Source organism: Idiotropiscis lumnitzeri, chromosome 1 (genome assembly GCF_059441095.1).
Source record: "Idiotropiscis lumnitzeri isolate Australia: NSW breed Sydney's pygmy pipehorse chromosome 1, RoL_Ilum_1.0, whole genome shotgun sequence".
Classification (NCBI taxonomy): domain Eukaryota; kingdom Metazoa; phylum Chordata; class Actinopteri; order Syngnathiformes; family Syngnathidae; genus Idiotropiscis; species Idiotropiscis lumnitzeri.
This window is the reverse complement of record NC_142391.1, coordinates 15,212,300-15,284,388: the sequence shown is the minus strand read 5'-3', so window position 1 is coordinate 15,284,388 and position 72,089 is coordinate 15,212,300. Positions and strand designations below refer to the sequence as shown.

At 39.6% G+C, this 72,089-nt stretch overlaps 1 protein-coding gene across 3 annotated transcripts; it reads left to right on the top strand.

Moving 5' to 3' along the window:
• The first annotated feature begins 28,498 nt into the window (after positions 1–28,498).
• kiz (kizuna centrosomal protein) lies at positions 28,499–57,074 on the top strand. Of its 3 annotated transcripts, XM_088319492.1 has the most exons (15): positions 28,499–28,665; positions 28,989–29,054; positions 29,401–29,563; positions 30,316–30,378; positions 31,634–32,234; positions 32,355–32,544; positions 37,312–37,431; positions 38,277–38,441; positions 39,220–39,364; positions 44,903–45,062; positions 45,486–45,548; positions 46,713–46,814; positions 47,300–47,369; positions 53,877–53,923; positions 56,770–57,074. In XM_088319492.1, exons 1-15 carry the CDS (start codon positions 28,592–28,594, stop codon positions 56,871–56,873), a joined length of 2,133 nt encoding a protein of 710 aa, XP_088175618.1. In that variant the 5' UTR covers positions 28,499–28,591; the 3' UTR covers positions 56,874–57,074. The 3 variants fall into 3 exon arrangements, with proteins under 3 accessions (XP_088175618.1, XP_088175629.1, XP_088175625.1); XM_088319503.1 differs by lacking the exon at positions 29,401–29,563 and having other exon boundaries at positions 28,592–28,665; XM_088319499.1 differs by lacking the exon at positions 28,499–28,665 and having other exon boundaries at positions 29,038–29,054; positions 29,384–29,563.
• The last annotated feature ends 15,015 nt before the right edge of the window (positions 57,075–72,089 follow it).

Sequence of the window (72,089 nt, the reverse complement as noted above, 5' to 3'; positions counted from 1 at the left end):
GAGGCGCTAAAAGGTCATTTAACAAAAAGAGGCTCAATAGTGGACCTATGCTGCAGGTCCACCGGTTAGGCAGCGCAAATAGTCGTCATTTGCATTGGACACTTTGCAACCTACGTCATGCCACAATTGTTAATAACCCTTTAACACGGAACAGGCACAAAACTAAATACAATCTCTTCCCTCAAATTTAGTCTTGTGTTCGCAGCATTACACCAAGTCTGATACAGCCTTTTGAGTTTAATGAAAAAAAAAACAAAAAAACATGTTTTGGTGAGTCAATGTGCTCCTCAACATTCATTAACATTATCAACCAGACCACACTGTTGATGAATACTATTTTTTTTTTGCACCCAGGAGGCATTGATTTAATTATGCAATTAGTGCTGTGGATGATTAAATGGCTTAATTAATAGCTGCAAAATGAGAATTTGGCTAGAGTTGACAATATTTAACTAGCTCACTAGTTTGTGAGGATCTCAAAATAATTGGTCTCCAGCTCTTTTGTTCAGTGTAATGCACTGGTATGATGAGCGTGATGACGGCAAGACAGTTATTGAAAGACTTCAATACCCATCAACAGTTGCATTCATTTGGCTCTTGTGAAATTTGATTGACTCACTTTCCAACACAGCGTTCCAATATAATGGCTAATATTTCTTGTAATAACTTGTAATATCCATCTAATGAGTCCACTCTGAATCAATAAATATGAATACCAAATTTCCTCATCATGCCTAGAGGCGTTGAATAGCTCCCTGTACATTAACACAAACGCAGACAACACGCAGAACGAGCACATGATTAGCTAGTACGTGGAATGCAAAAACAGAGTAGAGGCATTCAAACCTTTTTACTCTCATGATGTGACAAAACACATTGGATAAAATTACAGCCTACTATTATTAGATTATGTAGCAAACATGAGTCCATGTAATTAAGTATTTTTTTGTATAAAAACTCGTCAAATGTGTATACGTAGATTAAAAATAATAAATCAATTACAACTAAAAAAAAAAAAAAAAGGAATCTTATTTAAGTCCTTCTGTGTTTACGATCCAACCAGTTGGCCTTCACTGTCGATGAGCTGGAAAAAGAAAACTTCCAGAAGGGAAAAAATCTGTGGTAACTCCATTTGAGCTGGATGACAAACCGCCGTGATCCGCATTTAGGACAATTGAAATGGTCCTTACTAGTGCGCTGAAAGAATAACTTTTAGATCGGTTTAATTTTTGAGGAAGTTCTAGGAAGATTGAAATAAAGGGCTTCTTTAGAAAGTAAAATCTCTGAACTATTAGACCGTTCCTCAACCTTTGTGGAGAACGTCTGTCTGTTAAAATCAGGTTGGGGCAGAGGGTCAGACTAATTTATGAGGCTTAATTTATGTTGATGTGGAGATTTATTGCCCCCAGTAGTCGTTCTTAAATGTGAAGCTGGAGTTTTATTTTTTGAAGTGTAAATTATGGGAACTGAAAATAACTTGCATGCTCAGTTTTTGTTAAGTGTCAGGGTTTATCGCAAAGAAGGACCGAAATGGGAAGCAACAAATCAAAATGTGAAAAATTTCCAAAAGAAAAAAAACTTAAAGTCAAACAAGGTACTTCGATAATCAAAAAACACTAAAGTCCAAACACTAGGAAAACAGGACTTGACACGAACTGCAGACAAACAAAAGCAACATGGACAAATCAGACTCGACCAGGACTGAAAGGAAACAGGGAACTAAATACAAACAAATTGGCGAGACAACGAGGAACACCTGCACAAGACACAAAGCGTAGGAGGGACCTGATTGGGTAACACGAGGGATTGCCCAAGGTGGACACAATAAGCTAACGAGACAAAGGAACAAGGAAAACAGAAAACTAAATTCTAAGTCAAAAACCAAAATCATTGACAACACATCATGACAATTTTGTAACCGAACAGTAACTTACTCTCAATTCATCACTTCTTTTTTTTATTTATTCATGTTTATTTATTTATTTTTTTAACAAAGAATCAGGAACTCCGGCAGCACTCTGTTGCTTTAAATACAGCTGCCAAAAAATAATTATGGGTAACATCCTTTCATAAAGGCTCGTGAGGCGTAATCTAAAATAATAGGTACCGGTTAAAGGTTGCATAGAGGCATCTTTCCGAAGCATTTTTAGAATACAAACAACCTTTCCTTGTCAAGTAATTCCATGTACTCTTCCTCAGATAAGAAATCAACAACAACAACAAAAAAGAGAATTTAAAGATGTCCTAAGAGAAATTTAGTTGATCAGAGCAAGTGTTTGTTCAGTGCCAACTAATAATCCTGATGGGATCTCAGTCAACTGAGCCAAGCGAAATGTGTGATCGATGGCGTCTATGATCTGTCGTAATTACCGTGACGACACTTCAGAGGAGGAAAAGCGAGCTGTCTATTTGGAGAGTGGCGTTTGTATGTTCAATTGGACGATGCACCAAATGACCACTCACAGTCTTCAGTTTACAACTTGTATGTTTTTTTATGTGGGAGGAAGCTGGAGTACCAAGAGAAAAAAAAAAAATTGTTTCTTTCAACAGCAGAAGTTTTTCCCTACAGCTTTTTCCGGAAAAAGGATTTCACACTTAACGCGTGCTTCGGAGTAATTAGATTTCTGTGGTTCTTAGTTTCCTCCAGTGGTTTAAGACTGGATCTGCAGGCGGGATTTTTCTCAGGTTGTGGCTTTCATTGTATTTACTGGATTAGTTCAGCTCAGAGCTCTCTCACCCAACACAGCGCACTTGCTTATTTGATTAACAGCCCGCAGAGGAAACGTAAGCAAGTCATCTACAGACTCTTTCTTTGTTTTTGCAAAGAGATTCACGGCGATGCTGGTTAGCGAGCTCACCCCAATGTCGAGAAACATGAGCCTTGTCAATCACAAACAGTTGGAGCCAAGCCACCGTCAATGGAGCTTGTCGGCTCCTGAGTTGAGTAGTGCTTGCTGTGAGTGCATATTGTTTGCAGCACTTGACACCAGAGCGTGAGGCTGAAAGAAGCTGCTCACAGGCACTGAGACGCATGCCGTTGTCTTGAGTGTGGAGAACCCGTCAACTAGTACTGTAGCTCCATGGAACTGCCACCAGAATAATATCGCTCTCTCATTTCATCTAGATTTCCTGTAAAATCGAGTTTTTCTCCCCCTCCCACTGCTTTATGGAGTGGCACTTTATTAGTCAAGATTTGCACAATCTCGAAAGAATGGTGTAGGTCAGCAGTGTCATTTCAATAGTTTAACCCCTTTTGAAAGAGTAGTAAGAGCATTCTGCTGCTTGAACTGCCGGCACCACTGGGTAAATTAATTTTCCATGGATCAATTTAGCAAATGGAATAGTTGATTCATTTACAGCTCTATATGGCATTGTGTTGAGGCCATCAACTATCACTAGAGTTGCGCAGATATTTCTGGTTAGCTGAGCGTTATTACAATACAGTGGAAATAATGACACTATTTAATCACACGTACTCAGGAGTCACAAATGAACAATTATCATATGTGCTAGTTCAAAATTGTTCATTGAGAATTGCCATTATAGAGTACATAATTATGTTGCCTATCAGTTTACTGTGGTTACATCAACCTTTTATCGAATGGGTGTCATTGCTATTCAGTCAGTGTTCTGAAACCTTAAACTTTTAATTACGTCACAGTCATGATACGTTTTTGTGGATCTTTTTCACATCAACGGGTTGATAGACACTCATCACTATGCTTCCTCTGAAGACATGTCACGGTAGGAACAAATAAGTAAATCTTTCGCTCTCTGCAATCTGTCAACTGACACAGTTGAATGGGGGCGCTTGTACTGTATTGGTAGACGACTCGCTACTGGAGCTTCAACGTCACTTCCGGTCTGCAGCTTTTAATGATTTTGCCCAAAATGGCAACTCCTTTAACAGTCAGCATTTTTTCTGTTCGGTTCTTATTCTTCACTCTTATTACATTTTGGGGTTTAGTTCCCCTTTAACAGGGTCATCTTCAGCGATGCTCATCACATCCAAACCACTCAAAAGCTAAACATAAAATACACTCCGCATTCGGATCACATTGTCAATTGGCCAGTTTGTCTGAAAGCAAAATTATCTGATAAAGCAAAATCTCCAAAATTAAACACACAGGTATATTTGGTTTTATTGCCTTTTTTGTGATGACACTACAGACAAGTACTTGTACAGTAATGGCAAAGGGATAACGCGCAATGATGACTTCAAAACCACATGTAAAATCTGTTAGGTGGTGGGGGAGGTTGAGGAGGACCCAAATGCAGGGAAGCAAGGCGGGGGTAAATTTAAATGTTATTTAATTGAGAATAAAAAGGCAAACAAGCCCCTGGGAAAATCAAAAGTACAAAATAACTGGGACCAACAAAACAAGGACTTGACTTGGGAAAACGAGACAACGAGGAACACCTGGACAACACTAAATGGGTTGGAGAGTGAGACGGCAAGCACAGGTGAACACAATCAGATTTGAGCACGAGACACACACCAAACAAGGAAAAACATGAAACTAAATTCTAAACCAAAAAAACAAAACAAAAAAAACAAACACAGACCATGACAATCAACCAGAGCCACATAGACATCCCATCCTTTCAGATACAATCTATACATGTACCAAAAATAGTCAAATTGATTAGTCAAGTACATGCGCTGGTAGGACTAATGTCGTGGCCGGCGAGGGCACATTCCCAACATGAGGGAGCCTGCGTGGCTGTCAGTGTCAGAGCAGCCTGTCTGTCAGTCTGCCATGCGATGATTGAGACGTCAACCTAATCCGTGTTTACACTGTCCTGCGCGTGTCGGGCCAAGCAGTTAACCACACAGAATTAGGCCATGTTTGACATCGACAGCACACCACTTGAACCCATCATCGGCTTTAAGCTCAAAGAGAAGTACCAGAGTGAGAAAAAAAACGAAATAAAACCAAAAAAAATCAGTTGCTTCATGATGCCAAAAAAATAAAGGAGGCTACAATGATGTTGGAGGTTGTGTGTGTGTTTTTTGGGGGGGGGTTAGGGAGGTGTACGATGGATTGCTATGGGTAAGTGCTACTTCTTGAAAACCTACTCTGCCTGTTACTTCTCTCTCTCGTCCACCCTCCATCCATCTCGTTTCCTCATTCTCTCTATCTTCCCCTGCTTCCCTCTTCCGTACTTACTTGGAGGAGCTGCCAGTGTTTGCTTCTCCTTATCCGGGTTTCTAATCCGCCACAGGTGAAAGAGTCCACTAAATACGTGGGGAGAGTGAGAACCATTAGAGCACAGTTTATCAGTAGCTCAATCTGTTATCACTGCTGTCCCTCAGTCTCTCCCGTCAACCACTAGCTCCTTCTCTTGTCAGAGGTCTGCTGGTTAGAAGACACACACACACACACACAATATTTGTACACACACTTCCCTACGTCTGTCCAGGGTACCATGTCAAACATACAGAGGAAACCTGTAATAAGCAATATGCGCTACACCCATTTTCCAGTTTCCAACCATCTTATAATGGAAAAATACAACCACCTGACCTTTTACTATACTTTATTAGGATGACCCCTGGCTCCAAAAAGATACATTTTAAGCAATACGGTACAAAATGTAACATCAAATATTATGCTGTTTCATTTGACATGTCAGAAAAGTAACATGTTTATTGTGAATGACCAAATTTGTATTGTTATTCACAATTAGGAATGCACAACTTCAGGTTGTTTTTAGGTCATCACAAATGCGATGAAATGGAGTCAAAGTCAACTAGTTGCTGATGATATCATTGAGTAGAGTAAAGTTGACTAGTTTTTCACATCACACTCTGTTTGGCTAAGAAATGTGTAAATACCTTACAGCGAGTCTGCATGAAACTATACGGTTGGTACACAATCACAGACGGGCTTCAAAAACCCAGTCACAATTAATTTAGGTCATGTAGTTTAGCCGAAATAAAGAACTAATTGTAATACTGCAGTTTCCACCATATAGAATGTGTTGTTGTGGTGGGCCCAGAACAAGAACAGATTTCCCCGTTTGTCTAACATGTGCAACTGTTACCTGGCTGCCTGAGTGACAAGCGCTGCTAGAGGATTAAGATCATTTTTGAGACATATTTTTTTTTTCTGTCACTAGAAATTCCATCACGCCACAGTGAGCAAGGCGTCACCCAGCTCATATCCATGCTCTAATGTTCCAATGTGTAGGTTTTGTGTCAATTCTGTGCTAGTGCTTTCCGTTGTCAGCCACTATTGATTATTACAAAGCAAGCCTCCCTTTCTTAATCAAAAATGTGATCTCAATTAACATCATGTAGCCGAGCCTAAATGTAAAGAAGCTTTCAGCAAAGAAGCGGTTGCTCTTGTCAAAAATATGCCTGCACAGCTTTGCTGGCGCCATCGCCAGTGGCTGTGAGATGAGAAGTGGGGGAGTTTGAGTTTACCAAAAGGATCAGCTAAATTAGATCCTGTCTGTATTATTAAGACATCGACTGAAGTGTGCATGGTGGATATGCTGTGTAGCTGTGGACCCCGGTTCTCAGTTAGACTGCAGTTCAGGCTAAAATGGAGCTCAGAATTGAAGAGGGAGAATAAGCGGTTTCCTAGAGTTCCTTCTAGCGCAGAACAAACCAGTGACAAGGGATGATCCTTGTCTTTTACGCTACACTGTGCAACTCTTGGTCAACAGACCAATTATCTACACTGCAATGATCACTGAAATATAACTCAAGTGCCATTTGCTGTAGTTCAGTATGACATGCAGTTTACAAATTTATTCTATAGGGTACTATTAATTTTTCATTTTGGCTGAACTAAAGTGCCCAAATTAATTGTGACTGGATTTTTGGTACCCTTCCGTTATAGTGTACCAACCGTAATGTTATGCAGACATGCTGTAAGACGTTTGTGCTTTCGGTTTTGATGTGTAATGCAAACCCTCAAACTCTATCATTCGTCTTCCTTTATGGTCTGCGGACCAAATGCTGCTGGTGTGAAATGCGATATATAAATGTGTAGTTGTTTTGTATTGTATTGTATTAATGACATCACATTTTGATAGGTAGTAGTAATTTCAAGAAATTTTATTTATAGCGTAAGATAATTTTTTTGTCACTCAAAATATGCATCACCGCCGCCAACATGCAAACCCAGGCGCCAAGATTTACTGAGCGATGAATATTTAACTATTTTTACCGATATGTATTTGTGTTAAGTGAAATAGTCTCATTTTGTTGTGCTTTGGGTTTCAGCCTCTGCCGGATTGGTGGGCGGGCCTGCACATCAGCACACCTGTGGCTGATCCAATCAAGGGATTATTTAAGGACAACCAGGCCAACTACTCAGAGTCAGATTATTCTCCTTGCTCACTTTCATGATTCCAAAGGTCATGGTCGCATTTCTGCCAATAGTTCCATGTTTTTGTTTCTTGCCGTTACTAAATTAATTTGTTTTACCATTCACGAGGATTGGTACTCCTTGTTGGTTTTCGTTCATTTTCCTCCTTGCCTTTTGCAAGCGTTTTTTTTTTCTTCATGTTATTTTCTTGGTGTGTTGCCACCAGCGTCTTTTTTTGTACTTTGTCAGTGTTGGCCTGATTAAATATTTGTGTAATGAATCCTCTTTGGCAAAATTATCTTCCGTGTCTGCAAATGAAAATCTTGTTCGTTTATGGAATTTTTGGAATTCTTAACAAATAGTCTTCGTATTTGAAGTTGACACCCTATGCCACACGAAGCTGGTGTGCGTTCATTCTCCATTTATCATAATACATAATTATTCAATAGAATTTACAGAATTTGATAGCTGCAGCCCGACGTCCTAATTTTTATCAGTTATATTCACATATTTTTGTTAAAAAAAAATCCTTAAAGAAAAAAGTTATTTCAAGCCTTATACCTTTTTTTTTTAAATCTGTGGTTTCATGCGATCAGCAAAACTAAATATATGACACACAAATTTGAACTACATTTGCCTGACTGTGGAAAATGAAAGAACTTATTAATAGTGACTGGAACCATTATACTGGAGACATGAAGAGTGACAGAAACAGACACTTGCCAATTACAAGCCTTCTCAACCCATTTAGTGAGAGACTGCACCATCTGAGGTGTCACTCAATTACTTGCTGCCGCACTTGGCATCTTGCCTACATATTTGAACACGAAAAACAAAAATTTTGATGAGAAATAACCAACGTTATTGGATTAAAATGAAAATGACCATACATTTTATTTATTCAGCATTTTTTTTATCTTCATTGTTGTTGTATTGCGATGGAACTATTAAAAAATGTGTTTCCATTGAACAAACATTATACAACCGGAAGTACATAAAATGAAAATACTAATTGATCACAAGAGAGAGAGAGAGAATATTGATTAATGCTACACACTTTTTTTGCATCTTGCTAGTTGCTACCTGCTATTTAATTTTTTAGTGTAATCAATGCGTTAAAAAATTTGGAATCCAACCAACTTGGAACAGAACAATAAATAAAATACATTGATTCAATGGAGACTTAAAGTGATTGTAAGTGGAAAGTGTAGCATATTTATGAGGGCTTCCCTGACCCATCTGTTTTTTTTTTATTTTTGTTTTTTTTTATATTTGCCATTTGTTCCCCAGTGCAGTGATTCAGCTGTGGTGTTTCGACAATACTTTTCAAGTGTTCTGGTCATACTGCTACAAGGCTAACTATTCACATGCAATGTTTGCATTTGTGTTCTTAAAGGGCTACGAGTCTGTGATAGCTATTTTAAGAAGCATTCAGAAACATTCTGGCGATCAATTTCATGAGAGAAAACAGATGCATTTTGTTGTCGCTCCCGTGAATCATTTGTCACAAAAAAATATGGACTCTATTCGAATTTGTGATTTCCAAATGTCCTCATTCTTGTTTATGGAGGAGCTGCACAAAAGCAACAACAAGAGTGGCTGGTCCAGAGTGACATTTCTGCCATGTAGTTCATGTTCTGTCATTTGGACATAATGGCTGTGGCCACCGGCGCCATGTTTACATAGCAGAGGGCTCCCAGCACCCAGACTGTGACAAATCATAAAAGCTGGCCCTCTGTAGCCAGCCTGCATTTCATTAAACTTTAACTTCCCTTATCGGCTTCAACAGAGAACAGAATAATAAAGGCTGACAGGTATCTAAAGATGTATGTTTGGACTGGCGGACAGGAACAGCATGAGCGCCACAACCAGCTTTGTCACCAAAGAAGGGACATATGTTGTAGGCTATAAAGACTGAGGGCAGATGTTGTTGTTTTACTGAAGCTGCTAGATGCTGTCGATTGTTCTATGCACATATGTCCACCATAAATAGTTCCCTTTCACGAAGAATGCTTCCTGCTGAACAATGAAAGGTAGCTGAGATGACTGCTAATTCTAAGAAAAATGGATAGTTTATTTGTGTATTTAGATGCTAGGAAATAAAAGACTGCCTCAACATAAAAAGGTAACAATTTCCATGACTAAAGTATTACAAACTCAAAAGATTGTTGAGAAAAATATCACAAGAGGGCAAAAGTCAAACTCCATTTAGTGCGAGCAGTCTAGGCTAGAAATTTGAAGAACAGATGGTAAAAAAATTTGCAAAGATGGCATATTACTTAAGTAATTCAAGCCAATACAAAATAAATAAATGTCTCTCTCTCTCTCTCTCTCTCTATATATATATATATATATATATATATATATATATATATATATACGTCACCAACCATCCAATGATTGAACGCTAGTGGAATTACATTTAATTAGCTAACAATTCATTGAGCTTGCTTATTTTGACGCATACTTCTTTTATTGAATGATAAAAATTTCATTTCTTTACGCCCATAGTAAATATCGAAATAATATCGATAGAGCGCTCGTCATAGACACCCATTTTCCAATTCCGTGCAGCCGTAATTTATAAAAACTTACACATTTGAACTTACATTTAAGCATGTACATAGAGCCTGTCAAAGCAGGGCTTTGTGGTCATATTTGGCTGCAAAAATTCAAAACAAAATCTGGATTAACATTTCCAACATTTTTCTTTACATTTTTGGGAGGACATTTTGAATACAAATATGACATTGAATAACACTCGTTAGATACAGTTGAAGCAGAACATCAAAGTTCAATTAATATATTTGACATTTCCTGTGATTATCATGTGCTCATAAAACACGCATACTTGTTGCGGGGAAATGCTGAAAATATATTGAAGCGGACACATTTAAACAAATTTTCTTTGAACTATTGTGAATGAGTAAAAAAAAAAAAATGTAAATTGGCTCCGCCTTGGTTAGGTTCTCTCCCCGTGTTTTCCCCTCCACCCACTCCGAGGCCTCTCTGAAATCCACTCTACACAAAAAGAACCCTCATAAAAGAAAATTGGATCCCAGGCATAAGTTGGATGGGGTTTATATCCATAGGGACAATGCGGCAAGGCCAACAATAAATCATGTTAAGATCGTGCGAGAAACGCAGTTGATTGATTCCATGGAACCTTGCTCATCAAGGCCACCAGGTTTGAAACAAGGATAGTTGGAATGTGAGAAAGAAAGAGGCATTTACGGCAACAAAAAGCTGCTGAAGCGGCCTTTGTTAATATCTGAAAGGACCTATCTCCAGCTTGCCAGGCTCTCCCGCCGAGCAGACGAAAGACTACCGTGTAAATAAAAGCCGAGGGTGAGCTCACAACTTTGCCTGAGTGAATATAAAAAAGCCACAATAACAGTGCAGATGCATACACAATAGTTCATTTCTTTGAAACTCTCAGAGGGTGCTTCAGCTTTATTCAGCACAGAATGTCAATTTCTTCTCCAGTTTAACTTGAAGCACAGAAAGTGCAAATTTAGTCTTAATATTAATTTTGGAAAACTGATCGGCTGCGCACACGTGTGCTTTATTTTTCCACGCTCCCAGTGAAATGCTGGTGGTCTCGGACGTGATCAGTATTTTTAGTCATGAAGCTACACACACGCGATAAGGTCATCTGGCCTTCCCTGCGGGTAGTGAGGGTGGTTGTGGAGGGTATTAGCCAGCCGGAGGAGCGGACCGGGCGGCTCAGATAGCCTCCTCCTGAAGGCAAGTCAGTCTGGAGTGCTGCTGCCGTCTCTCCCCCCCAGCAGCCATGTCCTGCTAGAGTGAGCCCCTTCACCAATGCTTTGTCTGAGAAGAGAGTAGCCGAAAGGGCCCTCTGACACACTGGACAAGACCCTTCAATATACAAGCGCCACATCCGCAGCCTCGAAAAAACAACCTTGACTGCACATACACATGCATTCCGCATCCACTTAAGTCTGACACCGCATGAGTGCCAATGATGCTTTATCTACTGCTTTTTGTGCGATTGTAGAGTTTGTACAGAGTGCTAAGCTCAAACACAAACACTGGGTGTTGCGGCAATGAGCTGCATGCCATCTGCCCCGTTCACCCGCCTTTATCGGGCTTTCGCTTTCTATTTTAAGTAAAGCTCTGCTTTCACCGAGGATAAGAAGAGAGAAAAGAAGCAAAACACATTTGTATACGACCAGTGGAAGTTTGAAATTGTTGTTTATCTGATTGTGTCACTGGAATGCGAATGGAGATGTAATCAATAACGAAGGCTGCATGTGGACGGATGTTTTTTGAAACATTTTTACCCTTTACCCAGCCCACATATCTCTCTTTTCTAATTTAAAATAAAAAGATTAGGCCTCAACAGTTGAGCCTCTGACTACATCTTTTCCTGAATACAATAAAAAATTGTTCAAGTCAATACAAGCACACAATTGTGCTTTGTATGTTCTGGCAAATAATAAGCCACCACGCATTTCCAGTCTTCACAGATAACTTAAATCATGCTCAAGAAAGCCCCGCGTGTCACATAGTATCTCGACCGAGAGAAAAGCAAGGACGTTTGTGTGTGTGTGTGTGTGTGTGGGGGGGGGTGCGCGTGTGTGTGTGTGTGAGGCAAGTTAAAGTTGACTGTCGTATAATGTATGGTGTTTTTTTCCCCTTATAACTGTAGCCTCAAATGAGATGGTGACACGTTTGATATTGGCCACAGCCTGCCCATAAAGATGGACAGTGACACGGCTAGGCGAGAGCCGATCCATACTCTCCAGTCACCTGCTTGGTTTGAAGAATCCTCACATATTGACCTTCAAATTCAGCACACATTCACAGTTGATGAAAAGAGATAAGCACTCTAATCTGGCCATCGCCTTCGCACTCCCGTTTATTGACTGACAGACTTATTTTTACTCTGGCTGCACGCTGTCACCCCACGCCTGTGTGATCCATAAACCTAATAGATGTTTATTTGAAAGGGCCTAATGTGGGAATTGGTGCTAAAGCAACGCGAATCAATTTTCAAACGCAAGCATAATTGGATATTGCGGGACACTTATTCTTAAAAGTCAAATGTCTATCAGGTTCTTTGAGTCATTTCTCCATCTTTACAATGTTGTGTGACATGTTATCGTGCTCTGTTTCATTCTGTCACGTTGACAGATCACTGCCATTAAAAAAAAGGGCTTTAAATCAGTGGATCACTGTTTACGTCTATTATACATGAATGTACATTGGCAGAGTACACAAGGTAGGTCCTAGACTAGACTCCTCCCACTGTGGGTCTACATTTTCACGCCACATTGGTAGGCTGGGTGTTGCAAGCACTTGACAATAAGTAGGGGAGTAGGAGGGAGTGCTTACTGTGAGCCTCTGCAAAAGGACAGTGTTGCCTACATGCGGTCTGTGTCACAAACCTGCCGTGATGGTGATCATGTGGACGCACGCACACACACACACACACACATAGCACAGCACAGAGAGATTCACACAAAACAACACATTGTCACATGTATAGTCTATGGACCATTTTTAAAAATGTTTAAAAAAAATCATATACATATATATATATATATATATATATGTGCAGCCCAGGAATATCGCAATCTATTTAAATTCCGTCCGAATACCACCTCCAGAAAGCCAGGAAAAGCAGTGGCCGGGGAGTGTAGGTGGGGGACAGCATATTTATTTGAGTGACATTGTCTAAATTGAGATTTGACACTCTTCACCACTATAACCTTTATGCAAATGTGAAAACATCTATATATGATGGACAGAATTCAATTAACTGAGATGACAGAAAATAATCTAGTGAACTGAATACATCATGCAGTTGAAAGGTAACGCAATCATCCCTGTAGGAAAGGGTTGGAGGCGGTGGGCGAGCGAAAGCAAGAGAAAGAGAAGGGGAGAGGAGGAGGAGGAGAGAGAGAGAGAGAGAGAGAGAGAGAGAGAGAGGGGGATGGAAGGAGGGCACAGAGGAGTTGGAAGATAGACCCCATTTCTCTGACGTCTTATCGAATGGCACAAGCTCTATTTCTCCAAAGCGGCGCCTTCAGTCCACTAAACTCTTGATCTTAAATGAGAGACTCTGAAAGACTGTTGCTAAGCAATTAAGGGGGCTTATTGAGCAGCTGATTCCCACCGCTCAGTGTCCATCATTACAATTTTTCTTCACCTCATCGACTCTCATACTGATGAGCAGCAGTCAGTACCTAGTGACCATGCACACGAAAATTACAACAGCAGACTCGCTTCACTTTAAAACTCATTCACGGCAATTGACAGCTATATATGTCAAAGATATTGTTCACTGGGAAATGGAATGGAATTTGAAGATGACCGCATATATTTTAGTTACTTCAATTAATTAGATAGAACGTTACAATATTATGGACAGTTCTCTTTATGATGCAAAACAGTTGCACTCTACTGCAAAATAGTGCAAAAGGAAATAATGAACATAGTGTTACTAATTACTACTTCTCTTTCAGAGTCAATCAGATCACTACTATAATCTTTGCAAAGGCAAATTTTTGTTACAGCTCTTATACAGTCGAGTGCCAAGGACCAAATTGACACTCACTTAAAAAGATTATAATTTCCAGTAGTAAAAGTTTAAACCAGGCAACCGGCGACCAATTGCAGCCCAGACAAAAAATAAAAACAGACAAAACCTATTTGGCAGATGGCATATATATATATATATATATATATATATATATACTTCTCAGAGGAACAATTCCGCCCACGAACGGAACGGTTTTTGAAATCCATAAAATAAAAATCAGTACAAGTTGTTAAACTTGCTCTGCGTAACTCCTTTCTGTTCTGTCTTTTCACGCTATACTTGAACTTTTCTTTATGAGCGCTAACACCCAAGATGGCGGCGTGCATGATTACCGTGGTGCCTCCTCATAAGGGCATCGCATATTTGCAGTGACACGGCAGCCAATCATATTGCTGTGGGGCAGGTCCACCCTTTTTTTTTTTAAATTCATAATGATGCAAGTGTCAGTATCATAGGCCATCACTACTGACTCTTTATATATATCCATCGCAAGATCTGGGATACATAAAACGGACATTGGAATTACAACTGCCGGAAATTGACCATGCTCACGACTGAGGTGTTTTGTTTCTCAAGGAAACTTGGTTGAACCAAAAGGATATTTGATGCTAGCAGTCCAACTAAGTGTTATAATTCCTACAGCGGTTCCCTGATTTGGATGTCCTGTAAATCGCCTCAAATTAACGGTGAAATTCTGCAATTAAAGCACATCATGTTTGTTTCATTAGAAATTGTGTGTGGTGATATTTAGAGTCAAAAAGATGAACATTTTTTTGTGCTCATGTCATATGGAAAAGTGCTTTGTTACAGCTCCAGCCGTTGTGAAATGCGCCATATAGATGAAGTAGTTTTGTATTGTATTGAATAATACACTTAATCATTACTCTATCCATATTTTATATGAATTATCATTTTAGAGTGCGTGCATCATATTAGATTCATTTAATAATTTGAGCTGTTCGTTAGGAGAATAATTAATACTTAAGCGTTTACCAACCAATGCAGCCAAGGCACCTATTTTTAAAAATCTCTTGGTGAATCACCAAAAAAAAATGCATGCATACTGAAATAATAATCTTGTTTCAGTTGAATCACAAATATACTATTAAGCTTGAATTGTTGCTGATGCATTTGCAGTGAATTATGACTTCTTCTGAATGGCAACAGATGGATACACAGGTTGGTTGTACTTTTTGCCATCCAATTGAAGAGCAGTTATTTGTTATGCTATCGCTATTGCATATGTTTATACTATTGTTGAACAAAATAGTTATAATAATTGAAATAATAATACAATACAAATAATAGTAAATAAAACAAAGGCTCTGAATATACACTTTCACTATTTTTAAGAAGACATTGACAAGAGTGAACATTTACAAAACTGGATTTTGTGACTTGCTCCAACCCTAACACACACACTGTTAAACAAGCAAAAGTGTAAAAGTAAAACTTCCTATAGTCCATGTTTGTCTATCTTCGAGTCAGTGACTTTTCCAGAGGTTATAGGCCCCCACAGGAAGTAGATAAAACTGAATTAACTGTGTTAAAATTAAACAAATAAATAAATAAATTAAAAAAATAAATAAATTAAATAAATTAATTAAGTAATCCACAAAATTAAAAATGAAACCAATCTGATTTTGGACGACAGGCGAGGATGGGATACGCACTAGACTGGTCATTGGCCATCAAAATGCATTTTAGATATTTATATCAGCACATGTCATTTCAAATAGAGAGAACAGAGAACTTGCATGAAAGGTAACCGTTCAAAGTGGCAGAGAAAAGTGAGCCAAAACAGCAGCAGCAGGCGGCCTCACAAAAGCCACAAGCGTTTTTAGAGCGTGATTGGCCAGATGGGGGCAACCTTAACCAAGTTATGACAGCTTGCCACTGTACTAGTGTTTCAAAGGGGAATCGCTGAGGATTTGTGCTGCTTGTACTTTCATTTTATATGAAAACAAACCATGTAATTCATTGTGCAAACATCAACAATTAATAATTAATAATATTATACATGCATTCCAATTATTATTATGATCTGAAAACCTTCATATTTTTCCCCCCCTGAAGTAAACTTGCACTTTCTAATACAGGCTTGTGGGGCATCTCCTCACGCCTGTGATATTTATTGATGTTATTCATGACACTAGATGTCGCTACACTGCAGCTGATCCTGAGGAGGCACAACTTGACAAAATGCTAAAATATTCAACTTAAATTGAATTATTTCTTAAAACAATTATCTAAACATGGCAACGACAACGATCTTGCACTATGACTGAAAATTAAATATTAAACCTATCATTGTTGTCCACATCGCCATTAGCGTTTGTAAAGAAAATGTAACGACACATGGAAGGGGCCTGAAATTCTCTTTGTCAAGTCGAATCTGAGCTAAACTGTTTCAGACTGTTCATTTAATCCAATTAATGTGTCCAAAACTCAGCACTCCTAATGGATGGTTAAGTGACTCCTCACTAGATCTCTTACAAATAATATAAGTTCCATTAGCCCCAAAATAGCTGCGACACATTAATTAAATATAGCCTTCATGGAATCTCACTGGTGAGCAATTTAGAGTGTGGCGACACTGGAAGCTTGTGTGAGGTTACTAGTGCTTTTAGCGACAACACCCTTTGCATAAACTGATAATTAACATATTTAAAATGAAGTAGATTTGCACTGCACTTATCATTCTTTAATTCACTACGGGCTTCCGTCTTTCAAACACTGGGCAGTAATCATCAGGCCTCAATATTGCGTAATCAGTAGTAACAATTAGCTGAAGGACAAGAAACACACATACGTATATATATATATATATATATATATAAATATATATATATATATATATATATATGCAATTAGTTCCCATAAATTAACACAAATGCCTATTGATGTGACTGCCTTTACATCGGATGGAGACAAGGTCAATTTACCATGACGACAGCGTGACTGATAACTCGAGAATATCAAAGGCAGAGTTGTGACAGACATTGAAAATACATTGTTTCTCGTTCTGTGGAAATATCTCAATGGGAGGCAAACTTACCATTCATCCATTTTGTAGACACCGCGTCCTTCTTAGGGTCACGGGTGAGCTGGCGACTATCCCAGCTGACTTTGTGTAAGAGGTGAGGTACACCCAGCCAAGCTGCTGGGCACACCACACAAACAGCCGTTTGCGTTCACATTGACTCCTGTGGACAATTTAGAGCTCATGAATGTTTTTGGAACGTGGGAGGAAGCTGGAAAACCCACGCAAACACAGAGAGAACATGCAGACAACACACAGGAGGACCTGGGCGAAGACTCAAAGCCAGAACCTCTCAACTGAACCACAAAGCGATTTCCGCAAACTTTTACCAAGCGGTGGAAAAATGTATGCTATTTCTTTCCCTGCAGTCAACCTCATGTAAAGAGGCAAAAGGTAGGCCTGTCCCAAAGGCCCCCATTGCACAACGGATAATGTTCTGACCTCCTCAGGTATAATGAGGGAGGTGCAGATTGGCTGCTGAGAGGGAGAATGGCAGCACTCCAACACTGACTTGCCTCCTTATCCCGGGAAAGCCATTCTTGACTCACGCCGGTCTCTCTGGCAGATTTGGGGAAAGGCAAGCAAACATGAATGAACTTGTTCTTTGATTTTTCTCATTCCAGTCAAGTGACCTCATTTTACATGTGACTGGACCCACTGAAAGGAAATTCAATTCATGGCAAAATAAGGTAGCCCAGTTAATTTTCTTTCGGTGAAATATTTAATTTACAAAGGTACAGAATACACGGCGAGATAGAGAAAAATACAATTTTCCACCGCCAATTGTCTCTCTCAAGTCAAAATGAAAATTAACCATGCAAATTAAGGCTGTCGAATCACAAAATGCAAGCACCAAGCTTCACGGCACAAAGTCACGGAATATCCAGCGTGCTTTTGGAATGTGACTGTTGGAGACAATTAATTATTCAAACTTTATATCGTTGGTTTTAACACAGGCCAATTTTGAGTCCAGAACCAGGAACATACCGGTCGCTTGATTGAAAGAACACTAATAATCCCAAAACACATTGGGGGTTCAAATATATAGATATTTTTAACATCACATCACTTCTATCCCAGAGGCCTTTGGTCCAGTCACATACACATCAGGGGAAGATCACACAGCAGCGGTTAGGCAGACCTCTGCTGTACTGGCTGTTGTCAGGTGACTGTCTTTTCAGTATGAGCAGCGACAGATCCCAGCGGGGAGTGCGGCTGATTGCTAACCCCGTACACAACAATGGTGCCTGTGAACCCACAGCTTTACGGCTGCCCTGGCTTTGATGCGACATCTAATTGGCCAAGATGAACTGTTGCTGTGGCAGCTTGGAACTCAGCACCACTGTACAGCAGTACACACGGCCAACTGTGTGCATTTAATTAGGTCCCCTCTGCCTATTGTTAGTGGATGCGTGTGCATAATATGCACTGCATTGTTATGTACATTTAATTTAAATAGTAACCATAGCTGTGTATCTGCTTGCATGCATCCCACTACGGTATGAAAGCCTATCAGTTCAAACCAGTAAGCAGCGTCAACTTTATTGCTCATAAGGCATGATTGAGTTGATGGTCGAGGGCTTCATTGCATGGTGTTTTATGTTGACACTGTGGCTGAAGGTATCCATGACTGACTTGGACAATGACAATGGTCACAGTTGAGTGGAAGAAGGCGTGAAGGGTGCCACAGCGGTTTGTTTTCACAGGCCCTTCACTTCGCAGCATTTGGTGATGGGTCTGGAGCCTGCTGTCACCATGGAGGAGCTGCATGTGAGTGGTGCTTTGTTTAACTTCCTCTCAGTGCTGGAAAAAAACAAACTGCAGAGCCTCGTAATGGGGCTGGAAACAGGACTCACAAGGGAGAAAAACATTGGTCTTGAAGTTAATTACAAAGCTTTGATAGAGTAGTACAGTGTATAGCAACATTCATTCGGACACACAACTAATCGCTGATATATTTCGAATAGCGAAACCATCCATGGGAAATTTTGTCGATACAAATATTTTTTAGCTGTCCAGCACATGTGCAGAATATTTTTTTACTTTGAAAACTCAACGTGTCGTCATGCATCTCACATATTACATTTTTATAACTCACATATATTGAAAGCACAGTGAGCTTATACACTTCTGACTAAAATGTAGTTTTTACTACTTTGAACAGTGCGGGGTCCGGCCGCAATCTAGGTACCGTTCCGGCCTCGACCCTCCAGCCTTATTCATCAAAATCCTCCTCCTCCTCCTTCTTATTCTTCCCCATCTTCTTTGTCTCATTCTTCTTTCTTCTTCTCCATGAATGTACCCAATGCAAGTAAGTATGCACACTTGGCAGTGCCGCTTTTGACGTGTTCTGAGGCAATTTTTGTCATTTGCCCATTTTGCTGAGTAGGTTGAGATGAACTTTTGGCCGCCTCGCGAGCACATCACACGCACAAGGGCTGGAGTAAAATCCACCTGCTGCCTTGCTTAGTCGCGCCCTTTTTAATTTTTTTATTTTTCACCCCACGCCACAAAAATGGGCATCCGGCCCTGGGACGAATTGTTCTTATGTAATACATTTGATATTACTTGTGAGACACTATGTTAGACAGTTTGAAAACGATTCAAGTAAAATGTAATGGATGTAACATTTGACGAGAAACAAAATTGTACCGACAAAAATGTTTCAAAACTTTCTTCAATGAAAATGACCTGAAAGTTAAATACAACTGAAAAGTAGTGAAAGCTAGGCTTCTTTTTTTTGTAACTGGAGCGAGCTTTCCGACCACTAGAGGGAGCTTGAGTACCGCTAATGCCTGTACCGCACTGAGAATCACTTCTGTGGGCGTTACATAAAAATAACAGTTTTGGTGTATTTCTCATAGGGGTAAGATGTTGATGTTTGGTGCTTATTTGCTTTTCCTCAACATAAAAGCAGTGGCATGTCTTCAGTGCTACCAGCTTAAAGATATTGTTGCTGTATTTCATGACTTGGCTGAAATATCTGGCAAATATTGAAAAAGTAAAATAGAATTTCACTAACCGTGGTCCTTTAAAGCTATCTTGGGTCAACCGTGACCAGTTGTATGGCTTTTATTTTTAAGTCGGCTCTCGGAAGCGGTCGTGGTGACTGACTTGACTTTGACTGGAGGATGGCCTGATCACAGTGAAGCTGGCTGAGTTGCGATATGTTTCGTAATCAAAAGAGGTGTGGCATTAATATGTTCAATACTCATGCGTACCTGCACAACACTTATATGTGCCACTGCATTAAAAAAGAGCCTAAAAAATAGGAAAATAAAATAAAAAAAGAAGTGTTCATCTTTTGTTGTTTTTGTCGGGTACAGGGATATGCTTTCTTCCTTTGTGGAGTCACAGAAGGGTGCTCAAACTTTGGGGTTTTGGGGCACTGAATTAAAAAAAAAACTTGCTTGATCCCAAATGACTTTAGGGACATTCAACTTCAAATTTGGGCTGTATCGTGAAATAACCTCAAATTGGGTCATAAAAGCACCACGACGAATAAAAAAAAATACACGGCTAAAAGAATAGACCTAAGACTTTACATCTTTTTAAAAAAATGGTGCTACAAGCACATGCCAATAGATAGAACCAGTCAGAAATGATGGGCAATTTTAGAAGATGTGCTACTTTGTTTATTTGCATAAAATTGAAGAAACACCGCAGCGTATCATGTGTCTCAGTGCGCGTTGAACTCACCAGTGCACACTGACTGATTATGGCAAATTACTATCTGTATGAGTTGCAGAGAATCCACTCTCCATGCAATATGCAGCCCTGAAGCAGGGGAACAGAAATTGTTGCGCCAAGTACCATAAAAACAGATTGTGAATTAGCTGCACGGGACGCCCCCTAAACCCGCTGTTTTATTCATGAGCATGAAGGCTATCAGAGCCCAAGAAACCCCCGTGGTCTTGCCCGCTACATTGCATCAAGGTTGCATGCCGCATCAGTGGAAGGTTGTATTTTTTTTTTTTTTGTTGTTGTTGTTTTTTTTTGGCCCATGCCATATTAACTGCTGCTGTCATTTCCTGACAGTAAACAAACATCATGACAGGTCGCCCAGAAGCCATTTTTCCAACTTTTTTTTTTTTTGATGGAATCCTTTAGAAAATGTTCATTTTTTTTAATGGGTCAGGGTTGTTTGAGTGATGCAGCAAAAGTTTTGGAAATTGAAACTGTTGTTAAAGGAGCGTTGTATACTGCAGTAAAATGGCATCGGAAAGCCTGGAGAAATGGTCTTAGCCAAAGGGGGTGCAATGGATTGCAGCCAAGTGAGCGGAAGGTGAAGAGGCTAAATCTGCCATAATTGGAAAGGAGTGTGATATAGAAGATGCACTTTCAGGTCACTAATGTCTTGAGAAGTGTTGTTATATTCTACCTGTTACTACACATGTACAAATTTTTATAACTGCACCAATTTGGAAGGAGGCAACAGATATTACTGTACAGAGTCCTTATTAGAATTTACAAACAAAACCTACGTAAATACAAGCATAAAGGATCATAGCAGCTCTAAAGTTGATCAACAGATTTGAAATGAAAAGCCAATAGTCTTTCAAAAAGCATTAGCGTGTTTGCCTATCACGGAAAAAATATCTTTGGTTGAGGATGAGATGATGATGTATAAAAGACATTGATTATTGGGACATAGAAGAATAATCCTACTCACAAATTGCAATACTGGCGGCATGGAAAGCATCTTTGGCACAGGGAACTCTATTGTTTGTCCTTTTCTCACATGAAAGCTAATCAGTGTTTGTAAAACCAGAGTCACGTGTTTTCTTATTTGCTTTGTGTGCTTGCCAGAATACCCTAATTGCCCGCTCTGATTTCAGCAACTTAGTATCTTGTCATTACTAAGGCACAGGAGTTCTAATGAGTGGAATTGTTATCTGAAAGACGGCACTTTTTTCACCACTGCGAAAGCACATTAGATCCAGACAGCTCATTTCCATTCCCCCTGTCATCTCTCTAGAAATGACGTGCAGTGCTTGAAACTGTTTATTTCCAAATTCAGACCTCCTCCGCGGCAGCCATCGGCTTCAATTACCAGTTTTTTTTCCTGAGCGAAGCCATCAGGCAGCCTGACACTGAGGTCCAACCTAATTCCCACCTTCTCCAAAGTCAAGAGCATAATGTGCAGATAAAAAAGGTGGAAAATAGCTTGGCGCTCATTAGCATGCAGTGCCTGCCTGTTCATTTGCTTGCTGCGAATGAAAGTTCTGACACTCAGCGCCTTGTGCAATGCGAGAACAGTCCTCTTCAGACTGCCTCGTGTCCTTACTGCTGCGGAAAGGTCACCGGCAGAGGTGTGCGCTCACCAACCTGGCTCACTGCTCTTCTCTGTCCCACCGGGGAGAAGGGTTAGTTGAGGGTATTGATTCAGGGAGAACCTCATTACCTGCTGAATCAACATATTATTGCCATGTTTCACCCAGCCGAATTGTTGACAAGTGTCTTTAGCGCGGGCAAAAGCCTGCCCTCGTGGACCAGGGCTGCATTCATTAGAGCCTGACCTGGGTGATTATATGTTATCCGATATGCCGCCTGCTGGCTTGGCCCAATGAGCAGGGCCAGTGGCCTGCATTGGCCCGGGCCCATTACAATCTCTCTCTTTTTCTCTCGCCCTCCAACACTTCGTCTCCCTGCCCGTGCTCCCTATGAATGTCTCCATTAGCCTGCCGATGTGTAAATTGTTTTCACCTGCACTGCGGGCAGATGGGGAGCAGTGTCTCTGTCGTGATTTCCTATGCATGAGCTGTCTAATCAGTCCGAGAGTAACATGATTCCCTTTGCTCCTTGCTGGAAAAAAAAGGTGAGCTTGTGTGAGCATGCACACATACATAACCTCATCACTCACATTCTGCAATCAATATGCATGATGCGCTGTGGGGATATTGGTGCGGCGGCGGTGGCGACCGGGTTCATTATATGAGTTCGCCTTACAACACTGTGATGGCTTAATACAGAGGAGAGAGCCTGGACCTGAGCTGATCCTTGCCTCTGCTCTTTCCATTTTCATTTCAAATTGAAGGATAATTTGACCTGGAAGACTAAACCCACATAAGCGCAATGACATCCTGCACTAGTGTCAACCGAGTGTGACCCTTGGAAGAGATGGGAGAGGATGCCCCTCACGCAAACAAACAAACAAAGCATGCCCTGATACCTTAACATGGATGCGATGTGCCCTATGGGCCTTTCTTCAAGGATGGGGTCAAATGGGCCATCCAGGCCCATTGGGTGCAGGGAAAGGTGGTCATATAATGAGGTGTCTATCATTGGCTGCATGTACTCCACAGAAAAATAAGAGCTCGGGCGCACTTTTTTTTTCATTTCAAGAAGTGCTGTGTTTAAAAGTCTGATTTGCTTGAACGTACATAACACATTTTTGCAGCTTTTTTTTCAGTATTGCCTTTACATTACAACTCAGCGCATCTGAGGGATTTTTTTATCGATCCAAATCCATCCAAAAGACCATTTGTGAGTCAAAATTCTGTTGTAATTGTCAGTCTTGCCGTTCAAGTTCCCCTTCACAATCAGCAGGGGTCACAACAAATAATCCCCCCCCCAAAATAAAAATTACAAATAATAATAAGAATATTTCAGTATAATATGTTAACATTTTGTTTTCACTTTTTGTGGGGTGTTCATGAAAAATGAGGGACTACTGTAATGTATTCATCCCATACATATTCATATGTGAAATGCAATTCAATTTTCTCTCTGTCTCTCGCTCTCCCTTACGTTCCGTCTCTCTCTCATTGTGCATTGCTACACATTTTATCGATAATGAAGGTGAATGGTGTACGGAAGCGTGAAGAATGCATGTCTGCAAATAAGAAAACATGTTTTGTTTAGTTTTTTTTGCATTTATCCTACAAAGTACGTTCAAATGTATTTGCAAATTCATATCCAGTGCTTTAAGTTGGTCAGTAGGCACCAGTATGCAGTAATAGCACTTCTCAGTCTTAGCCTCTCGCATACCGGAACTTTTTTTACAAGATACTGGGACTCCAACGAGCCCACAGTACCCTCTCTTATTCTGTCCCTCGCGAGGGAGCCTTGCGTAATAATATGTCAGTCGTGACTGAAACATCTCTCGGAGCCGTTCTTTGAAGAGAATGACGAGAGCCAGCACCTTATAAGGAGACCGTCCTCATCGTTCACTTGAAAAAGCCCGCGCATGATTGTCAATTCGTCTCTGACTGCACATCGGCAAAGTGATGGCCGTTACAGGAGACAGAGGACGGCGAGAGAAACAGAGCAAGTCGAGACAACACGAACAAGCTCGGAAGGAATCGTTAAGAAAATAAGGGAGAGCGGGAAAAGGAGGAAAATACAACAATGGACAACAATGTATTGTACGGTAAGCCTCTAAACACGATACAACAGCGGTGTCAAACTCATTTTTGTGGATGGGCCAGATCATACTTATGGTTTCCCTCAGAGGGCCGTTATGACGTTACCGCGTACCGAAACAAACTGATGGGTTAGCGAGTTTTGAAATCAGAAGCCAGGAAGTAATTGTTTGTTCAACAATTTATTTTAAAGGGGGAGTATTGCTCACACATGAACGACAATATCTCAGATCTCAATGTTGTTAAAAGTGAAATAAATGTGTTAGAAACAGGAAGTTGACACACATGATTTCCCCTTTGCGGGCCACATAAAATCAGGTCGCGGGCCAGATTTGGCCTTGAGTGTGACACCTAGAGCAGTTCACATCGCAAGCAATCCACGCTTAAATCACCCAAATATGCACAAATGAGTGGTCAACTGTTTTCTGAGATGGTCCGGTCCAAGTCTGGCTCAAAAGCGTTGCACCTTTTTCGGTAAGGCTTAGCACCAAAGCTACACAATGCATCAACCCACACTTACAGCAGCCCTATTTGCCCTATTTATTAAAATACTACCAAAAAAGTGCAGCTTCCCAACACATCTGTCCACAACAGTCATTCTTATACAATATATTTCCTACATTGTATCGATAAAATAGCCCTATTTTCTTTTTCTTCGTTTAACAACCCCCCAAAAAGCACTAATGAAACTACATGAGCTTCAACCCATTTAACTGTGAGCTTTCTTTTCCATGAAATTATGAAGGGGATTTGTTGCAGCTTTTCATCCACTTGATAGCACTTAACTAATTGCTTTCCTCTCATCGCCCAAAACGTCATTAAACACAGACACACGAATAAACTACAGTACATGGACATCAGACACTCATCAGTCACAGAAATAAAACACTATTGCATTTTCTAGCCCTTTTTAAACTTGACCAAGCCTGTTTTTCAACGGGTACCACTAATAGCATTATCTGTTTTAATAATCATGTGAAAATTAAAACCATGCATGTGCCACCTACAAGTGCCTACTTTAATGAAGTAATTAAAAGTAAAATGTCTTGCTAAAATATGAAATATGAACAATCAGGCTCAACAGTAAAAGTATGAACAGTCGGGCTCATAGAGAACCTCGGCAAAGAACATGTTGAAACCATTTCAAAATAAGTGTTATCAAACATCCATCCATCTATTATCCAAGCCGCTTCGCCTCACGAGGGTCGCAAGCGCGCCGGAGCCTATCTCGAGTTGTCTACGGGGAATAGACGGGGTACACCCTGGACCGGGTGCCGGCCAATTGGAGGGAACACAAAGACAAACAACCACTCGTGCTCACAATCACACCAGGCAACCACTGTGCCGCGTATCAAACAATGGCGTTAAATGATATTAATTTCACTGAAAATTCTCCACAAAAGGTTACTTCCACATGTTTTTATTCTTACAGTAAATACAAATCCGGCATCTGCAATAACCCCCAAAAATAAGACATGGAAGAACAGCCATATTGAAACCGCAGAGAAGTGAATCAACTATTTCTTACACAAGAGGGGCAGAAGAAAAGGGAAGGTTTGAAATTGATCATTTCTGCATTTGTATAAGCTGTTTATCAAATTATTAACTGCACAGATGTTTCTCCCTAGCTAGGGGCTGAACGAGGGCTCTGCAAGCCAAGCGAAAAAAAGGTCTGGAGGATTCACTAGACATGTGCACTGAATATCAATTTAATTTACTCGTTGTTAATTCTTATTCAAATTGTGACCTCTGTTAGGGCATATCGATGTCCATACACATGCAACGCCTGTCCCATGAGAAGAAGCTGAGAAAATGAGTACCCAAAACATCATATCACACATCCCTGCTAGTTACAGCACCAAAACAAGCAATAACTGACCAGGATTCTATCTTTAGGCCCAATATAATGCTGGATTCCAGTTAAGTAAATTTGGAGGTGAAATACGGGTGGACCTCATATCATGAAAAAACTCAACCTATTAAACAGGCTGATAAATCTAAGATATGTAAAAGGGGCTACAAGGTGATTCTGAATGGTGTATATAGGGTTAGCTGTGGGAAATAATAAATATTGTATTTTCTGGACTATAACCCGCTCATTTTTTCCTAGATTTCGAACCATGCGGCTAATACAACGGTGCAGCTTTTCTGTGGATTGTTCTTTTAGGGGCACTCTATCGATCAGAAAATACACGAAATAAATCTCGATTTTTTTTTTTCTCTTGGATCTGTTCTGCTTTAATTAGCAACGTTGTTGCCGTGTTAAAAGGCACTCTTTTAAGAATCTGTTTATGTACCTTTATGTGCATTCACAGTACAAAATCGTTCTGTACATGCAGTAAACAACTCATTTTTTTTCAATCTAGAAAACTGCGGCTTGTATATCTTCTTTTTTTTTAAGAGTCTGGAAAATGTATATATAAATATATACTCAGATATTATTGAAAAATAAGGCTAAACATTTCGTTGAATGCAATACTAGCTGATGTATATACAGGAAATGCTGCCTATAATCTATTAATAGTCATATGAACATCCAGTAACGCTAATCACCACCACTGAGCTCAGCTGGAACAGCAATGCTGCAAGTCCAATTTTCTTCATGGCCTCAAAAGAGCGCGCCTTCCACCTCTCAACAGCAACAAATAAAAAGCCCTGCAACAATATCAATTATACATGCAGGAGGCAAACAAGGGGTTTCATTTCACAACAAATAGCCTCTGAGAGGGACACTGAATCTGGCAGATTAGCATTAGAAAAGGACAACAAAACTCTCCAATTCAACAGCTAAAGAGCAATTTGTCTGAATCAAATTTGGTGAATTTGCTTGATTAGGGTTTGCACTTGGTAGAGCTGTCAGATTGCCAATGAATGAGAAAATGACATGCATGCGGCGTTTAAAATGCAACATTGGGACAGCTGTCAATGGTGAACTTTGATAATGTGATATGAGATGACGTTGATGATTCTGCAACCATGCAAGCGAATAAAACATTTGGATCTGATAGAAAGAGACGTTTATCAATTGAATAGTGTACGTTGATGGTTGGTATTTAGACCAGCCAATGTGCTGAATAAAATTGATGTAATGTTGCACTTCACAACAAAAATCATATTAACTGCCTTGCTTGATATCCATCCATGCATTAATTGGTTGCCAGCCAATCGCAGGGCACGTACAGAGAAACAAACTTTCATACATCTCACATAGGATTAAAATTTAGGTCTTATGAAATTGCTCATGGAAAAATGTCTACTTGCGATTTTCTGTGATGTTGCAAAAAAAGTATACATATATTTTCTTTTTCGGGGCAAAATACTTTCTAAAGCAAAGCTGGTCAATTTACGGAGACTCTGGACGGGCCATATCTGGCCCATCCAGACTTTCTGATCGCAGTTTTGACATTAACACTGGAAAGGGAAAAAGACTAAATTGTATCTCAATGTGGCAGCACGATTGACGGCACATTAGCACATCTGCGTCACTATGCAGAGGTCGTGGGTATGAATCTGGACTCCGGCCTTACTGCTTGGAGTTTGTATATTCTCCCTTTGCCTGCGTGGGGTTTCTGTGGGTATTCCAGTTTCCTCTCACATTCCAAAAACATGAATTGAAAACACTGAATTCTCTAAATTAGAGAAGGGAAAGTTAAATGATGGCAGGGGACACAGGTTTTCATCACTGCTACTGAGGTGGACCACTTCTCGGATTGTCTTCCTGTTTTATTGCTAATTTATATTACACCATTTGTAAAGTGTTTTGTTAGAGCTCCGGCTGTTGTCAAATGCGCTATATGTATAAAGTTGTATTGTATTGTATCTTAGGACAGTCTGGTGTGTCCCAGCAGGGAGAAATGGAAAACATGCATAATGGCCTTCAAGGACCAGAGATTGGCAATTGAATATAAAACAGTGCATACGTTTTGAAGAGATCCAAACTCAACTCAACAAACTCAATCAAAGAATAAGGCATCTTAAATGTCATGAGTAATATTAGGGTTCATTATCAACTGCCTAAATATACAAATGCCTTTCAAATACATCTTAGTCAAACATGTATTTATTTACATTTCTTTTTTTCATTTAACATGTAAGATTTTAGTCAAGTGTGTACAGCCAAAATATAACGCACACTACATAGGTGCCTCACAGCCATTATTCATTCTTCGCCTCACGTGATCTGCATGTTTATTGCGAAGGGCTTCTGGGAAGTGGTCGCTCATGGCAACCATTGTAAATATTAACGCCTCTCCTTGCTAGTCGCGGCTCTGCCTCAGCGGCAAAGCACATCTAAATGGCCATCATGGCTCACGTCGAGGACAAATATTTAGAGAGGATAACGTCCATTCAACAGAACATTCATCAACAGTAAGGAGGCTTTCGCTTTTTAAGACATCGCCTGTTGTCTATGACAAATTGGCTAGCTAGCTAGCTAGCTTGATCGTTGCTAAAATAGCTACGAGCGTGTCCAAACTGTCGGGGAATTATAGAATTTGTAAATTTGGTTATCTACAGAACTCTTATCTCGCGTAACCTTTTACGCAGCAGCTGTAGTTAGATGACTCTATGTTGAGTGTATTATAATTCCAACATTTCGTAGTCATCTTTTAGTTCAGATGGTACCACTTCCTTCTTTGACGCTTTTGCGTGCGTGCGTGTGTGTGCGCGCGCCCGCGCATGTGTGTTTGCAGAGAGAAACAGAGGCTGCAGTTGGAAAAGGAGCTGTTTGGATACGCCAGACCTCATAAACAAATCATGTAAGCAAAAATGTGTTTCGAAATAAGCTACAATATGAATTTTCAACAATATTTCTAAGCAGTGTGTTTGCAACAATATTTATAATCAGTATGTGTGACGTGTATATTCATCCCCATTACACTGCAGTGCATGCTCTGTTAAGAGTAAACTGTTATCATAGTAAAGTGATCTTTCATGAATGATAAGTTGCTCGGTCACAACTATAAAGCTTGGTTGAAAATAACATTTGAATTTAGAACATCTTGTGCTTAACCTTTTTTTTTCTCATTTTAAGCCTTGCTCTTATTTTTGACAAGAATCCTTGATAATAATTTCTTTGGAATAATAGCTCTCCCGTACCTTCAGCTCTCAGATAAAAGGTTCCAAACTGCACGGTTATCTCAAGCAAATCTGTGTCAGGGAGGCACGAGCGAAAATGAGAAACCTTGAGCTTTTGAGAGACGTGGAGTGCCTTCATATTAGCATGCAACAATACAATCCTAACCTTTTCGCTTTGCATCAACAAAAGGTAATCACACGCATACACGCACCCAACACATTTTTTGAGGACTAACAAAGTTGATCCATCTTTAAAATATGCTGTTTTTGAATTTTCTAACACATTTACTCTTTTTATTGCTTCACATTAATTAGAAATCCCTTTATTGTCATTGTATTAAGATGTCATTTCAAATAATTATCATCATCATCATCATGATAATAAAACACGTCCTATTTGATTTCTTGTATTAAGTAAGTATTTGTAAACGTGCCATTTTTTTCTCTTTCCGTATTATCAACATACAAGCAATTTCACACACAATAGCCTTCATGCCAGTTTAACAGGGAGTTGTAATATTCATGCCATTATTTGCAACAGCAGTGTGATAGTAAACACTCAAAATGTGCAATTTATCACAACAAGCAAATGAACGAGCAGGAGAAACAATGAGCCAGTCAGATTATTGCTTAAAACTCAACAACAGTGCTTGACAGTTTAATATCAAATTAACAAAATTGGCTAATTATGACTCACAGAGTTAATTGGCCAATATAGAGACTGTGAAGTGCTCCAGAGGTTTAGTCCTTCTCTCCCCTCAAGCAGTTGGTTTATTTACTCTTGATGTTTTATAAGCACCACATTTGTTATCCGGCATGCACTTTATTTTATTTTAGCAGATTCTTTCCTGAAATACATCTTTCAATGTTTTGACTGAAAGCCAGTGTTAAATCTGACAAGAAGCGTAAATGTAAATTTGAAGTTGGCCCTGTCTTTTGCAGGTTGAATTTTCAGATAAAATTTGCAAACATATTGAAGAAATGAAGACAACAGGAAACCCAAAGGTATTAATTAATTTTGCAGCATATTAGTCGTGCAACTCTTGTGATTAATAGAATATCAGCAAAAGGAAGAACATCACATATACTTTGGCTTTGTCACTCAGGTATTGTTTTCTATGAACAAATATTCTTTTGTAATGTTTCCAAGGTCTTCTCATTCTCGCTTCTATCAAGCTGCTTTGTGTGTGTGTGGGTGTGTGTTTAGTTTTATAACGTTTACACAATTTAAGGCAGGGTAAATCTGCCACATTTAAACTGTGTGTATGTCGTATCACAGGTGTCTAATCCTAGCCTGTGCATCTGTACAAGCAGCGTAGTTCAAGCCCATAGCTGCTTTCTCCTTTCACTTAAAGCAGTTAAAGCTCTTTTAGATGAAATGTCTAAGACATCTCATAATAACTTGGAGCATGCTGTCTAGAGCAGTCACTTGTAACTGTGTACCCTCCCCCCCTTGCCCCCCCCCCCCTCTCTCCCTCAGTCTGTCGATATTGTAATGAGCAAAATGGTACCGTTCCTCCATTATGCATACAAGCCATTGGCTGGCAGCGTGCATGTCCCTCAGGCTGCAGCATTCATTAAGGGAAGCTTACCGGGCTGAAAGCTGGAGACAGATGATAACGGGATATGATTTTCATATTTAATACTTTCCTTGGAAGAGCACACGCGTGCTGCAGATTGATAGAAGAATCAATTGCTACTTTAGTGAGTCACTTTCTACTTTGCCCTGCAGCTACCGATGGAATCACTCAGCCAAGAAATTAACTTTTCCTCTTTTTTTATACTTACTTTGTGGATCTGCTGGGTGGGCTGCATGGTTTACAGTGAATGTTATTAAGCAGCTAACTGTTTGGTATTTAAGACGCTTATCAGAAAAGAAACAGAAGCTATGTTTTTTTTTTTTTTTTTGTTATTGTATTTGGAGGGAGGGTGTTTGCCTCCTTCACTCCCCACTCCCTTTTAGTGACATTGACATGAATCAAAACTTGTGTAAAGGATTTTTTTATACGATTAAAAGTTAAAACATTGATCCTGAGACATTCTTTTGAGAGATATCGTCGAGAGAATTCTGACCTTGGCCCAAACACGCTACACTCGTTCAAATTATAAAGTGGATATTTAGCCTACTTGAGATGAAAAACTCTCAAAATAGACTTCATTAACTTGAGTTAAAGGTGAAGTTATTTTGCAACTGTTCTGTGTTTTTGCTTGAGAAGTATACATTTAATGCCACAGTGTGTTTATACGTTCGTATTTGCAGCTGAAATCAGTACAAGGCGATTGCAAGGACAGCTCCCTGTCTCACATAGCGGAGGATTTTACAAACGCACGTGCGGTCATCTCAATTGATCGCCAAACATCCAAAGGGGCCTACCATGCAACTGGGATCACAAGTGTACTCTCACAACAAGCATCGGCCTGTTCGCCCAATCGTAGCATGTACTCCTGCAAACAACGACCGAGTGGCCCTTTGAAGGACTTCACAGTCGTCAGAGAGGACACTGCCGCTAACCGTGCACTTTTATCAGGTGACATTTCAGCTCGAGACAATTCTCCGGACGGCTGCAATTTGACTGACAAACATGGGAAAGAGGTGGCAGCGCTCCAGTTTACTCCAACTGCACTCGTGCCTTTTGCAAAAGATAAAGAAGAACCTGAACCTCAGGTGACCTTGAAAAGTCCCAAAAGGAATCCATTTCGAGGCAGCAGCAATAACCCGATTGGGCTGCAGAATCCCCCTGCTGAACACGTTAACTCCACAGAGATTGCTCCTCAGACACCCTTAATGGAAAATTCAGGGGGAGGTTTTAGCCATTTGATGCCTGAAACATCCTCTGCAAGAAAATCTGAAGATATAGCAGGTTTGGGAATGTGCTTTTCTTTTATCATGTGTACTTTCCTGTTCCAGAATGCATTTATTTTTGCATAGTGAAGATTTGCAATAGAAATCATTCAAACTTTCCCCTTTTTCTTCCATTCAGGCAAATCTGAAAGTTTCAACTCTAGTTCTGATGTGCAGTTGTCGGAGAGCAGTGCGAGTGACCTGACCATTTCTCTGTCGCAATCTGAGTCTGAAGATGATGAGCTCGAGGGTGAAGCAACGGCGAGGGATACTGGATCTGGTGGAAGTGCGCACAGTCATGTCTCAACCCGCAAAGACACACCTCGCTTGTATGTAATGTTCGGTCTTCTGGCTTTTTACAAAATGAAACAAATATTTTGATTGTACTATGATCTGACTTAGTTCAGTTCGGTGTTATTTACAGTTCCGCAGCTAAAAAAAACAAAGGGGCAGGGATATTGTTCTCCATGCATATTACAGTGGGCTGTTGATGATAGGAGCACACCATTTCATCCAAGGCTGTCAAAGAGGATTGTGGGAGTCATGGTAGATAGGCAGCCATGCACTGTGTAGCTCAGCAACAGTGGTGGCAGTGACGCATCTTACAGCGAGAGCTCAGGACCTGCCGCCAACCATATTGGCGTAATCCATGATAATGCCCTAACAGAGCAATTTTCTGCTTGAGAGACCTCAGGAACTCCCCAGTGGAGGAGGAAATTTGTGGCACCACAGAGTGTTCTGGAGGGTTGCTATGTGGCCAGCACTTACAGCCACAAATCCTTAGTGTGATGATGGCCTCTAGCTGAAGGATCATTTTGGAAGGGTTTAAAACCACGTAGTCCGATGTGAATAAAGCCACGTTTTCACCGACGGGTACAGTTCACATTAACTCGCCAAGGTATGGTTTGGAAGAATAAACCCAATGATTTGCACTCGGCCGGATAGGGATAGCAATTACCTAAATAGTGTGACAATCATACCAGTGCAAAACTATAAACATAATTAATTTTCTGACAAAAAAAAAGGACAGTCAAAATTGATTTACAGTAAAAAAACAAGAGTGCTTCATAGTCTTACAATTACTTTACATTCTAATTGTCAGAGGGGAGTGGCTATAATTTATCAACCAATCAATGCTCTGCAATGTCTAGCGGGATTTTATAAAACACCGTGGAGGGAATTGTTTCGTATAAACTCAACGAAAATATTATTTTCAACCCCTTCAATAATGTAGGGTAAAGTTTAACAGTCTACGGACTAATTGCAATAAGTGCAGTACATGGTACCAAGTTTAGACGCATGCATTTATGCGCCCAAATTAAATAAAGCTAGGATGCCTTGTTTGCCAACTTTTCAATTGGATTTGTGGCTTGAATTCCTGTTGAGAAGTATTTAACCCAGGTGTACAGTGTACTATTTTTTTGTTTTGTTTTGTATGAAACACAAAAGGAAATCACATTTTACCTAGCATTGCGTTTTGGGCTGAGTTAAGTAACAAAAGGTGAGGAGCCATTTGAGCCAAAACCACACTCAAACTTGTGTCAGAGGAGCGACTTTATCTATTGGCTCATTGAGAACGTTGCTTCATTGCGTCACACATTAAGAGGACTACAACTCCCAAAGGACTGTTTGACGCTTCTCTTCTCCTGCCTCACAGCCTTGCAATAATATCAAAATGAATATGTTGAAAATGAATTCATCATTAAATTAATTGCCATAGACAAAATTGATGGACATTTTCACGTTACTTTTATAAATGCGTAATGTAGTTTCAGTCGGTTTTCGTCCTTTTTAAAAGCATTTTTGTTTATTTTTTTAAATGAAAATGTTTTTTTCAATTTTAGTTTTAGTTATTTTGTTAGTTTTAATTAACTAAAATACCGTTGTTGGTACCCTAAAGATAAGAAGAACAGTTAGTTCCGCCACTCCAACAGTCAATTAAAATTGAATACAAGCAGTTTTGTGCATGATGCCTCCTGTTTGCTCCCAGATCATGAACATTTTTTCTTCTGATGTACAGAAAATGTATTCATGCAGTGCACCTTACGCCCTCCACAAAGTAAGATGAAAGCAAAAAGTTTATTTCCACATTAGTTTTCCCCCTTTTCATGCAGCCAGGCATCTTTGTTTTGTTTCTTCCCCTCCATAATTATGTGTCTTTACTATTGCTGCGTCGTAAACAAAAATGCACAGTTATTTTCCTTTTGGAAAGTGTCGAATATTATTTGTGCATGGTGGTTTCTGTGTGGTCTGCTGTACTGTTTATAGCACAACCTCAATAGGCGCCACCGTTCGCCTGCGCAGGGGCAACCACGGTGGGGGCCGCAGCTTTCATTGTTAACACTGAGGGCTTGTGTGTATGAGGAGAAAACCGGAGGCTTTGATGTAAAGCTCCGAGAGCATCCAGTCTCCATCCTCTCCCTCTTTTCTTTCTTGTTCTCTGAGGTTAGAGTTTATATCGCTCCCTCCATTCAACCGGCAGTCAAGGAAAAACAAGCCAGGGCAATTCATTAGATTATCCCATTATATTTTTTTTCTCCTGCATGGCTAGGGTGAGTGAGGGTGTATGCCTGAAATATCCTCCAGGTTTCTTCAAGAAACATAATGGTCAATCTGTTCATCTACTTTCTGCCCATGAACTGCATGATGATTTTGCTGCACTGCTGAAAGCATGCGAAACATTTTTTTTTCTGGTACCCACGTATTTGAAAATGTTGAATCTACCGTTTACGTAGAGGGATTTTTTACTCAGCCCGAGAAAGTGTATTCTGATATCGTGGCGTAACCACTCCTCGTTGGTGTATTTTTATACGCAGGGAGATTCCTCCCTGACACCAATCACTCTAGTGGTTAGGCCTATCTCACTTCAAAATGTGCACTGTACACTGTAGAGCAATATTGTAGCGGAGAACCTGACCCCTTCCCCCAAGCAAACAATATACTGCTGATAATGTCACGACGGTAGTAAACAGCAGCATGAAAGCGAGGTTGAAGACCTTGACATTAATGCTGTTAACAATACAATAAGAGCGAGGGGTCTGCAGGAACAAAAAAAAAATACTCATTCACTTTGTAACTCTCTAAAGGGCTCGTTCTGAAGAACACCAACAAAGTGGAGTAGGGAGAGACGGCTATTTTAAGGCTCACGCTGATGATAAGTTCAAAAGGATTCATAGCACAGGCAGATTGCACACAAGAGAATGTCATATTTAATTGAAGATGGCAGATTTATCAGAATGGTACGGGAAGCAACCTGCAAAAAGTAGGGCACAATTGTTAGCTGACCCTCTAACCCAGGGCCCATTACAGATTGTCATAAATTCTTTTTGACCCATTTTATGCCGGGGGCCTGAGAGTTTCTCGGCTTGGGGTTCTTGGGAGAAATCAAAGAGGGCCACCCAGAGCTCAGTTCTAAAAAAGAAAAAAAAAAAAGAGAGAGATTCTCAATATCCACATGTAATAGGCATCCATCTCTCAATTTGCACCTTGACACAAAACCAGATTAAGTGTAAAATCTGACACATCACTCTCAACACACACACTAAAAAAAAAAACTGCCACCCACCAACAAAACTTTCACTTTTCATCGTCCCTTTTTATTACAAATTGTTTAGATATAGATTGGTTTAGTTTAATGTTTCTTGAAGCACTGTGTTGTATTTATTTCTTTTTTAATTCTTTGCACTTGGTGTGTTATGATACAATACCGATAAAGCGGCCTGGAGTGTTGTCGGATAAACTTTCAGCATGAATGATACACGATTTAATTGAATTTTTAGTGTGAATTGTTAGAAGAGACTTGATCAAGTTGTACTATTAAACCGAATAACAGTAGTCAACAACAAATAGGAGCCATTCATTCCAAACATTTGGATTACACCAATTAAATCTAAAATATGAGAATATACTGCACTTGAATAAAATGATTAAGAAGTACATTAAAGCGGGGCTCTAGACTGTTTTTGAACAGGTTGTAAACTGGCACGCCCAACATTTGTACTTGCTCGCTAAATTTAGAAAGATTTATGACTGAATTACATCCACAGTGCTGCCATTTACAGAAATTCACATCCTGACTAATTTGTTAATTTTACTATTTTTTTTAATTCTGTCAGGAACACTCTAGCAGGACTGCACATGGGAGTGTTTTACTGTATATTTAATATGCCACTGAAAGAGTTTGTCAGACGCGGCAGCAATCCACGGAGATGCCGTTGGTCACGCTGTCTCCTCTGGGTTGTTGAAAGTATTCGTAAACTCGGCAGTTTGTACTCTAATCGAATGTTGATTTAGTCCACACGCTTAAGTATCCAGGAGCGAAGGTATAAATTCTGTTTCAGGAAAGGGCACGGTGGTGTTGATCACGCGGGCTCTGCATACTAGATCCGGCGGCTATTGGGTGCATGACCCGGAGCGGATTGGGGAATGGACTGCTTGTCTATGAGTGCTCATATCGGACATTTTGTATGAAGACCGATAAAATCCCATATTGGTTCAAGTTTCGTGGCCTCAGTGCATCACGGGTTTTTAAAAAGTATTCCTCAAAAAAGAAAAAATACAGCCATATGGGCAGCCATATTGCCGAAAGACGCGTTGTTTCAAAGAGTTGAGCTGAGTCTGACGCTTTGTACATTCCCATGGTCACTCAAACAAGGCGCATGATTGATTCCCGGCATGAGAGCGACCAATGAGAGCATGAGCGGATTCCTCCCATGAGCTGACTGACTGTGCATCTTCGCAGCCTCGCCCAGCAGCTTCCCTTGTTGTATCTTGCCAGTCTCATTCACGTTAATGAACGAACGGCACATGGAAACCCATAACGTTAATCATTTTGCATTTTTAAGTTGAATTTGTCGTGTCACAAGTACTTAGAAAGTTAGGAACCGTGTCAGAGGAGTCGCAAAGGCATAATAGAGACGTAAATCCCCCCAAAATAGAATTCCAAAATAATAATAATAATAAAAGAAAGTCAACCTATACTTTGCGGTTTTTCATCTTTCAAGGGGAGTTTTGGTTCCTAATAACAGCAATAAATGAGGGATTACTGTACATTTTTCTGCACAATGCACACCTACAATCCCTACATTTTTTTTCAGACTCTCCTTTGAAGGACTTTTTAAACTCCTGAACTCCATTGAAGAGCGACTCCATGGTGAACAGACAAGAGTGTATCGGACTTTTTCACTTGAGGAAGAACAACTCAGGCGAATTATCAGGTAAATGTCTTTTCGGTAAATCTAATGTTATGTGGACAGTATGGGCATGTTCAAGCGTGCATAACACCGTTTTTAAACACACCTGCAACACTTTAGTACAACCAAGCAGAGACTAATTCCGTGTATGTACCAAGTTGGTTTAAAGCGACAAGAATGCATAAGCCTTGAGTAAAATATTCTATAGACAGCCATGTTTCACTTGTATCACGTTTCATCCTCCTCCTAATTGTAAGCTTGGGATTTCCATTGTAAAACACACATTGCCAACCTGCAGCTTACTGTTCAGTCTTTGAGCAACCAGCACCAATTATGCGCGAGCTTGCGCCATACCGCCGTCATTACTGTTCCGTCCTGTGCCCTTCCCCACTGTGTACGCCACAAAAAACGAGCGCATGTGTAAACACCTTCAGCCACACTGATGGCTTGCTTATTAGGGATCCGAAAGGTTGTTCAATTATGACTTTTATATAGTTTATAGTTTGTGTAATCATTATTCAAAAGATAACGTTCTGAAGCTTTTCAAAGTCATGTTTAATGAGTCTGTGTACTGTTTACACCAGTACAGGAAAATACTTCTCCCACTTTGTGCTGATATTCATATTTCCAGTCATCAAGTGGCCATCTTGTGTCACAACCCACAGTTATAACTCACTGTAATGTGTAATGTGAAAACCTGCATGGATTTTTACCGTGTATAGCATGTGGTATGTGCGTGCGTGTGCATGTGGGGGTGCGTGCGTGTGTGTGTCTGTGTGTGTGTGAGGTGTGAACAGCTGTCGATTTTACTCCATGTACATCTGACCCACGGTCCCCGGCAATGGCTGTGTCTGCTCTCTATTGGACAGCCTTTGTGACAGTGAAGCGGACTTGAATGATGAGGACCTTGAAGCATGCGGCGCGGTGGTGCTTCATGAGCTCCAGAGGTTGTCATTGAGTACAGAAAAGGGCTGCCTACTACCACAGGAGCTTGTGAGTGCACAACAGTCCAGCACTGAGCATATGGCAGTCAGGTAAGGGTCCTGCAACCACCATCAATATTGTTTTCAATGTTCACCGGAATTATATTTTGGATTGTAAAAATATCACAATATGTTTAGTTTGTCATTGTGTAGTTTTAAAACTAATGTCTGTGACTTGTTTCTCAAAAACATTTGAGTAAATTTAAAGGATAGGGGAGAATATTATATGTAATAATTAAACTTGATTTTAGAGTGTATTAAAAGACATCTTGTTGATATAATTCTCAAAGTAGAAAGCATTATAGCTGAGGTGCTGACTTTTTTTTTAAGATTATGGGGGAGGAGACATCCAATTTCAACAGACACAGCCATTCAATACAGTTTACCTCCACAAAAGTAAAGGTCATTTTTGGTGCCACTTCCCGCAGTAACAACAGCACGGTTGAATGTCATGAGTAAATTAAAATGCCCTATCTGCGACTTGCAGTCCTTTGGATAATGAGTAGTTATACACTGAGCCAAAACCATGCTCTATTGATTTTGGTTACATCTTACCTGTTATATTTCCAATCTAGAGAAAGCCATCTATCGGTGTCCTCCTCTACAGTGAATATACCTTTTTGACCTTTTTATTTACCTTATTACACTCATTTGATTTCCTATGAAACCATAGACCTTATTGTCATGTGTGGTGGTTTGTCATTTAATAGAAATAATTAATGATGCATGCAATTAATGTGTTTAAATGGATTGTGACTTGAAAAATATGATATCACTTATTTATATCAGTCAAATGACTGACCCCCGCTCCCCCATATACTCACCACAGCCTCCCTCCTGATGCTGCTCGGCTGTGGGATCGCTGGTTCAAGCACGCCCTTCTGCTCAAGGAGAGCCGTGTCTTTAGCACTGAGCGCTTAGTCGAGCTGTTTGCGCCATTGCTGATAGAGCGTCATGCAACATACCACCACCAGGTAGCGTTGGAGTCACACACTTTAGCAGTCCACACAAGTGGGATGTGAGTCTCTTGAGTTTGTGTGCGTGTGTTTTTGTGTGCATCTGTGCCTGTGTGGACCAAACCCTGACATACAATCTTTGCTCTGAGGAGGTTTTTACGTGTGAGGACATTTTTGCTGGCTTGTCCTCGCAAAGAAATGCTAAAGATGAGGCCCATTAGTCGTTTATAACTTTCAGAATATTTCCTGCTCGTCTGTTTGCCAGTGTCCCAGTGGACACTTTAGTGCACAGCAGGTGGAATTCGATGAAAGAAATACAGTTTTTTGATTGGCTAAAAGGCAGGGACTTTTTCTGATTGGCAGTTTAAGTCATGTGGAAAGATGACGGTGGACCTGCACAGGAATGAACAAAATGAGGCAGGCAGGAGGTATGAACGTTATACACACTATGTGAAATGCACAAAGTATAGGACTTTTTTTTTTCATCTTTTAAAGCTGTTTGAACGTCTCTGTCTGTTTTTATTCCATTAATTCACATTTTGTATAGCATCAAGCGTTAATTTCTGTCGAGAATCAAAGCTAAATTGATTTGAATAAAAAATAAAAATATAAGAACTCCTCTGCTGTAATGTAATTTTGAGAAAATTCATTGTGCAAAGAAAATATCTCAAGTCAAAGTCAAAACTCAGGACTCTATTGTGAAAACAAACAAATAACATTTCTCATAAAGTCTAAATATTTCATACTTTGTTAATATGTTTTTACATTAGGCCATTCCTCTTTCCTGCTCGGACATATATATGAATTCTTTGAGAATCTCATTACTCCATGCATGGATACTATAAAACACACACTGAAACATTATTTTCAGTGAAAAATAATAGACTTTGTCACTAACAGAGGCAACATAAGATGGCTTCCCTCTGGCCCTATTAATAATCCATTTTTCCATGCCTCACTGATGTACACTGTGAAGGAAGTGAACTCATTTCCTATTCTGGTTCAATTCATCGTGCTTGATTTTCTTTCCAGAAGACATTTATTAATTGTCCTGCTATTTTGCTTTTCGAAGGTCCAAAGTGTAATAGATCACACAAACACTTATTTGCCGCGTTAATAGCGTTACTGTGTCATTCTTTGGTTAGCTTAGCATTTAGCCTGGCTTTGCCGTCTTTACTCATCATTCCTTTGTGAGTATGATACGTGTTCGAAATGTAGCTTCTTCGCTACCACATAGGATATGCTTACTGACTTAAAAGCAACACCGTAACGTGTTTAGGCGCACATTTAACCAGGCAAAACTGTTGCCAGCTTGCCTACTAGCCAGGGTAGATGACATGAGCCCAGCAAAGATTTTTGGGTCTGTCTCGGTGGTTATTTTTTCCCGATACTTTCTTTTGACGATTGTCTCGGCGTTTGAGCCTTAATTTTGCTATTTAATATGCATAAATGAAACGCAAAATATTAATTTTGGCGAGCAAACAGCGATGCGAAACCACCTATTTCACCTTAAAACCGGATTGGCGAAAGTGTACAAAAAATTGGTTATATTTGCCAAATCTAGTTGGTGTCCAACATATCTTATGGTTGAAACGTACACTCTAGAATTGATATCTATATTGATGTTAGGGACAACCGATACAAATTGCTCAAAAAGGTTGAAATCGAGTAAAAATAATTGCTGACTGGATCATTGCGATACTTTATGGGTTCTACAACAAGTCAATTGCAGACACGGGGGTTGTTGTGCACAGCTTTCCTTCTCAGTTAATTCACGTTCATAGTGTTGTCCCACAATCAACGGGTTCAATTTTCCCGCTGCTTCAATTCGGGCTTTGAGTGAGAATTTAGGAAGAACTGTTGATCAGGCTTGGGAGCGGGTGTCAGAGCACCCTGGCGTACCTCATCATCGATTGGGAAAAACGAGCTCAGAAGCTGCGGGAGCCCCGCTTGGAGACAAACTGAAGCATATAATGTCATCCATAATTATTGCCGCCCCTGGTTATGTGCTAAAGGAGGAATGGTTGAAGATCTCTCTTTCTGAAATTAGTTGCTGCTTTGTTGACAAAAGTCTATAACAAATTTGAATACTTAATTATTTTTCATGATTAATTAACAGCTTTAAATACACATTTTACCACTTGCTGTCAACTGAAAATGACATCATATGTTGAGGCCTCAGGAAACCACCAATCACCGCTCAGTGTGTGAACATGAGGCTGATAATACGAATGGTAACAAAAGATAGATAAAAGACAATCAAGAGAGTTTGTGGGATATTTTGGGGCTGGTGTATATGCTCTCTCTCTACGGCCCGGTGCCAAGTATGAGAAATACAGCAATCATCTATTATCTGAACCGCTTCTCCTTACGAGGGTGGTGGGGATGCTGGAGTCTATCCCAGCTGTCTTCGGGCAGTAGGCGGGGTACACCCTGACCTGGTTACCAGCCAATTCCTAGTACAACATTCAAGTCAAGTCATGTTATTTTTCAACGGTGACTTGCAGTAGAATTGGTCATCATCGAATTGATTTGGTATGGAAGATTTTTGTTGTTCTTTGTAGTCCTAGTTCCATGTTTTTTTTTGTGTTTTTTTTAAGCCCACCGAGGCAGCGGCCGCCTATCAATTCATTTTGGTAGTTTGTCAGCAGTTCCGTCAGTCTGTTTTGAGAACCTAAAAATAAATTCTGAGTGGCAAGCCATGACTCCTATATATCTGACTGCACTGTTTTCAATGAGGGTGGGATTACCTTTGTTCGTTTTCATTTTCGTTTTAAGGAACAGGTCTACAATTTCTCTCCAAAAATAAAATCCATTGTCAGCAATAGTGTGTGTGACAGTAAATGACTCAGAATAAAGTTCCCAGGAAAGAACTTTGTCTAAAGGCTTTTGATGCAGAACCGATACTCCGACGCAGTGGTTGGAGGGATGTTGAGTGAACAAAGGCTACAATTCCATCAGCTCACAAAAAATCATTGTTGTATATGTTCTAAACAGAACGTGAATCAAAATACCGTTGAATTATATTCCAGTAGAATAAAGACATTCTATCAAGTCTGATGTCTTACATGGTTTTAAAATCACAGGAACATCTTTATTACTTTCCAATAAAGTCCAGAACAACTAAAAGCTTAATTTAGCTGAATTTACCTAGCACAAGGGGCCGGTCCTCATGATTGCACAAGTAAAATATTCATTTTTGATTTAATTTTCTGCAATCTGAAGTGAACTAACTCTCTAACCCCCGGCCCCTAGTGATAGCTTTGTGATTTGTGTCATCCTAGCTCCAGTGGAAGTAACGACCCACACAAAGAACGTGGTCCACACAATGTCAAAAATATGTGCGCGTGTGTGTGCTATTTATTTTGCGGGTTTCGTGCTGTTGTAAGGGAGCCCTCTTTGTGTCTGGTGTTTGATGCCAATGCCTGTCTGCCTCCTCATCAGATTGCTCCACACATTGACCCAGACGAAAGGGAAACCCTGACCCATGTGCTAATGGCAAATTACCCCCTCTGATTGTCTTCTTTCATCTTCATACGGCATATTCAACTGACAAGTAGTCGGTTTATTTATTTATTTTCCTTAATTTGGTATCGTTCCCTAAAGTGAAACAGTCGGTTCGTCCAGATTCATGGGAGCACCATTTTATCATGTCATTCTCATCATGCATACTCAATTACATCTTTCGTGGGCATTCATTTATATCCTAGGGTCCATCATACAGTACACTATTTGTTGTCATCCTATTTGTTTATCCACGTATTGATGACATATATATGTCTGTATGCATTAATTTTAAGTGCGTGAACCAGTGAATGATTGTATTTTTTTTTTAAATTCCGATACTTCCTTTTGTTTTTGTCGTTCCCATGTGGAGACAATCAACACATCAGGACTTTAGTGCTTGCACTTAGACACTTCAGAATATTTATTTAGTTTGAAAGTGTGAATTATTGAAGTTTTTTTTTAATGTATTGTCTTGTTTTATGCTATCTACCAAAAAACTATGAATGTAATTAGCTATTGCTAACATGTCGCAGTGCCAGTGTTCATTAATGTGCAAGGTGCCTTTCAAATAAAAAATGAATAAATACTAATTGACTACGACGTAATGACACATTAATATGATCCATGCATCCAGGTCTTAAATGTCATTGAAGCTAGCAAACATGGTTCCTTGTCTGAAAGATAAAAGTTATAAAGTACTCATATCAGCGCAGTTGGTATGATAGGATTCCAATCGTACATTTTCCACTGAATGTACCTTTTTGTGTCCTGTCGTAATTGCTTCATATACTGTAAACATGTCTACCTTTTCTTCTCAAGTTTTGTACACAATATTAGAGGTCCTTGTGTCATGAAGATGTCATTTCAATGTCTTGGACACAACGAGAAAGAGGCAAAAAGAGAACCTGTAGAGCCACTTGAAAATATGAACGAACAAACGTAGGAGCGACACTGCCATCTTCATTGTATTTCTAGTACATCAGCGAAAGGCTGAGAAAAAATGTTCCTCGTGATTTAGCTCTCACTTCATGCACTCCCTCCATCTTTCTTCCTCCTTTTTGGGGCTCTCGCTCGCTCCTCTGTCGTCTCTTACAACTGCTTACTTTCCACAAATGAGAGCAACTACAATTTTCCATTCTCTTCGTAGCACACAGCGCAGCCACTCTGAAAAATGGGAGCCTGCAGCTCGCATGCACACACTCAAAGAAGCTCTTTGAATATTCAAGTGCTAACCATTGAAATCATTGATGTTTAAAAGGCTCCGGGTCCGCAACAGCCCTCAGCCCACAGTACATTTAACAAAATCTGAGTAAAAACGGAACAAAGTGTGATATCAGGGACATGGATCAAGTTTTATTGTGCAGTAGCATCAATTACCAAGTGGCAAACTGGTGTGTGTAAATTGTCTCTTCACCCCTCACAAAATGAGAGAATGTACATTTGTCAATCTACCCACGAAAAAAAAAAATTACAATGTGCTTTTGGTTCACCATGGTTGGAATCATCTTGATCGTTGTCCTTATCCTTGCTCCACATTCGTGCTCATTAAAAAAGTAGTGTTTGACGACAAAAGAGTTGGCGGTGATGGCAGGATTTGGGCGAAAGGAGAGAGAGGAAATCAGCGTGCGTCATCTCCTGAAACGACTCCTCTTAATTGTATGCCCTCAGATCCTCAGCGATTATACAAATCTGATCTGGAGAGAGGAAGAGCAGTTTGTCTCAATGCTTTCAGCCAAGAGGGGAGATATGCGGAACGTGTTTCATATTACCACCAGCAAGATTGCATTCTTTGACAGTTTGACTAATCTCATTCATGAGAAGAGAGGGTGTGTGGTAAAGTGTGTAAAAATAATCTTTTGGTTTAAACGAAGGAGAGATTTTGGCTTTTTTTTTTATTGGTGTTAATTATACACGAACCGCAGCTGCACCTCTGTGCGAGCAGCCATGGCCCAAGTAAATGAAATGCCTAATCGGTCTGAGTTTAATTTAACACTTCCTTCAGTGAATGGGAACAATTAATGGTTTGGTTTTAATTTGCGCTGCTCGCAGGTCAAAGTGCTACTGAGGACACAGCTTTCCCGGTCCAGTGAGGAGTGGCCCTCAGCAGATGAAGAGAGTGACTCTACTTGTTCTTCTGGCCCTCCTTCATTCCCAGCTCATGATGGAGATGTGAAGCCTGCCAGTGAGATCCGAAAGCAACAGATCCAAGGTCAGGAAAAGTGATTCGAGCTAGTTTAGTCACAAGTATGTGACTAAAAATTTCATGAAGAGATGAGAATTTTTTTTTTTTTCCCTTTTCGAGCAAATTTCTATTGGTTTCATACGATGTCTCTTTTACTGTTGGAAGAAAATGTCATTTTACTGCAATGTACTTGTAGACTATTAGTAGAATTTGTGTGGCTTCTCTATGATAAAAATTACCACTGCAGAGCACTAAAAGTTTCTATTTTTTTGTGTAAGAAATCAATTTCACCATTGAGCCCTTTTTTATGAATCCCTCGCTGCCCGGTTTTCATACAGCTCTTTATTCTATTCAGAGCTAAATAAAGACCGTACATTCCCATTTCTGTCCCCGCTCTCTTTCTCCCCCCCCCTACCAACGCATCTCTCTATGGACTTCCATTCCTTACAGAACTACAAAGTGCTGAAGAGGAGAGCCACGACGAAAGCCCTGTGGAAAGTGTCCCTATTAGAGGTAAAAAGGCATCGCCTGTGTCCCAGCATTCACACTTTGCTTACGTGCCGGTTGTTTGCTTCCTACTGCAGTGAATAATGGGCCCTGTTACGCAGTGGCGGTGGGAGCATGATCACGGTGAAACCAGGGTCAAAGTCCCACCTGAAGAGCAGTGCTAGTTCTCTGTAATTAGCTCATAGAAAATACTAGCTGTGTTTTCTCCCCAGACTGAGGCATGCTGGACAAATCGATCATTTATTATTCTGGAAAAATATACTCTGCTTTAATTGTCCGGCTGCCTGCTTGTTTAGTGCAGGAGATCTGTCACAGGTTTTCATTATCCATCCAACAATGTTGCGGCAAGGCGGCTGCACTTGAAGAATGCTAGGCGTAAGGGCATCCTGCGGCAGTTGGTTTGCCCTTCCCTTTGCTGCTCTGAAATGTGAAGTGAGCTTATACTACCCTCCGTTACCAGATTTCCCACTGAGTGTTTTCGTGTTTGAGAATCCCTACGGTGCATAGCCAGCAAAAGGAGTCCATTTGTTTTACCTACTCAAAAGGGACCCCCCAAAAAAACTAAAGATTTCTAGTCAGATCACAAATTGTTTGGTTTTTTTTTTGTTTGGTTTTTTTCTCTATAACTTCTGTAACTTGTCATACGGGTGCTTTTTAATGATCTGTAGGATGACTATACCTTCAATGTCTGTTTGTTTCTTTTCAATATCATACCTACTGCTGATATGAAAAGGCTTCAAACAATTTTAAAAGTCATGTGCTGATGATATGAAATAATGAGACCAAGATAAATAAATTCAAAACCTCTTCCTCTTGTACTACAATAACCTGTCATTTGTACAGGGCTGTAGTCGCTGCTTTTTGTGCACCAAAAGTGTAATTACTGAATTTTACTGAGTGCAAAATTAGTTTAGATCACCCTCCTGGTAGGGATTGCTGAAAAAAAAGCATGACTGCTGATGTCCATCTTTTGGAGACATTGAGATAGCTATTTTTACCTTGAATCAATAGTTAAGTCGCCCATATTTTTAAGTGCGATTTTAAGACTCAGCTATTGAAGCATGTTGGCTCATCAAACACGGAAACCTGAAAGTAGGAAACCTGGCTTTTAAGCAAATATTTAACTGGTTGTGCATATGCATTTGTGTGTTTGTGTGCATGTCTGAGCAGAGACAAAAGCGTATCAGTTACTTAAGCGATCAGCCATGCAAGAAGACCTGCAGAGTTCTGAAGAGGCGGAGGAAGAAGAGGGAGAGGAAGATGACCCCTCAGGTCAGGAAAGCGATCCACAGTAGCAACGAACTGGGACATCCTCTTACAATGAGAAATAATGTGATTGTGCACCAAAACTAAGTCTCTGTAATTATTTAAGGCTACATTTGACACACAACTTTTTTTCTTGTTTTTTAATTTGATTTTAGGAAAATAACCTTTAAGCACTTTTAATCGAAAGGGGAATACTTTTGCATTTTTTTTTGCAATTCATTTGCAAATTAATGTGAGGCAACTGGACGTTGGGCTATTTGGATTTCATTACTGCTCAGTGATGCTCAATGGTCCAGTGAAAAAGTTTTTTTTTCATACTGTTCCCCAATTTCCCAGTAATGTATTTGTGGGGAAAAAAGTGAGGAGTCACCAATCCAAAAACTATTGTCACTGGATTCTGGTGGATATATTTACAAGTTTCTAAAGGATTATTCTGAGTATGGAGTATTTTCAAATGAAAGTGTTTCATCTCGTCTTGTTTGCTCTTTAAGGAAAAGATGATGGCCCTGAAGTGGACCCTGAGAGGGCCAAATGCTCCAAACCTCAAGAGCCATGTCCTTGGTAAGAACAACAACAACAATAATAATGATAATAGATTTTATTTAGAACACACTTCCCATTTTGAAGAACAAATCACAATTTTTACAGTACAGGCGTGACTGTCAGATCTTTGAGTTCCTGGTACCATGAGTTCCTGGTTATAAGAAATTGCGTGTGGCCCATCTAGTTTGCGTTCACACACAATTGACTCTGCGACATTAGTTCAGGGAAGTGCATCCAAATTTGGAAACGTAAACTGCACTTCCCATCCTGTCTAGCATGTTGCAGGGGCACAAAAGCTAGGCGTCAAGTAAAAAGACGACAATATAGTTTTTACCTTATCTGCCCTGTCCTCTCAGCAACATTTGCAGTGACATATTGCGTCATATGCGGGCTTCTGTGGCTGCATATGTTATTCTGTATTCGTTTCTCCCCATTTACTTATTAAGTTGCTTGATATTTTGCTGTTTCAAAATTACCACAGTTACTCTCCACAATAACGCAGTTCCAGCCAGACCCATGTGACAGGTGCACTGTGTCACACAAGGAGTTACTTCGGTATTTTATATGGGATGCCATGCTAATTGCTAAGCTATCGAAATGCAGTCACGGTTAAATTTGTTATTATTTCTTTATTTATTTATGCTCTTTCACTTTGGAGCTTCCACGGCCTTGTTTTGCTTTATAAGCTAACTAATAAGGTGGTAAAACTGGGTTTGTCCTTGTCACTGATTCAAAGTTGCGCTGAATATTTTTGTCCCCCGAAAATACTTTAAGAGCCTGTACCTTTTCGTCTGCCTACCTTTCCATTCGCTTTTCCTCCATTCCACCTGGTAAATACTACCAGTTCGTTCTTATTTTATGGCGGCTGCCGATGCATTTGTCAGAACAGCCGACCCCCTCAACCTGTTCCGGGGAGCTACATGAAGAGCCTAGTGTCTTGGAGGTGCTAAGGAAGACTTTTTTTGGGATGAACAAAGGGAAAGCACAAATTCTCAGGGTACATAGGGAAGTTCTGGAATTGATTCCTGTGGTCTGAAAGCCACTATTGTTGTTATTCAACAGACCACAGGAAATGGGTCTCCAGACACCAAAGTGGTTGTTGTACATTTGCTTGGCCACTCTAATAATTCCCTGTTCATTTCCATAAGATCAAGGGGCTCCACCCATTAACTTGCTCACAAAGACAAAAGGTCCTCTAAATCCCCCCCTCACTCTGTTGACAGGTTGCAAAACCCGTTTTCCGAAATCAAAATCAAAACGCATCATGTCAAGAAGAAGAATGAAGAGCAACTACTTTCAAAGATGTGTTGACAAAGACGAGCGTCCTTTCATTTGTCACCATCAAACGCATTCAAGCCGCTCAAATCAGGGCCCTAAGTGGACTGGTTCAAGAACATTTAATGATAAACAGCCCCGTGGAAGATAACGGCATTGCGCTTACATTTGAATATCAACACAACTTCATCAAATCTGCAATTGACTACCAGGTCCTCAGAGCACCTCTTCGCCACAAAACCCATTTGGGCTACTGTAATGGCTGCATAAACGTTATGAGGAATAATCTTCTCTGATTTCATGTGATTACTGGGCAGCACGTTGATCCGAGGGCTGAAGGCTGTATGTCCCTGGCCTGGCAAGCAGGCGCTGCAGTCTGCCTATTAGCCCAGGGAAGGGCTAATGGGCTGACTCTATTGTGGTCCTCATAGCTGCTGATGCCTGCCTCTGCCAGCCACAGTGCAAGGACCACCCTCTTTAATAAACATGAGCCAATTTCAGACCCAGACCCTCTCAGATGTTGCCTGTCTCCATATTATTAATTTGCATTGGAAGCCCAAAATATGTGATTAGACAAAACTCACAGAACAAAAAAAGAAAAATTCTACAAACTGTTGTGATTCGGATTGTGTAGGAGTTGATCACACTGATCAAATGGCGATTCATGTTTGCTCATCTGGTTGACACTCACATCTTTATATGCTTAGAAACGGTACTAATAAGTGCCAGAGTCACCCTAAATTCACCTTCTGGTCACCAGTTTTCTTTCCTCATCTTCTCTTGGATGCTGGATTTAAGCGGCCCACTTATTACAGTCACTTCTTGCACTTAAATGCACCCACAAGTGGTCCACAAGCCCTGCACTCAAGCAGAAGCATAACACTGCACGATGCTCTGCCAGGTTCTCTCTGTGTCACTTTGTCGCACTTTGCCCTTTCTTCTCTTTGCCCCTCTTCCTCCTTCCTCGAGTATTTTTTTGTCAACCCCCTCCCTCTTCTTCATTATTTGCTTCATTTTTTTTTTTTTTGTCAGCGAGCTGATGTGTGACATCAAAAAGAGGATGTATCCAGACTCCAAATACAAAAATGTTCTCTCCTGTGTTGTCTTAGACAATAATTATGATTTGTCTGTTAAGCTTAGACTACAGCAGAGGGGATTGTAGTTTAAAGCAGAGGCTTTGGCGCAAAAAAAAAAAAAAATCATTTATAACTCTTTGTGCGGCTCCTCATTATGTGTGGGCCTGATTCATTAAGTAATTGGTTTGCAGTTGTTTACATGAGTATTAAGGCCTTCTATTCAGGGCCTTTGAGAGATACATTGTGCAAATGTTGCATGTTATGAATGCAGAATGAGAGGCGGGGGGCCAGTCCTATTGGCCAAACACTGCACTTGGATGAAAAGCGAGAGAAAAGCACTGGGTGCTGCTTTGCATAGCAATGACCGAAGCCTTAATAAGCTTTACAGATTAAATACATGCAGTCTATACAAGATGCAAAGAGATACTCTTAACACATTTATGTGTGCTCATTTCACTATTATATGGTTTGAGAGAATAGTCTTTTTCTATAAAATGTGTGTATTGTATTATAACTGCTAGGGAAGCAACTGATCTGCAACATTTACGAAGGATTTGTCCAGTACAAATCTTTTGCTGTCTTTTTGAATGCTGAAGTAAAATCACTTTGTGGTTGAGTGGGGATGAAAGGAATAATGCACGAAGGAGTGAGTCTTAATAAGCAGCTGCACTCCATGTAAAGACCACTTGTTCCCCTTTGTATGCAAGTGCATGCCACTGCTTCCTCTAGTGCAAAGAAACATTGTGCTCCGTTCTCCCATGGACATTTCAGAGACCACACCTTCCTTATTTTTATTTAGCAATTTCAAATACCTTCCCCCCCCCCCCCCTCACTGTTTTTAATCGTCAGCACATGACCACACACACTCGCACATAAGAAAAAGATCCTCTCACCATCAGCCGGTGTTATTGTTGTGCCTAGTGCCTGCTTGACAAAAACCTTGACACAACAATTAGTGGTTTACAGCTTTGCCATGGACAACAGGATGTGCTCAAGCATTCGACCTCAAATCACTCAGTGTCAAAATCAGTAGCGCTCTCTTTCGCTTGTGGGTAGGCGATGTGTGAGGCTCTCTGGCGGCTCACTGGGAGGAGGGAAGGACGGGCAAGCCAAGAGAAAGGAACTGAGGGAAGGGGAGGCTCGCAGATAGATAAGGTTGAAGGACAGAATTTAGTCACAGATAAAGATGGCAAGATTCTCTTATGATATGTTTGTTTTGCTCTAACGGAAAAAAAATCCACTCATTTCAAATGAATTATTGATTTTTATTTGTCTAAAAATATGCTATTAAATTCCTGGCCAACTCATTCAATATAATGGAAGTTTATTTTTTCATGTATTTATTTATTTGTTTTTAACCAATATCAAACATAAACAGTAAGTGTTGATGGAAGTCTTTAGATTTTAAATGTATTGTTTTTATGTGACATTTGTTCAGAGTACTCAAAGGTGTAATAGGAAGGCTTTCACAATATAATCAACAGCCACATATTTAGATAATGTCTTATAGGATCTAATGAGCGGAAAAAAAATCTTCCTTTAAAAAGCTGCATTAACAATATTGTTATTCTACTGTAATAAATCATCAACATTTTCATAAATGCACGTTTTAAAAAGCAACCATTGTATTCTTTTGATAACTTCATTGTAATTTGGGTTTGTAATTTTTTTTCTACCCTTTTTTGTGTTTCATCGCATTACACTGTGCAAGTGCAGTTTAATGTGAACTAGTTACGTATTGTATCTTTTCAAATTGTGGTACGTGGTGGCTTTGTACGTTGATTTAAATTGTCCTTTTATTATTTATTATCACATGTTACCGTTGGTCACACGAGCAGTCAAGCACTGTCTCCACTGAACTGCCACTATCCACAAGACTGTGGTGATCAAGGCTGCTTCCACTCAATTGTAGTACAAACTCATTGCCAGCAGAGAGCACTCACATGTTAGAGTGTGCCCACTCATGGTGCACTCACAGTTGCCTCTTGTTGTTTGCCCCCACTAAGGGTGACATCCTGCTGCCATTCAGGCCCGTTAGAGTACATCCAAGCTTAGCCTAAACATTGTTTGTGCAGGGGGTCATACCTGGGATGGGAGTAGGAGTTGATGGGAATGATGAGGTGATGGGTCTACCTTTACCTTTAGACACAGCGCCGCTGTGCAAAAGTGCTGTGGAGCTATTAACATTTGTGTGTGGGTGGCAAGAGCTTAAAAAAAAACAAAAAAACTGGGGTAAACAAAAGCATTTTTTGTCACTCAGTCTCTATTTGCAAGCTAGTGTTAAATGCTTTATAAGCATTATTTTTGTCAAACCTTATGTTTTCTAATGCATTACAGTATAATCAATTGATCATAGCCTAGCTCATACTTGGACTTTTATTTATCTATATTTTTATCCATTACACATGAAGAATAACTTGTGGGTACCCTTCTGTTGATGAAAGATAAACATACAGTGTTTACAGGAAAAACTGGATTCTGACAAAAGTAATCATAAATATAAATCTAATGAAAATTAATGAATGAAAATCAGACATTGCTTTTGAGTAGTGGTTCATTAGAGTCAGACCCGGACAAAAATGATGGTACCTCTCGAAACGACCGTAGGGACATATTCAACCAATCCTCAATTAGCATCACATCTTCAAACTTGTATTCAGTCTGTCATCCCATATAAATGATGACAGCCACTTTTTGCCCAAGGTTCACCAGGCAGTGCTCTTAAAAATGACAATCACAGACAAAGAGCTGCTGAATCGTCTGTCGCCGGGGAGGTTGCTACCTCAGCCGAGGAAGCTGCTCATTGCGCCTCTTTCCCGATATACACTTGTCGGACGTTCTGTCTAAAGGTGGACTTTTACAAAAAACTTGAAAGAGCTGAGTTCCGGCTAGGGAGGCTGACAGCTCGGCAATCCCTGGTCGGAGCTCACCTTCATATGATACGCATGTAGTTGGACTAAAAAAAAAAATACAGCTCAACAGAGCTACAACCGGGGTGGCCAGAGCCTCGGCCTGGGGGGGGCTGTCCACAGTACCTCTTTTCCCCGGATACAGTTGTCCCACTGCTGTTCATGGAGGCTTATTGTTTTCCCTCTCAAAATACATTTGGAATACACATTTGTTTGAGAACCGTCAAAATGACTGCACTGGTAGTTCTAGAGTTGAAAACTTATGAGCGCTATCCGCCTCCACTTTTGATTGATTCATTACCAACACATTCCTAGGAACAATTTGCAAGCATTAGTTTCTCCGGATTCCGGTCAGAGGGGACACTGCATTCTATTTTGGTCTGCTAAAATAAACTGTTTCTACGCCGCCAGTTATGGACAACGATTTATTCTGAGCATCCTGGCTGTGTCTTATGTTGCAAAGCAGCAATATTCTACATACTGTAAGAGAAGAACTGTAATGCAGACAATGTTATTTGCTTCTAATTCTCAACTGTGGGCCGAATGTCCCAAAACTATCCGAGGAAAAGATGAGCGCGAAAGAGAGGATGATAATTAAAGAGGTTATTGGTTTGAATTGATACATTTTAGTTCCACAATGGGGACATTTGTAATGAAGGAACACATGACTTGTTGAAAACCTTCACCTTCCTCTCCCTTTTCCTCCTCTATCAGAGAAAAGCAAAAACCCAGCATAACACACAAATATGCCACATGGATATATACCTGTATGTATGCTAACCTGGAATATAATGAGGATAGATTGAGGATGTGAATGGGATCTATGATGATGTAAATTTAAAGAGGGGGCCTTTTAAAACTGGAACCGGGGGCCTTATTGCATATGCATTGATTCAGATCAAAGCTGTTTCAGAGGTCACACATTTACATTGCCATATCAGCAGAGCTATGGGACACGTGGCAACCCTGGCTTTGGATTGTTTTTCAATGGTGGGTCTTGTAGAAGTCATTTTGGTGCAGCTACACCAGGAGTCAGGGAAGTTGTCCTTGCTTTACTCTTCACCTTTTGCCAGTCATCTAATGTCTGTCATCCATTCAGCAGCTGCCAACCTATAGAAATTCACTTCCAGATTTTTATCAGAATTGCCATATATTTCAAATTCAATCAGGAACATTACATATATGTGTGTGTCTGAAATTTCTGGGGAACTTACCATAACTATAACAAGGCAAAAATAAACTGATAATTGCCTTTGTGTTTATAGGAAAGACGAGGTGAACCCAAAGATTTATTCTGCTCTGCAGTCAAAAGGTAAGTATCGTATACAAAACCACGTAGTAGGTGGAAGTAGACAACTACCATTACTGAGGTTTTAGCTCACTTGAAAACTTTTGTAGAATACATAATGCATGTAAAATGGATCACACTTGCTAAAGTGCTCTCGCCAAGTGCTCAACTCATAGGTTAAAGCATTTTTTATATCAAAACACAAACTTACATATTTTATTCATTCATTTATTTATTTATTTACAACGCACCACCTGCAATGAATGCAACCCTGGATCAGGGATGTGACACAATGAACTGTAACGACTCTAAGCGCTCTTATTTTCATAATTTTCCCTCAAATGAGAATTATGTATCTTCATAGCTACCTTTAACCCCTCTTTTCGGCATCAAAACAGCTGGTAAATTGTTGGGAACATGTTATCATAATACTGTTTGTATTATATAATAATACCATCATAATGATCCGTTTTCATCAAAAATTCAATGTAAGCTTTTGTTTATTCATATTGATTTTTTTCTTTTCAACTAGATTAGATAGGAGCAAAGAACACTGCATGGTTCTCACAGTTACAAAGGAAAGGAAGCATAATATGGTTTTGTGCATATGCGTGTGTTGTTCCACTTGGCCAGTGCACTTGAGTGTGACACATCCGTCAGATTCATTTGAATTGTTTCTAAAGACTTTGTCAAAAGAGGTTAATTTATCTGACAGACATATTAAGACAAATGAGTTTCATATATTTCTGTAAATTTGAGCTTCATGTGCCTTTAAATTAAACATTTCTCTCAAAGCAGCTATGCTTTTTAAGGACTTGTAAACCACAAATTGACCTTGAAAGTAAATCCTTTTTAGCGAACTTGTAAGCCAGAATTAGACCTTGAAGGTAAATACTTTTTTTTACTGAAAAGTAACCCGTACATTTTTCCACAATCACTCATGATTTAGGTAATCTCTTAAATGAAATCATCTTTAAATAATCATTTACCGGCTTTTAGAGCTTTGTTGATTTTTGAATGGCACAAGATTGCCATCATTACAATGTTGGTTGTTCAACGCTCTCAATAATGATAACTTGGTACACCCACACAATTTCATGAGCTCTAATATAAGTGCTGTATTAAAAAGCCTTCCTTTTTACAAGGCTTATTTTTATCTTCACGGTCAGACAGACAGCCACCCACCCATGAATTTCTACCCTGCTTATCATGTTAAGGGTCGAGGGATGCCCGAGCAAACTGCAATCGCAGTGTAAATATTCACTGTATCATAGGCCTACTGTATGAGGAACTGTCAGGGACATACAATAATTCAAGATTACCTGGCTTGTACTTTGCATTTTAGTCAAATATTTGAAAGGGGCTCAGTGCTGTGCGTGTGAGATTTTTAACTGGAATATGTATGTGAATTGAAAACACTAGACAAACTTAAAAAATGTAAGTAATACGTCACAGTACATATTTAGTTAGTTTTTTTTTATTAAAAGAAATATTACATTGGTGTAAACCTGAAAGTTTTACCTTAAAATTAAAAAAATGCTTTGAATACATTTGGAACAATAGGCAAGGCCACTTTATTGAGAAAGCGCGTAATTACAAGTACAACATTTAAAAGCATTTACAAAATAAACGCTCCAATCGGGCGCAGCCGAGAGCCGTGGATAAACTAAAGCCGTGTTAATAAATGTCACTGTTAATTCTCAAGTCACGGGCAAAGTCGCCAAACGGCAGAGACTTGGACTCTTAAAGTGGCTGCCAGGATGGCCGAGTGGTCTAAGGCGCCGCGTTCAGGACCCAGTCTCCCCAGGAGGCCTGGGTTCGAATCTCGAATTTCCCCATTGTGGGACTAATAAAGGGAATATTATTATTATTATTATTATTATTATTAAAGTGACAGTAACCAGACCAACGTGAGGTTATTTGAGGCTGCTTTCATCATCAGTCCAGTTTTGATATCAGACCAATATAAGCAATGTCATTTATTTCCCAATATTGGTCTTATAGACCAATATTTTTTTCGTGAAAAGTTGTCATGTTGGAAGTTAGGGAATTCCATCCTGCAACGTCGATATATAGAAAATATCAGTAAATAATGCCACACTATTATATAGTACATTAATTTGTCCACACCGGCTACACAAAAAAATATGTGTCCAATTCTGTTGCTGACATGTGCACTAAGACAGGGAGCTATTGATATTGGAGATGAAGAAGGAGCATTCCAGGGACAATTATTTATTCATAAACTGCTCCAAAACCGATTGATAGCGCTGAAAATAATTCCAGTTTAATTTTTCTGAGAAAAAAAAATACATAAACTTGACAGTGAAAAACAGACAATTTCGAACATTGAATTTTTTCCTTTAATCTTCTTGAACACAATAAAAAGGCCTGAGCATTATTTATGTAAAGGTAGAATACGTGTACAGGGTTTTGTTTTTAATCATAATGTGGCTTGTGAGAATACGTTGTAGTATGGATGGCCAACTGGTGAGTCATCTTATTTCTTCTTGAGTAGAAACTCATTCACCTTCCAGGCTACAACATGATCCTGACTTCGAGCTCATTTTAATCCTGCTACGGTATGACATATGTATTCATAACAGTGCTCATCAAGATAAATTGTATTGAAATAAATATACAAGATGGATGAAAGGGAGTGCAATAAGATTTTCAATTGTGGTATCTCAAGGTTTGTTTTAGTGTCAGTGCATTCAAATTGTAGAATGCTTGTGAAGTGTCGTTTTAAACAGGTTAACAAATGTACGCGGATGCGCATCGTACTCTGTAAACAGATGAGATGAGTGTCGTACAACTGTAAAACGTGCGGCTGCGGTGTCATATTTCTTTCATTCTACTGTCTTTTGTAGATTTCTGGGGGGAGTCAGATGACAGCAACTCAGAGATTGAAGCGGCCTTGCGTCCGCAACCTTTCAACACAAACGATAACGACACAGATGACTTCTATGACTGATGTTTACATGGTGCTGCGTTTTGAAAAGTTCAACGTTTATATAAAAGCTGCTGTTCACACAGCTTAGTTCATATTATTTTCCGCTATGAACTACCAATATAGTGTTCTGCATTGTAAATTTGTTACAGTTGTCGTAAAAACATAATAAAGTTGGCAACTCTCACGTAGTATTTGAAGAGTTGCCCAACACTTCGCTGTTAACCCTGCTTCAGTCTCTTTATGTGAACAACTCTCCCGGCTCATAATAGCAGCTCGAAATAGATTAAACTGATCTTTTAAAGCGATTTGTTTGCACTGGGCTGAAAATCATGCATTTTGAATGCCGCAAGCATCTCCGAGTGCTCTGCCTCCGGCATGCTCGAGTGTAGTGATGTGAGTCACCTGTTAAATGACAAAACACAATGGCCTCTCGGCACTCTGCCACATGACCTGTGAACCATCTGAAGAGCACCGTCACTCCGCCCCACACCCCCCAGGGTACAAAGTGTGAGAATGGTCCAAATGTGTCTGTATAGGTCTACACCTGCCTTTTAATTGTGTGTCTTTGCATGTATTTGTGTGCATATCTTGGTTCAAGCATTTAAAATACACACATTACTCGAGTTAAAGTTCTTATTTTTCCATTTGATAACCGTACACTTCTCTCCCGAGTCTGAGTGCTGATTGTAATTCAGTATTAATCATAATATGGGCCAGGACACTGATATTTGGAATTTGTAAACAATATCAATAAAAATGATAAACTTTAAAAAAAAAAAAAAAAGGCTCATAGGAAGTTTTGTAAATTTAAGTCATCGGTCCAAATATTGCCATCATTAAAACAGCGCTAGTACTTTAAGTGATATTTTAGTGTAAAACATGTTAACCGCAGTGGCCTTGAACGCCTTCTTTGCGGGCCCTGAAGGATCACAGACCTACATTTACAACTTGCATAAATTGGTAAGTCAGTAGTTTGTCTTCATTTCTCGTCAATCAGATTTCAGCTTTGATGTGTTGCCATGCACATATTATATAAATTCACCTCCGCAAAACCTTCTCGCATGCTTTATGTTGACACCATATGGAAAGCGCTTTGTTACATCTCCAGCTGTTGTGAAATGCGCTATATGACTTAAGTAGTATTGTATTGTGTGTGCTCTTTGGTGCAGTTTGTATCGCCTCTAATTGGTTATGTGCACCTAAGCTCGAATCATGATGGAGGACGATATCGGACTATGATTAAAAATGCTCTTCTTTAATGCCACACATTGGCCTCTTTGGTATTGGATATAAATCGTATACGTATGAGTGCTTTGAAGGTAGATTACAGTCAATTGTCCGTGAATCAAAGTTGGTTTGAGTAACAATTTAGTAACCCACTCTCCAGTGCGAATGTAGCCTTTGTTATATATATATATATTTTTTTTTTTGTACAAAGTACTTTATTAAGTGATGCCGTTATTAAGGAGGTGTATTCGGTCACTAATTATCCACTAAAAACCCAGATCCGAACCTCACCGCCCACCACTGCTCTTGAGTTATATGAAACTCAAGAGAGGATATACTTGTACATTTTTTTATGAAATAATTCACGTGTGCACTTTATTTCTTGTGAACGTAACAGTCCTATTACGAGCTTTACCTAACTTGTGTGCAACTTATGCATTACATGATTGTAACCCGATCTGAACTCGACAGACACTTTGCAGACATTTTTTCAGTCGATTTGTGACATAGCCAAAAGACTGACTCGTTTTGTTCGCAGACATTGAGTAATAGCGTAACTGAGCGAAATTCCTGTCACTTTTTGACCAGCGTGCTATGGCTCTGTTTTTTGCCCGAAATATCAGGCACCAGCTGCCGTGCTCGGCTCTCGCCTGGCATTCCAGAACACCCTCACCCTAGATATGTTATTATAGCATTTACGGTACTTACATTTTTGCTTTAATTACCATGCTGACATCTCTGCCTGCTCTGAAACCCTCAGCTCCGCTCCCAATGAAGAGTCAAATTCCCCTTTGCAATGAGCATATCAGATTTAGCAGATGTCTGAAGCCTGAAAATGTCCTGGGACATATTTTTCTGAAAAGAGTGGGAACCCTGCCATCATCTTGATTTACTTAGTAATGAAAGTAATTTAGATGTCAACATCCAAGTCTTATTTTCGTGTTGTGACATTCACAGTACAATACAACTTTATTTTATATAGCACATTTCGCAACAGCTGCAGCTGTAACAAAGCACTTTACAAACAGACATAAAATGGCAATCGTTCATTAACAAAAGCAGTGAAAGCAGTAAATTAAAACACAAATGAATGATACTACACATTTACAGCAGACACCAGAAAACAGCAGAACAGTGAACAGTCTCGTGTTGAATCAAAGCCAAAGAATAAAAATGTGTCTTCTTGCAAGTTTTAAAAGTGAAAAGGGGCTTGCCTAACATTTATTGGAAAGTCATTCCAGAGGGAAGGACCCACAACAGAAAAGGCTTCATACTCCCTTAGGCGGCGCCTAGTCCTTGACACCTCCAGTTGCGTCTGGTTTCCAGACCTGAGGCACCGGGCAGGTGCGAAGGGTTGGAGAAGCCCAGAGAAGTAATCTGGGGAGAGGCCATTTGAGAGATTAAATGACATATAGAAGTATCGTAAAAAGAACTCTGCACTGGGATCCAGTGAAGAGAGGCCAGAATTGGCAAGCATCAGCATTTTGGACTGGCTGACTCCAAAATAAAGGACATTACAATAATGTAGCCGAGATGTAACGAAGGCATGGATTACTGTTTCTAAGTGCCGTTGAGAAATGAAGGGCTTCTCCTTAGCTAGCTGCCTAAGATGAAAGAAGCAGCATCTAACGACAGTGCTGATTTGTTCGTACAATTTAAAGTCTCTGTCCGCTTTAAAACGTAAGTTTGAGAGTGTTGGCGTCAGTTAAGATGCCGGAGGGCTCAGGTCAACAGGGTTGAAAGTAGGAGGGTCACTGGGACTGAACACCAGAACTTGTGTCTTCTTTTCACTGAACTCTATGAAATTCAGTGAGATCCAAGTTTGGATTCCCTCTGGGCAAAACAAAGGTGGTCTTAAAGGGGAAGTCAACCCCAAAACATTCTTGACAAAAATATGTTCTATGCTGCCCCACTGGTCGAAACACGACATTCTGACATTCTGATTCATATTGTGTGTGTGGAAAATGAGTCACAGGGGGCGAACATTTTGTCATTTGCTGTCGACTTGTAGTCGCTTTCCTCAATAAAGTCACTAAATGTTGTCATCGGTGGAGTAGTGAGCAGGTTTGATTGCAGGATTACATTTCGCAGCACACCACGGTGCGAGCATTCTAAGTTTACATTTATACATCGTGTGAACCTCCAAGCTATCATCCCGGGATGTGGAAAAAGCCTGTGGCATTTAGTATCAGCAGAATTCCATTAGTAAGCTTCAGTTGAGCCTAAATATCAAAACAGCATATTCATTATGCGTAATGGCATCAGGCACCCCTGACCCACCACAGAAAGAGGCACTGTGGCAACATCATTTGGAGTTTGATAAAAGGCTGCCTCGCATACTAAAATATTCATGTTAAGGAGCATGTCAACAGATACTTCAGAGCAACAGATAGCTTATGTTGGAAGTGGAATTAGATTGTTCCAATGTGAAGTAACCTTTTTTTAAGTAATAAATAAGCTTTTTGGTTCCTTAGCACACTGATGTCAATAATGATATTCGGTCTAGTCTCTTAATGTGTACGAGTCTGTTGTCATTGAGGTAGCCTGTTTTATTGCTATCAAAAAAAAAAAAAAAAAACTCTTCTAGCATACCAGAAGATGAAAACAGTGACAAATTTATGGTGATTGGAGTACTTTCCATAACTATAACCCGTTTCATTAGCATGCAGGAGTTGATGCATTATTTATACGAGGGTCAGTTAAAAATGAGCACAATTTAATTTAACATACTTACAATTGAACTAATTTCCTGCATTTTTGTAGTTAAAATGCGTGAAGGTTTAAAAAAGTTGTGTTTAAGCGTGTCCTCTCCCTGCATGCCAGCCATTTTAGAGATGATCTGATTGATCTCATCAAAAGAAGAGAGCTGTGATTGAATTTCTTGCTTAAGACATTGAACCACCCCTAAATATTTTCAAAAGGATGCAGCGTGTATTGAGAAGCTGCAAAAGGTAGTTTTGTCACCATACCAAAATTGTGACTTTGACTTGATATTACTGCATACCTGAATGAAATACTTCAATCCCAGAAATGAAATGATACCACAGCAAAAACTTTGAAACGTAAGCAAAGGGTAGCAGGGTGACACAACGGGGTAGCTGGCCACATGATCCCGTGTGCGTGTGCACGTACGTGTACATGCCACCATTGGCCAACACATAGCTTTGCCTCTAGGATTGAATTGATTTTATTTTGCATTGCAACGTACGTGATCAAACGGAATATTGATTGTAATTAGGTCAAATATCAAAAGACGTTCCCCCCCATATTATTCTTACGTGTCAGCTTTTATCGATGAACCACACTTGTTGAGTGTATAATATTAAACGACAAGACAAATATTCAAGTGCCAACATCCACCGGTTACACGACTGATACAAGAGTGATCCACTGCTTTGACACTCATGATAAATACATTTCCAGATTTTAAGATAACGCTCGCTTGATAGTATGACCGTCTAACATATTGTTTTAAAATAGTACTTAACAGTATTTAAAATTCATAACATACCTGCAGATGAAATAGAGGAGCGCAACCTCCGTAGCCAGAATGGGAACAGAGTGAGACGTGCGTCAGCGAATGGGACTGACTGAGGAAGCCAGCTAAAAATGTCCTTCATAAAAACCACGTACTGTATTTTCACAACAATAAGGCACACTTAAAAGTCTTCCATTTTCTCCAATATTGACGGTGACAATATTGCGCAAAAGCCGTCATCATTTCTGAGGAGACTGACTGACAATGACTTAAGAACCACTAGATATCGCAATACAATATTGGTACCGGTACGTGATCCAAAAGGAAAGACTGTGTTCAAGATCAAAAGCAAAGAATTCCCCCACGACGACATTGCTGAAGTTCTGGAAATTAGCCATGGAAATGCTGCAAACAGGCGAGTTCCCTGACTCTCACGGGTGTGCTAAGGAGACCAGTCAGTTTTAAAGCTTGTTTGAAGCTTCTTGAGCATCACAAAGGTGATCTAGCTGTTCTCAAGCAAACAGTGAATGGAGATGAGACAAGGCTTCATCACTTTGAACCAAAAGAAGATGATGATGCTATTCCAGGGCAGGACATACGCTCAGCTTCCAAAATAATGTAAAATAAATGTTACTAATAAACATGAGTGTGTTATGATTAAGTCCCGTGAATGAATGTGATATGGTGACTGCAGACGAAAGATTCCCGTGTGTGCCTGAGAGCTTGAGATCTTGGTCTCTGCAAATGAAGACTTATTCTTATTTGTGACGCCATCTTACTTTTGTTCTAACCCTATCGCAACAGCATTCAGTGGTGCCATCATACGTTTTTTTATTTTTTTTTTTGGTTAATTGCATTATTGTGGTTGTAGAGAGCTGTTTCTGATGGTTTTCATCCTTAAACTCTTCTGTGCGGACATGTGTTCCAAAGGGTGCGGGTAATTTTTAAATCATAAAGTCATTTAGACATCACCAATTAGTAATATTTGAGTCTGAAAGGCTATCCTATGCGCTTTGAGGAAGGCTCCTTTGAATTTTATGCAGTTAATTTGATGTTAGACTCAGTGGAGAGGTGACTCAGATGAATTGAAATAGCGGTAGTATAACGAAACGCATTGTCAAGCAATACCATGCTTTTTGCTCTCGTGTGAGACGTTCTCGTCGGCTAGACAAACTGAGTATTACCGCCTTTGGCTAGGGCCCACCTACAAGGCCACGCCCCTTCTTCTTGTGTTGACTATTGCACCTTTTCTACTAAAAGTAAATGGACTAGTTTCCCGCTCGTTCATCGTCGGTGGACTGATTTCCCGCTTGTTCCTCGTCGGTGGACTGGTTTCCCGCTCGATCCTAATGGACAGCCCTATCAACGAGCTCCACCTGTGCAGCTGGGACCAATAAAAGGACCTCGGTTCTGCAGCCCAGGGCGGCTCGCTTGCGCTAGTTGTGTCTCTGGCATTGTGTGGACTTTGGTTACTTTTGAGACACTTGGTTATTGTTTACCTATATACGTTTATGAACTTGGTTAATACCATTTTGTTAAACTCTTTTGTTCCCAAACCTACTTCTTTTACTAAGAATAAATTGTCAACTCCACTTCCAAACCATTTTACAACTTGGTCTGTGTTACTTCCCTTCTTCCCTAGCAGAGCCGGTCGTAACACTGATGTTCTGAAGTGTGCGCGCTTTCCATTCTACGTGTACCTTTCTGTTATTTTCAATCACTAAGTAATCATTGACAGCAAGGTCATTTGTATCTCCTACCTCAATTAAAAATGCATTCATTATGATGCTGCCTCCTCGGCAGCTTCTTTGGTATGTGTGCTTAATAGAAAAAAGGCTGTGCTATTTATTATACAAGCTTGTTTTTTTTTTTGTTCCGTCAGAAAAGTCATTATATACTTATGTTTTACTTAACTTAGACTTAAACAATCTTTTCCACGAATGAGCACAGTTGGTGTCTGAAAAAATTCTCCAGCCAAGATTAGTGATTTCATCCTTGTGGGTTGAAAGAATAATTAATTATTATTAACTCAATGCTTACAGCTCTCCCATAGAATGTTAAGTCTTCTTTTAAAAAAAAAAAATCTGTATGGCTACATCCTACTTTGCTCCACTCCTATTTGTCTTGTTTTTATTATTTTCCGGTATTTCTACAATGACCATCCGTAAGTCAGTAACATTTGTAATATTGTCCCAATAAGATAAAAAAAAAAAATTAATTAAAAAAAAAACAATAGAAATACCTTTTTTGTTTAAGGCTGTGTAGATCTGCTCGACTGCAAAATTGCAACCATAAAAAACCAACAAATAATACAATCACTACTTCTCTGATAGCAGTACAAATTAGAATGAGTCAATTTCTGCAGATATATTTTCGAAGTTTACTACCAGCATCTTACACTCTCAATAGAATGTGTTGAATGAACGTATTGAAACAAAGATCTTCATTTTTGTTCCTCTAAAAATGACGATAATTTTGATTTTTATCTGGGAAAACAGAACTTAAAGGTCGTTTCCCCTTTGGTTCATTTTATACAGGATGATGCTGTTTTTGTCAATTTTCCTAAAACAATGTGATTTACACTTGATTACGTCTCTCGGCTAGTCTGGGAAGGCCTTGGGAGCCCCCGGAAGGAGTTGAAAGTGGTCGCCACGGATAAGGAAGTCTAGATTTCCACGTTAAAGCTGTGTCCCCTGAGATCCGACCCCGGATATAAGATAGAAAATGTGTGGATGGATGGGTAGAATGTGATTCACCCATTTTAGAAAAAAATGGAGGCAATTCAATATTTCAAGACAACAGAGTTTGATCATTTTTGCACAGTATGAACAAATTTGTCGTGTTAAAAATCACTTCAGAACAAATCTGTAAATGCATTTGAATGCTCAAAATGGCTTCGTTATCAAATGCATTACAACTACATATTTAGCAGAACAGTATGGAAATACAAATGGTAAATATAGCTCAGGTTGGAATTTTATTAATGCGTTGCACATATTTTCTGTGCGCTGATAGCGTGAGAGCAGCGTGCAATTGCTCACGCCCGCATCTTTGATTGAAAATTGGTTCCAGTCAGCAACAAGTTATAACTCACCTGATTAACTTTACACCTGTTTAGTTTAGTCGTTCATGTGAAAAAGTAGCATCATAAATCAGACACGAAAAAATTTTTTGCCATCATCTTTCCACCCAGCCGCATGATCTTTTCACACTGACAGATTACTATCCGAAATGGGCTTTATGTAAAAAAAACGACTTACTTAGCAGTCTCAAACAGCCTCCTTAAAGTATTTACCTTCAATTAGTCTCATCTGGGAAACTAATTATAAAACCTGTCAGAGATTTATATCGGTGTCTAAACAGAGAGGAATAACGTATGGAAACTTTCCCCATCAAAACAAACTGTAATATTTAATTAACTTAAATCCTATTTGCATAATAACTTTGAACATATTGCATATTATTATTATGGAAAAACATCTCCTATCCTGCCACTGCATTTATCACTTGATTTAGCAAGTATCTGAAAGTGCAGCGGGTGAACAATAGGTCCAAGGGTGATTTCCATATGAATGATGTCTGTGAATGAGAGTGGGTTATAGACAACGGCTGTGTCTCCATAGTCGGGTCGGGAAGGTTGGCGCCCCTCTGCCCCCACTCTGAAAAACAGGTGAGATTCTGGCATACAAAAGGCCAGGAGAAAATGTGTTCAGCACGGAGACTTATTATGGAGAGGCTATAGGAAGAGTGTGTGTGGACATATATAAAGGGGCTCTGTCTACACATGGAAAGCTTCTTTAGTAGGAATCTTGGTCTAAAATGCTTTTTTGTTTTTTTTTGTGGATTACGCCACGACTCAAGTTATATGGTTTATATAAGCATCCTGATGGCAGGCTGGGGACCTGTAGCTCTATTTCAGCAGACAGACTTTTAAATGCCCCCAAAATGGACGTCATTATAACTTGCTGAATAATTATGGAGAATTTCCACATTGATATTATAGCATGTCATTTTAACCGAGGTATCTCTTGATTAACAACTCCTAGCAAGTCATCCGGTCCTTGGGGGCAAAATGGTACGCTCATTTGAATTTTTAAAGAAAGATGTCATTTCTATTACTGCTGTTCCATTGTATGTTTGGAGAATGTAAAAGAAGTGTCAATCCAGGTGATTTATTAGAACAGTTTACACCCTACACTTACATAGCTCCATCTTAATAAACATGACCGAGACAAAAGACCTATTCAGTGTCAAAAAATTATTTACACTATTTGGTAGCAAAATGTCCTTTTGCTGTTCTTATCTAATGGTTTATAACATCTTATTAAGAAGATATATACAGTGTTAAATAATTAATTATTCATCTGCAACACATTAATAAACTTTCCAATACAATGTTCCTAAAAATTGTACACACAACAGTCCAAGTTTGTAACAGTTTACTTTTCTCACAACCAGACTGGTCCACTGCTATAGTAGTTGAGAGTTTGATTTATTTATTAATTTTTATTTAATTGGTAGGACAGTTTTAGATTAGATATAGAACAACATAGAGGTTATTAATCATCCCCTCCAAAATTGTGCTAAGTAGCAGGACCGCGAACCCAGAAGCTGCGATGGAGGTGGATGTACTGTATTTGGAGAGTGGCGACTCATACAAGGGGTCAAAGTGCATCTCCAGTTTTAGCCAAGGCCAAAAAGTCAGGGAAACTTTAATGGGTAAAATGTTTAACGTTATAGAGCAACAATTTCGCACTAGATGCTTCTTTCTCAGTGTCAGCAATAATCTTCAAACATATATATTGCATAGAAACAAATTCACTTTAGAGTGTTGTTCAAGGTAAGAGAGTTGAATTGATTTCAACTTGAGCTCTTTGTCGTCTTTTATTTCTATATTATGTGATGACATGAATTGAATTAACGATTGTGAAAAGCCAAGTGTGCATCCTTCATCCCGTTGCCTTGCTGTTTGACATTTGTGCTAGCGTGTTACCTTTTTACAAAACAAGCCACACAGGCATATGTAATTGATGGACAGTTCATCTAAAACATGTCACTTTAATTTCTAAACACTGTATTGCTTCAAAATCAATTATTAAAATCTATATTCTAGCCCACATAAAACCTTTGAGGCACTTGCACAGATTTTTTCGCATGCACAAACACACCAAACCACCATGGAAGTGTTGTAAAATTAATATGGTCGTTATACTTCTCCCATTTAGTCATGCTAGCTGCCATCTTGCACAAACAAAATGACTTAAACATTATCCACAAATTTGAGAAGATATTATTGCTCCTACACTCAAGACCTTGTTTTCTGCAAGCGTATTTCGTTCTCCACATTTATTTCCGGGTACATGTTTCACCAGCGTCATTCGTTGAACTTTGTCGGTCCTGCGTTTTTTTGTTTTTTTTTCTGTAAATGAACCTTTTGTTAAAAGCATCTTGCCTTGGTCTGCGCTTTAGAGTCCCGCCTTTTTCCTTTTTTCAGTTCCTGAAAACAGGAACGTAACACCCTCAGTGCCAACTGAAACACAGACGACAGCTATTTCTGAAATTTCAACTTGCATTGCCAAACATCTTAGAAAGGAGAGAAAAGGAGAATTAAAATCTTAAATCTGCCTTTTGAAATGATGTTTTTTGAAATATTGTATAAAACAAATAAATGTGATCCCATAAACGGCACGCCATTATTAAATGATTTCCAGAGCGTGTGACAATTGTTTATTCGAAACCGTGTTTGTGACATGTCCAACCATTATTTATTTATTTATTTATTTTTAAACCATTGTCCTCATTAGGTTCATGGCCAAGCAAGATTCTACCAAGGCCTACTTTTGGGTACACCCTGGACTTTCTGGCTTGTGATAATGTAATGAAGGGCCGAAAACAGGTTTTACTAAGGAAATATATCCAAATAATTCACGCAAATAAGGTTAATTCCATTGGTGGTCTGCATCTGAACTATATCTATTTCATTGCCCAATCGGATCCTTTTTCCATGACCGTGCAGGAAGAGTGAGGAGTGAGGGGGGCCACTAGGCTAAACCATAATGAAGAGAGTCAATCTGAAGCTGTGGCCAGAGAGCTCCAAAATGTAGATTGCCACATTCCTGCTTGAGATGCTTCAAATCACATTTTCATTAACCACATTTAGGAGGGGTAGCCAAGAGTTCCTGTTTAGACCTATTCCCATGACTCCCTCACTCTCTTTTACATGCACGCACGTGCGCGCACACTCATACACACACATCCTTTGATGTCCCAGTTTTCATTTAGGATAATTAATATGAAAAGATGGAAAGACATCGTGTTCTACATATTCCTATGAGACAGGCTTGCAAAAGCTGTTAAAGCCAAGTAGGCAAATTAGTATTCATGCAGGTTTTCCTGTTGCAAGTCATTTTTCCCCACTGGGACATGGTTGTAGATTAGGTAGACAGGCAAAGGCTCATTCCTGATTATATGAGCAAAATGCCTCCACAGCAGAGCTTAAAAAATAAAAATAATAAAAAAAAATAACCAAAGTAAATCAATTTCTATGACCTGCTAAATGTAATAGGCTACATTCTAATTCTTTAACCCTGCCTATGAGTGAGAAAACACAGCCTGTAATGGAGGGATCATCTGCCGCTATACAAGCTCATGTTTTTGGAATTTATGTATACAACATTATACATCATTTGTACCATGATTCACTGGCAATAAACAATTGCTTTAATGCACTTGCTTTTTTTTGTCAATCAACCAGGCCTGACAAAAAAAAAACACCTATTATTGTAAATGGACAAATGGCCTTTTTGCTTTTAGATGCATCTCAAAATGAATGTAAATTGGCATGTTAATATTTCAGCAACTATGGAACATATAGACTGGTTCACAGCCCACATTTAGGTTGTTATATTGCAGAAAATTGCAGCTCTGGTGTTTTGCAAAACATTTAAAGGTTATCGTTATTAAATTGAGCCCCCGTGTTTGTTTGAGAATCCATTGCTGCTCAGTTTGCTTGTTTACTGTGACAGAAAGTGTCCGAATAAATTTGGACTTCTCTTCATCCAGCCTGTTCAGGTCTTAGCGAGGTAGGATCCTAAGCCGTTTTACTTCTGATCTTTTTACACATATGAAGCGTAATTAAGAGCAAGGGAAAGAAGCCGCTTGCGGAATGGCGGTTATGTGGTTAGCACCGACCCGACTCAGTACTACTCACCTCATTTTGGGGCGGTGAGATTTCTGCAAAATTGGTCAACTGAAGAAACCACACCTCATAGTGTGTATATATATAAACGAACACAAAAAAAATGGTAAAAATCCAACAGCAGTGATAATGGGAGTCTCCTGACATTTTTATTTTATCTGTGATGAAACTGATGGCATCAAAATAACAGACTGCCACAGCAAAGTGGTGACAATGATCTCAACTATCCTGCAGCATCCAAAGCTGGTTAACAGAACAGGCTATGCTAACTGAGTGTGACTTTTATTTTATTTTTTTTTTGTCAATTCTAGCCATATATCCTCAAGAGGCATAATGACATGTCAAGGACAAATCTGCTCAACCAACAAGCTCTACCGTTGTTTACGTCATTACACTGGAACGTGTCAATTGTGAGTAGAACTGTGGCCACCCGAGTGGATACTGTGGAGTGAGGAAGCAAAAAGGAAACGAAACTGTGGACTGCTCTGCAGTCAGTCGTGTGAAAGTGATTGAGTGGGAATTAATCCCTCACCAGCGACATGAAAGTCAACTATGTGAACGGCTACTCTGCAAATTGCCCACATTGGGAAGGAAGTGTAGACATTGCAATTAGAAGGCAATCGTCTCACTCTCACTTTGTACTGAGCCCATTTGGTCTCTCATCTAGCTTGGACAGTTCTCAGCTGGACTAGGTCCTCACTTCTGATTTTGGACGGTTTTACTAGCACTACTTTCACTTTAGTCTTATCCCTATTCTTAGCAGCAATTTTTGGAGGATAATTCCATGTTCCATTCACACACGATGCGGCATTGACACCTTATGCATTGTGATTGAATACAATCTCAGGGACACCGCCGCAATTTATTCATGGTACACTATCCCGCGGCCACTAGAAACGTGCCTGTGGCCGTCTGCAACACATCCGCATATTTCCTGCTCTGCATCTTTCCCCGAGTGCAGAAATAATGCTAAATGATATGAAAGAGTGGTTGCACTATCTGTCTAGAGATGTGGTGATCTTCTGCTCAATGCTCGTGACAAAAACCGTTGCATTGCTTTGACACATTTTTCCTTCTTCCTTTTCTCCCTCGGGAGAAAACCCATCCATGGTTTATGCAGCTGAGTCACAGGAAGGGGCATTAATGTAATGCACTGTTGATGGATGCAATCTGTTGATGATAGAGATGTTAACAAAAGGTGATCCAAGCATATTAGCCCAAGACACAGTTGTGGGAATGGTTGGACCCCCTGTCATTAACACTGCCTGTTATCTGGGATGTCGCACGCTCACGAGCCCTCATGAGGGAATACAAGGTCAGCCATTAGCATTGATTCAAGGGATCAACGTGAATCTACTAACTGCCTCCCATGATTTGTTTATCGCTGGGATTCTTCTGTGGAATAACAACATGAACTGTGACTATGCTAATCTTTGTGGGGTTTTTTAGACGACCACATGAAGGGAACTAATATAATGTACTGTATAGTAATCAGTCCAAAGCAAGTTACCAGTCACATTAGTTGCACCCGCATTAGAATCACTTCAAAAGATGTAACTTATGGCAATTTATCGCAATATCGCATTTCATCACTAAACCAGATTTTGCAGATATTTTTAAGCAATCTTTTATTTTTTTTAATTTGTGCTTTTACAGTATACATAATAGTCCAAATTTATGCAGCATTTTCACCAGAAGCCAATTAAGCATTTACACTGTAAAAGTCAACCCCGGTGGACAACTGGTTAGCACGATGGCATGGGGTTGATTTTTCTGGGAACCCCTGTTTCCTCTCACATTCCAAAGACATACGTGGTAGGTTGAGTGAACACTCTAAATTGTCCCTAGGTATGAGTGTGAGAGCAAATGGTTGTTTGTCTTTCTGTGCCCTGCAATTGGCTGGCAACCATTCCAGGGTGTAACCTGCCCACTGCCCGAAGACAGTTGGGATAGGCGCTGGATGGATGGCTATGTACTTTTTTTTCCTTCTTATATATGGATGTATAGATAAAGGTGCAGAAAACATGATTTATTCCACAAACACAACAATATTAATCAGAATGCCATGTCTAGACTAGTGAAGGCACATAGAACATATTTGTCCATTTTCTTTTGGGGGGGGGTGGCATCCCCTTTAAACTTCCACATTGACAAGTACATTAGTTTGCTCCCAATCATCTCTCATCTGTCCTTTGCTGCCCAAGCCGTGTTGTTGTTTTTGTTTTTTTACTGAATGTTTTTCCATAGTGACTATATCGCCACATTAGTACTTCCAATTCCAAGGAGGCATAAAATAATTTAACATTTATCTCTCCGTTGCCATGGCGAATCGACATATCGCTACACTTAAATGATGTCTTTTTGTTGTGGTTGTACGCGCGCTTCGCTCAAGGTGAGCGTACTCAGACTTGATGGGTCTGACTAATTCAGATCAGCTGTTGTAACCAAATTGAATGTTCACAGTTTTCTATTTTTAGAAAAACAAAAAAAGGGTTTGGTGAAAATGCATCCTGAAATGATCCCTAGTTCTTTATCAAAACTGCAGCCACACGATTAAACATACAGTATTGGTGGTTTTTATCCCAATGTCAATGAAATGTAAAATGATTATTACTTTGTAATTGCACATTTGTAAATACAGCTCTAGTATTGAATCATACAGTTAAAGCCTCATACACATCATTTTTAAAATTGTAACCATGCTTAAAATGTGACGAAGATTTGGCCCGTGTGTTGTTTTTATGCGCAGCGTATTCAAGATGGCAAACATGCTGTCGGTAAATTAAGTTTTGTGCTGAGTCTCATTTAACATGCCGACTGTAGGTTGGTAGATTGCAGTGTTACCAAAATTTCAAAAAATATTACTTTATTGATTCCAAGATTTAAAAAATAACTTATTAGTCTAACCTAGTTACTTTACTGATTACTTGACTTAAAAGTGAATAGGTTAGATTAAAGGTTACTTTTTTTTTAGTTTTATTCAACATCTGGCGACAATACCGCTTCAACATAAAAATAACAACTGGTTTTGTATTTACTTGAAGTGAATTTTTAACTGTAAAGTTTGCTCAAAAATGTTTTTGGGAAAATAAAGATAATCATTTAAAAAAAAAAGAAAATAATGACAGTCTTTTCTGATTTGACATGTTAAACTGTTGACACCATATGGCAAAACCAACATTTACAATGTCCTCAGTTTATAGCTATAAAGGATACAATCTTGAAAACATGGTTTTTGAATTTTAAACTGTTTTTTAACGTTCACTGCAGCAGTTGCAGCAAGGAGTAGTTTTCAACGGGCCACGTAACAGAAATTAACAAAAAATGTTTTGAT

Excerpts from the sequence above, each read along its gene's own strand:
- kiz (XM_088319492.1), top strand. The coding sequence starts at position 28,592 with ATGGCCATCATGGCTCACGTCGAGGACAAATATTTAGAGAGGATAACG. Across the intron at positions 32,545-37,311 it reads CGCAAAGACACACCTCGCTT|ACTCTCCTTTGAAGGACTTT; the intron begins GTATGTAATGTT and ends ATTTTTTTTCAG. Across the intron at positions 47,370-53,876 it reads CCTCAAGAGCCATGTCCTTG|GAAAGACGAGGTGAACCCAA; the intron begins GTAAGAACAACA and ends TTGTGTTTATAG.